This window comes from Ceratotherium simum, chromosome 12 (assembly GCF_057802395.1).
Source record: "Ceratotherium simum simum isolate JZ-2026a chromosome 12, ASM5780239v1, whole genome shotgun sequence".
Taxonomy (NCBI): domain Eukaryota; kingdom Metazoa; phylum Chordata; class Mammalia; order Perissodactyla; family Rhinocerotidae; genus Ceratotherium; species Ceratotherium simum.
Window position 1 is genome coordinate 56,609,267 of NC_141911.1, and position 72,089 is coordinate 56,681,355.

Consider the following 72,089-nt stretch of genomic DNA (forward strand, 5'->3'; position numbering starts at 1 on the left):
AAACTTCCATTTTAAAAAGCAGCCAATTATCAATTTTTAAAAGCTCTTTCTATGCTACTTGTAAGTCATAAAACTATAGCAAATATGTCATAAGCATTTCTATAAATTGATTTGCAAAATGTTCAGTGGAATAATTTTTAAGATGTTCAATTACATAGTTTTTAGATTGTAAGGGCAGAGACTTCATCTTCCTAGTGCATACCCAATATTTTGAACAATACTTGGTACACAAATAAAGGCATTTAATAAATGTTTCTTGAACTGACCTGAACTTACCATCAATTCAGAATGAGTTTAAATAAATGACAAATCTAAGAAAATCGAATGCTGTCTTCTAGATCAATATTTTAAGTCTAGGAGACAGAAGGAATAATAGAAACACCAATTGTATCCTGGGTACTGTGTATGTGATAGAAAAGATCATGTAAACACACAAAAAAGAAAATACTTTTATTTCCCATTTGCTATAGGAATCCTTCAAGGAAAGCCTTCCTCTTATCTGACTATGCCTTTACAACGTATTTATAATATCCCCAGGGTTTGGGGAATAGGGATTATTTTGGAGATAGTTTGGCTTGTTTTTTTGAAACACTTCTCCAAGTTCCAAGTTGTGCTTTTTAAGAGACCAAAGAAACAAACAAACAAAAATTACATAGACATTGTTTTGCGATAATCCAGTGAAAATCTGGACAGACCTGTGTAACTCTATTGATTTATTCAATAATTTGCATCAAGGGAATAAATTTCAAATTTTATATTGATACAATCTTGGATGGAGAATAAGGTGCAACAAAACACCCAAGATGAGAAAAGAGATTATCTCACTGGCCAGCAAATCATTAAACTTAGTAAGGGGCATGAAGTTTAAGGAGCACCCAAAAGATAACTAGTAATTAATGCAGTGAGAAAACCAACACACAATTGGCTATTATTTGGCCTCTCTTGTCAGAGGAGAAAGGACTACCTTTGACTGTGGGACACAGCTTGATTCATGTAAAGATTAGCCTCTCATGAAATCAACTTTGCTTTTGGGAATTTAATCATACAGTGACATGAGGCACATTCCGTCTCACTACTTCAAAATGAAGGGAGCACTTGTTATTTCTGTGCCGTATGGTGGAAAATGAGACTAAAGTACAAAAGACCAACAAGTCAAATAATATTTCTGCTTTTCAAAAGATAACACATTAAAGGCACCCTGATGTTATTTCTTATCCAGGGTTGTTCCACATTTCAGTTAGAATCACAACTTAAAATAGCTTGATCTAAAATTAGAAAGGGGTGGTGAACACTGAAACTAAACCCATGTTCAGCGTAGAGTATTGAATCCTTCAAGGTTCATTCTTCTTGAAAAGCACTCAAGAGTAGTGAATCCCTATTTTTTTCTACTGTAATACATATGACATAATATTCACAATGAGTACAATGTAATAAGCATTCCAAGATTTTAACAGAACATCCAAAATATTTTGGCTAGCACTGTAATAATTAGTTATCTCTATTGATAAGCAATTGCTAATATAATTGATATGTTAACAGCTGTAGCATAAATAGAACCAGCTGTGGATTACACTACATCCTATCTGCTTCTGTTGCTCATGCTCTCATACTCAACAAAGGACACTCGAATGAAAGTAAAAGTGACATTATTTTAGGGGAGAGCATTAAGTTGTTTTTTTTTTTTTGTCAAGTAGTTCTAAAGTTGTTCTTGAATAGTACCTGTAAGTATTTTAACTTCTATTAATAACATATTACTTATGACATACTTCACAGAAGACATTAACACGCAAGAGCAGTATGCCATAATGAGAAATTTGAAAGCCAATGCATTTTAGTCATAAATACTTTTCATTAGATAAGTTTTCATTACAAAACATTGCACATAGCCTGGAGAAAAGTGTCATTATGTGTGTCAAAATGAGCTAGTTCATGCTTAAAGATTTTGATCATTGCACTGTGGGATACTGGTCAAATTTTCTATCAGGAAGAAAATTCTACATAATATCATTCCCTATTATCCTAGATTAGCCCAAAATTGCATCTTAAATTATTTTACCCATAAAGAAGAAGCTGATTTAACACCTTTGGTCTTGTGCCATCAAATACGATTTCTAATAAGATTTCTAATTGCATTAACCAGGTTAATATCAGGTCTAGATCAGTTATCTCTGGATTGTAGGATTATGCATGACTTTTTATTTTATCAGCCATGCTTCTCTGGACTTTTCAAGTTTTCTACAAGGAATATAAATATTCTTACATATAACACATTAAAATAGATTTATACATATATTTGCATATATGTATATATGCGCTTAAATATGTATGTATATATGTAGGTATATATAAATTGTAATCAGATGAAACACTAAACAATATCATTTTTAAATATTGAAGGTCAATAATACATGTTGAATGCCGATAATTATTCTTACATTTGTTCAAATGGGAAAAGCATATTTTCTTCCCGCTTGGATTATTGAAGCTTACTGATATTAGAGAAACTATTGAACACAATGTACCGTCAAAAGCTAAAGACCGGGAAAAATTGAATACCAATTATGTCTTCTATATCTAACATGAATGAGTGTAATTTATTTGTTCTCTAGGTAGTTGTAATATTGGGGTTAGGAACAATTTATGAATCTTTTATAATAGAAATTTGGAAAATGTCAAATAAATAACTGATAAATATTTTGTTTCTCATAAGTCTACTTAAAAATTGGGAAGGCATGAGTTCTGAAAGCAAGAGAAGTACATAAAAAATTATCTTGACCAAATAACATACTTATTGTAGTCGGAAAGTATTCCTATAGTGTAACTTGTTAAGAACTATGCTCTTTTCTGCTTGATAGACTGCACACAGTAAAAACACACTTGCTTGAATAAATTTTTTATCTAAAAGCTTAAAGCATAATAATTAGACGAAGGCTCTCTACATTATCCACCATTATACTTCCTAGGTAATGCTGATTCCAGTTGGCATTCACTAAGCAGGCAGAAAATTGTGGCAATTATTGAAAATTACTGGGTTTTAAACACAGTGACTCAACTCTCTTCTCCCACCCTCCCCAACCACATGCAAATTCTTTTTATTAGAAAAATAATGAGTTATGCTGCTTCATCACCAAGGAAGTTAGATGTTGGATATAATGATTTAGATTTTTTTGCTGTTTATCCCAAAGAATATACATGCACTTGGGTTTTTTCCCCCAATCTGAATCATAGTTTTCACTTTTTGTCAATTTCCCTATGCATAAAACACTCTATATTTGACCATCCTTATAAAAATTTATAACTCAAATCCTACCTCCTTCAAGAAATCTTTTCTAATTTCCCTAAAATAACTTCATATTTTTCTCTATCACTTCACATTATTTGTTGTGGCTCCATCAAGCCTGAACAGTCTGCTGTTAATACCGTTATGCATATGTAAGCATCCTGTTAATACTGTTATGTGTATGTAAATATCCTGTTAATACAGTTGGGTGTATGTAAGTATCCCTGCTATAGTGTGAGCACTCAGTGGAACTGAAGCATATTCACTTCTGCCCCCAACACCACCTACCCCAGTAACCTGCACATTATTGAAATTCACTGAAAAGACAAAGATACCTTAAGCTTAATAACTCCTAAAACAAATAAAAATACCTTTCTTTCCTCATTAATTACACAAAAAGAATTTGTCTTTTTTGCTGTTTATTTACTTTGTTTTGTTTTGTTTGAGTCAGATACAAGGATGTATGGTTAGATGAGTAAAACTGTTAAACTGAAAGAATATTAAACTATCATGCAGTTGTAAATGAACTTTTACCTTTTTTCTCATTTTCTAGGGCAAATTATCCTTTGAAATAACTTGGCATGTCAATTCAAAAATATAGCAATTCTAAGTGAATTTCTGTCTACTAAATTTGATTAATCGTAATCATATGCTATTTGAAATACAATACAACCTATTTATAACAATAAAATACTCTCTTGGGTGAAATTAGATTTAGCATTCTTAAGTAAATTAAAAGCAGAAAAATAATCCTGTGTTGCACCAGATTTAAAGTTGGTTTTTCACTAGCTAATACCATATGTTTACAATAAAGATTACTAATCCCAGAGAATATATCTTCCAATTTATGTCATTGTCTGAAAAATGAGTAATTATATACATTAGGCCGTTGATAGTTCATCAAAGATTTTCATTGCCAATAGCAAGTTCTTATTCAGTATAATAATGTACTAAACTCAAGATTTAGAGACTCTCGCTGCTGCTATCTTAAAGTAGAAGTAAAGGAAATCTATTTTCTTTAAGTGAGCCTTTAAAGTTGAGCAACATAAGGAGCAGAAAACATTAAAATAACTTATTTGTGAAACAAAGACTGGAACTTATATCTTAAAATGTTTCTTTTTAAATTACTCACTAATGACTCCATAATTTCACATCACAATAGTAAGACAATTGCCAGCTTTGTCCTGAGCCTGTGTGAGTTTGGAAATATTATGAAATAGGCTAAACACACGTGACTCTAGTATTTTGAATATTCAAATTAGGTGCCTAACTTGTGTCAGGGCTTGTGATCGCGCTTACTTGAGTCACAAAGACAAATAAGACTTGAATCTTGTCCAAGGCGACATCACATTTAGCTAAAATATGTAAATTGATGTTTCATAACTAAAATTATGCCTACTAAATCAATCAGTTTTACCCTGGATGTTCTGAGAACTACAGACTCTCAGTCATTATAATCTCACAAATAATAGCTTCTCCAGGAACAGTAATAACAATGAGCAAAGAGAAATGTTAGCAACTTCTTCTTAGTTGTAATCACTAAAAAGAAGACAGTAGAGTTCAATCTATTTACTTACTATAAGTTGAAACCTGAATCTTTGCTGTAAAACTTTTCAGGCAAAATTATGGTTCATAACATATATTATAATTTTTTCAGAAAAGTCTATTTCTTGATTCAATTTAACATATTCTGAATCATATTGCTTTCACAAGAAAAGAATTTGTCAAGAATGAATATGCTACTTGGAAAACATACATATTTCTAGCTCACTATGAAATGCTAACTAAGTTAGATATTATAAGAAAGGACTCACGGATCCACATGTCAATTAACTTAATTTCCACTCGGTTGAAGTGAGTTATTCACTAGATAATCTGAATGTAGCTTAATGATTTTTTGTCATGCCAAATTAGTTATTTATTTCCATATCTGAAGAACACATGAATACTAAAGCCAAAATGGATATTTCCTGGGGAAGTTGGGATGAGGCAAATGTAGAAGACATTATCAGATAGAGTTTGCTAATTTACTACTTAGAGAAGCATAAATCCCTCTTTAACTGCCCAGCTAGAGAATGACAGATTAATGTTGTGTAGCATAAATAATTTGCAATAGACTTTGGTGAAAAATGGTAGTGGATGTGAAATCTTAGTTAAAAGTTGAATTCTAAAAAAATTCTTTTTTCTAAAACTTGAAAAATCTCAGCCAGGGTGGGTACATATGTATAAGTACTACATTCATCTCCATATGTATAAGTACTACATCCATAAATTGTGTTAAAATTTATTTTAACACAAACCAAATAGAATCTTTGTTATTTTGAATACTTCCTGATTATACAGAATCTACTATATAATGGCTGTTTCACATCATATGGTTTTAAAAACACTTAATGGGTCATTCTTTATTTGCATATCCCTTTAGATTTAACAGGCCAATTTGCATGATGTTCCAATATTGTTTTTTTCTGTGAGAAAGTGGGGAATTTGCAATGTGGAAGAAAGAAGAGGGAAATAGTGTTGCTTACAGTGCCACACTTCTGCTCGATAATGGATATTTTCCAATCCTGTAAATATAGCTAATGACCTTTTTGCTCAGATCCTGCCTCATCCTGATTATTTATTACCCGGTTGATGAGGGAATCAGCAGCATAGATATCACTTAGGGTATCCATCTTTAACTCAGCACGATTAGGGGCAGAAGGCCACTTAGCATCTCTCAAGCAACAGATTTCAAAACAGCTGTTCGACTGGCATACATTTTGGTTTGGCTACAACAACCCAGGTGGTGTTATTAGGCCTTGGCGTTAGTCTGAACCTGTGAAAGATTTGGGATGTGAATTCAGAATTCGGGTTTGAGTTCCAAACTATTGACTTGTAAACGCCCAGTCAGTCCACAGATTATTGCGGTTTTCATTGATATTTCTATAATTGTGCCTCAGTATGCATTTTAGACAAAAATAAAGATTTCTTACCATGTAAAAAACATGGATTTCTTTTGATTAAGTCTCAGAAAATCCTGGATCAGGCGATAAACATGGGCTTTTCTGTTTATGCATTGGGATGAGGTTTTGTTCATTGTATTTAAATTATTCGTTTAAATGCTACTACAGAACACAAGCAGGGGCCACTAGTGGCATAGAGGTTAAGTTCGAGCGCTCTGCTTTGGCAGCCCGGGGTACGCAGGTTCAGAGCCTGTGTGTGGACCTATTCACTGCTCGTCAAGCCATGCTGAGGTGGCGTCACATATAGAAGAGTCATGACTCTACAACTATGATACACAACTTTGTACTGGGGCTTTGGAGAGAAAAAACAAAAAGAGGACGATTGGCAACAGATCTTAGCACAGGGCCAATCTTCCCTAAAAAAAAAAAAGGCATCTCCTTTAAAAAAAAAACAACACAGAGCAGAAAACTTGTGTGTCAATCAGTTAATGAAGCCCACAATTCTATAGTGTTTTCCACATTTATGTCTTTGCCTTAGACTTTCTCTCAATCTAGAATTGTCGTTGCTCCCACAGTTATCTGTTGAAGCCCCACCATCTTCTCTTAAAGTGCAGTGAATGCTCAGATATCATTGATTCAACGCAACTTCCTAAATTGTCATAGCTAGATGCATTCCCTGTCTTCTGCATGCATAGCTTATACTACTCATAAGGTATGAACTGCCTTGTATCAGAGTCATTTTACTCCTTCTCTAGATTATAAATCCCATCAGTGCTTGAATTGTGTCTGATACAGCTTGGAATCTGCAATATGTAGCAGAGTTTCTGGTATAAAATATGTGCTCAATGAATAGATACAAATAAAATATTATGAAGTCTTGCTTAAAAAAAAATTACAACAATCTAAAAATGGATCTTACTCTAGTAGGGCTTTTGTTTTCTTTGATGCCAGGTCAATGGACATTCAAGTACTCTGCATATGGATTATAACAGTAGCAATCAATATTAAGCATATTTCCTACAAATTACAATTGAGAGTGTTTGAATCCTCTGGGGAAAAAATGGTAATGTTGAAAATAAGTCAATAAGCTATTTGATATCCATTACCAGGACATGATATTTTTAATTTAGCATGTGGTTTAAGTAGTCTGACTCACATGATTTATTTTCAAAGTAGAAAACTAGAGGTACTCACACTGATACCTTTGTTATTTAAAAATGTGATCCTCATAGTCTGGTCAAGACTATTGTATACATAAAATAAATCATGACATAGAAGGCCCTTCATGTTAAAGACAAGGTAAAATATTCATCTCTATATTTAACTATCGAAGCAAGAAAGAGGAAAGTGCAATATCCTACTGGCTAGGCTATCAGATGTTAAGTGTCAAAAAGAAGAATAATATTCAAAAATGTCATCAATAAAACAAAAACAGCCATAAAAACAAGACGTGTAATTTTTATTTATTTTGCAGTCTGAAACCCTTGACACTTTAGAAGATTAAAGTAATTCTTTTTATTTTTCAAATATTACAATGATAACATGTAGGAAAGGGAATACTTTGTAATGAGGTTTTTATTTCTGGTTTAACATGTCCTTCCCAGACCTGACTAACTTGTCATACCATCGCAGTTACTTACCTAACAGAGAATAGTTCATTCTGCACAAATAACAAAGAATGTGAATTTTTCCCCTTATATTTTATAGAAGAATATGTTGTTATTGTTTTATAATGTGGATTAACCATTTTATTAATTTAATAGCCCTTTAATTTCTAACCACTAGGGGAAAAATAATAAGCTTGACAGTATTTCTCTCTGCTCCTCATTATGCTAGTAATTTCTGTATTCTTTAATATTATTCCATCATCATAATATCATTGAGATATTATAACCAAAACCACAGTTTATTCAAAGTATTCTGAATATATTCTGATTAGATAGGCCATTTGCAATAAATTTTAGCAGTAATTCCAGGAAATGTCCAAGAAAAATTATTCAAAAGAATTGTTCTGGGTAAAGTAGAGGTCCTGATAAAAAAGAGATCTTCAGAGATGCAAATTACCCATTAAGATAAAAAGACACATTTATTCATCTTGATTTCTTATTGGAAAGATAGGAAAAAAGAATCAGTACATCTTTAAGGTCAAAATTTAAGGATGGATGTTTTATTTAGTCTTGTACCTGGGAATACACGCAAAAGTTAGAAGTCCAAAGGGGATTAGAAGGGGAATTTCTAGAAGTTTCAGTTATTATTTCAAAAGGGAATTAGTAAATTTTGATAATGGACCATGACTGTATGAACTATGTAAATTAGACTAAGTTTTGCAACTTCTCAACTTTTGTTTCTGTTGATAACTGCCTTTATAAAAGAAAAGGATGTATGGACATGCCTTTGAGAGAGAAATAGATACTATCGTAGTGGGGAGAACACCAAAGAACAGGGTGGATGTAGAAGCTTTCTAGCGAAGAATAAAAGATAGCTGAGGATGCAAGGAAAGAAGGAGAGAATGAGAAACTGGTCCGAGCCTTAGGGTCACCTTAGGACTGCATAATGTAAAGCTCCTGTGACTCCCTATCAAGACAGTGTCCTGTCGTTCTAATTATTGGCATGACGTGATATTTGTCAAATTTAGTCTCTATTTGGTAGTAAGCCATTCATTTATTCAGGAAACAGATAACTAATGATCCCTAACTCTGGGTCAGGCGCTGAGGACATACTTAGGAGCAAGATAGACATGATATTTTCTCTCACGGTTCATTGACTCTAGTGAGAAGAATAGACAATTAAACCACAATTATAATGATGTATGGAAGGCATTATGATAGAAACAAATAAGGAGAGGGTGCTCCCAACTTCCTGGGTCAGAGAAAGCTTTCCAGAAATTTCCAGAAATAGTCAAATCTAATCTATTTCCAGAAATATTCAAATCTAATCTAGAATTTAAATTTGAGTAGGAATTAGTTAACAAAAGAAGGGAGGATGTTAGGTAAAGAGAAGCAGCTGGAGGAGAATATTCTAAGTATAAGGAAGAATATGTGGAAAGATCTGGAGAGAAGGAGAATGCCTCATTCAATAAGCTAAGAGAAGTTCAGCATTCACAGAAATCTAGGTAAGGGTCCTGGGGTGAAAGGTCTCGTTAAGAGTTCTGGCTGAGTCCTGGAGGAAATGATGTCATTTATAGGCTTTTTTTGCTCAGGAGTAATCTGATCACATATTTTCTGTAGGGAATATTTATTGGCTTTCTATAGCTGTATAACAAATTACCACAAACTTAGCAGTTTACAACAATGTGCATTGTTCTTTAACAGTTCTGTGGCTCAGAAATCCAGGCATGGCTCAGATGGGCCCTCTGCTTAAGGTCTCACAGGCTTCAGTCAAGGTGTCTCCCAAGACTGGGTTTTCATCAGAGGCTGGGCTGGGGAAAGATCCTCTTCCAAGCTTTCCCAGGTTGTTGGCAGAATTCATTTCTTTGTGGCCGTAGGGTACATGGCAGCTTGCTTTTTCAAAGCCAGTAATGAAGAGACTGTGTGAGTTGTGAGTCTGAAAGACATTCTTATGTAGTGTAACATAATCACAGCAGTGACATCTCATCACATTTGCCATAGTCCATTGGTTACAAGCAAATCACTGATCCCACTCACATTCAAGGGGAGGAGATTATGTGAGGTGTGAAGACCAGGAGGTGGAAATTGTGAGACAACTTTAAAAGTTCTGCCTTACCAGAATCTCACTCAATTGGAGGGAGAAAATAATGGAGACATGGAGTTGAGATGTGTAGTTGATACTAACCTACACTAAGACAGGAGAGATGGAAAAAGGTTTTCAGTTTCCAGAAATTTCCACCATGAACAATGGATAAAACACAGTGATTGAATTTGGAGATTGACTAAAAGGGAAGAATCTAGGATGATGTCCAGGTTACAAGTCTGGACAGCTAGGTGGGTGCTGATCACTGAGATATGAGACACAGGGGGAGAAACAGGTTTTGAAGGTCTTTATGATGAGTTTGCTTTTTAACATTTTGAATTTTAGTTTTTAACATAGTGAATTTGAGAAAACTATAGGGCATCCAAGAGGTAAAATCTATAAGCAGTTGGAAATATTAAAATAATAGGTAAGGGGAAACAATTTAATATTTTTAAAAAATCTAGTCATAGTTGTATATGCTTTTTTAAAAAGTGGCAATAATTCATCTTCAAAAGAGATGATTCTTTTAACAGACAAATGTCTTACTCTTAGTAGTCAGTTACGAAAGACAAGGACTATTAGATATAGCCAAATAGGTGCCATTTAGATGAGCAATAATAACAGGAAATTTGTTGTTGTCTGCTGGTACCTAGAAAAAGAAGCAAAATCGTGGCACAGAAGATAAGAAAAAGGTCCAGAAATGGTAGAATTCCAGCAACATAGCTGGGGATGAGAGCTTGTGAAAAATTCCACAGGAAAAAGTACATTTAGGGGGCCAGCCCCATGGCATAGTGGTTAAGTGTGTGCGCTCTGCTGCTGGCAGCCCGGGTTCAGATCCCGGGTGCGCACCGAGGCACCGCTTGTCAAGCCATGCTGTGGCGGTGTCCCATATAAAGTGGAGGAAGATGGGCACAGATGTTAGCCCAGGGCCAGTCTTCCTCAGCAAAAAGAAGAGCATTGGCACGGACGTTAGCTCAGGGCTGATCTTCCTCACAAAAAAAAAAAAAAAAAAAGAGTACATTTGGGGGATCGACCTATAACGTGTCACTTCGTATTTTAATTGTTTTAGTTGATTCCCTTTACCTCAAAAACTTTATTAAAGCCTGTTTTATTCATTAGCCTTGTTTCAGCAGTGTAGGAAATTGTGGAAGGGGCTTTATCTTTCATACATAGAGAGAAGAAAATATTCTTGAAAACCACAAGCAAGTGACAAAAGAGAAGTTGTAACAGCATGAACTGAACAGAATAATGTGTGGTCTAAAGACAGTTTGTGCCCTTTCATCTGGGAGGAGAGGAAGAGATTTCTGCAGCTCTGGTGTAGTGTTTGGAATGGGATTTGGAATCATTTCCTTTTGCTCTTAAAGGTAAAGATAATTCAGAAAAGTAGAGGACTAGAGGAAAAGAAAGAAGCAGACATCAATACATATGTAATCAGTGCCAACTGCAACACAACTGCCCCTCTCAATAGCTCTTTCCAGCTTTGAGATACAACTGACAAATGACGTTGTATACATTGAAGGTATATAATATGTTGATTTGACACACATATATTGTAAACTATAAATTACCATTTCTTTTTTGTGGTGAGAACATTTAAGATCTACTTTCTTAGCAATTTTGAAGTATACAATACAGTATTGTTGACTATAATCACTACATTAGAGATCCAGAACTTATTCATCTTACAACTGGGAGTTTGTTCCATTTGACCAGCGTCTCCCCATTTCTCCCACCCCCAGCCCTTGGCAATCACCATTCTACTCTCTGTTTGTATTAGTTCAGCTTTTTTGGATTCCACATATAAGTGACGTCATACACTATTTGTCTCTGTGAGCTTATTTCACCAAGTATAAGACCCTCAAGTTCCATCTATGTTGTCGCAAATGGCAGGATTTCCTTCTTTCTCGTGGTTATATAACATTCCATTGTATATATATATATATACCGTATCTTTATCCATTCACCCATATATGGACACTTAGGTTGTTTCCATATCTCACTATCGTGAATAATGCTATAACGAACATGAGAGTGCGGATATCCCTTCAAGATCCTGATGTCACTTCCTTTGGATATATACTCAGAAATGGGATTATTGCTTCATATGGCTGTTCTACTTTTAATTTTTGGAGGAACTTCCATACTGTTTTCCATAATGGCCGTACCAATTTGCATTCCCACCAGGAGTGCAGAAACGAGTTCCCTTTTCCCTACATGCTCACCAACACCTGTAATCTCTCATCTTTTTGATGACAACAGGTGTGAGGTGATACCTCATTGTGGTTTTGATTTGTATTTCCCTGACGATTAGTGACGTTGATCACCTTTTCATTTGTATGGCCACACCTGTTGCTCATGTGTATGTCTTCTTTGGAAAAATGTCAGTTCAGTTTCTCTCCCTATTTTTTATTTCGATTATTTATTTTTTGGTAATAAGTTGTTTGAGTTCCTTATATATTTTGGATATTAACTGATTAGAAACATGATTTGCAAATATTTTCTACCATTCTCTAAGTTTCCTCTTCATTTTCTTCATTGTTTCTTTTGCTGTGCAGAAGCTTTTTAGTTTGATGTAGTACTACTTATTTGTTTTTGCTTTTGTTGCTTGTGCTTTTGGTGTCATATCGAAAAGACCACTGCCAAGACCAACGTCAAGGTTTTCTTCTAGGAGTTCTATGGTATCAGGTCTTATATTTGAGTCTTTAATCCATTTCCAGTTAATTTTTGAGTAGTATAAGATAGGGGTCCAATTTCATTCTTCTGCATGTCATTATCCAGTTTTCCCAACACCATTTAATGAAGAGATTAACCTTTCCCCAATGACTATTTTTAGCTCCCTCATTAAATAATAGTTACTGTATATGCAACAGTTTATTTCTAGGCTCTCAGTTCTGTTCCATTGGTGTATGTGTCTCTTTTCATGCCAGTACTACACTATTTTGATTACTACAGCTTTGTAGTCGAGTTTGAAATCAGGAAGTGTGATGCCTCCAGCTTTGTTCTTCTTTCTCAGGATTGCTTTGGCTATTTGGGGTCTTTTTTGGTTCCATACAAATTTTAGCATTGTTTTTTATATTTCTGTGAAAAGTGCCATGGAAATTTTGATAGGAATTGCATTGAATCTACAGATGGCTTTGAGTAGTATGGACATTTTAACAATATTAATTCTTCCGATCCGTGAACACGAGATATTTTTCCATTTATTTGTCTTTGATTTCCTACATCAAAGTCTTACAGTTTTCAGTGTATGAATCTTTTACCTCCTTGGTTATATTCCTTAGTATTTTATTGTTTTTGATGCTATTAAATGGGATTACTTTCTTTACTTCTTTTTCAGATAGTTTGTTGTTAGTGTAGAGAAACAACTGACTTCTTATGTTGATTTTGCTTCCTGCACTTTTACTGAATTTATTTATTAGTTCTAACAGTTTTAGCGGAGTTTTTAGGATTTTCTCTATATAACATCCTATCATCTGCAAACAAAGATGATTTTACTTCTTCGTTTCTGATTTGGATGTCTTTTCTTTCTTATTCTTGCCTAAATGCTCCGGCTAGGACTTCCAGATCTATGTTGAACAGGAGTGGTGAGAGTGGGCAGCCTTGTCCTGTTCCTTATCTTTAAGGGAAAAGTTTTCAACCTCTCATCACTGAGTATGATGTTAGCTGTGGTCTTGTCATATACGGCTTTTATTATGTTGAGGTACATTCCTCCTACACCCAATTTGTTGAGAGTTTTATTATGAAAGGATGTTCTATTTTGTCAAATACTTTTTCTGCATCTACTGAGATGATCGTATGATTTTTATTTTTCATTATATTAATGTGGTATATCACATTTATTGATTTGCGTATGTTGAACCATCCTTGCATCCCAGGGATACATCTCACTTGATCATGGTGTATGATCTTTTTAACGTGCTGCTGATTTGGTTTGCTAATATTATGCTGAGAATTTTTGCATCTACATTTATCAGGGATATTGGCCTGTAGTTTTCGTATAGTGTCCTTACCTGCCTTCGGTATTAGGATAATGCTGACCTCATAAAATGAGTTTGAGGGTATTCCTCCCCCTTTAATTTTCTGGAAGAGTTTGAGAAGGGTTGATATTAATTCTTTAAATCTTTGGTTGAATTCACCAGGGAAACCATCTTGTCTTGGCTTTTCTTTTTTGGACAATTTTTGATTACTGATTCAATCTCCTTACTCATCATTGGTCTGTTCAGATTTTCTATTTCTTCATGAATCAGTCTTGGTAAGTTATATGTTTCTAGGAATTTATCCATTTCTGGTCAATAATAATTGTAAGATGCCATTGCTATAAGACATCCTGATATCAGAAGTATGGAGAAAAAAATATATATGCTTTAGAATCAGTGAATTGGTAAATAGTGATCCGTCCACTACTGAAAAAAGTAAAAGAGAGAAGAGCTAGGTGGCACTCTTTTCTCTACTGCACCTTTTTGTACAGCCCCCATCATTCTCAGCTTTATCCAGCTCCTTTGGTTAGAGGCAACAGAGCTAGCAATGCACGAAACATCCTATAAAGAGATGCCAGAGGAGCACTGGGAGTGTACTGGGTGCCTCTTCTGCAAAACTAATGAAGAAATTTGAAAAGCCAGGGATTTATAAGAATTCAGAGGCCTTCTAATTAAATGTACTTCTTGCCCTCATTGTCATATTTAGAGGAAGTCTTGCATAAATAATTTCCTTTAATCATCCAGGAGTAGCTAAAGGTAGAGAGACAAGTTAGGAAAGCTACCTTTTAATTAATTTTGCAATCGACTTTTGTTAGGTAGTTTGATACTTTTATTAAATAAGGTGAGAATTTCAAAGCTCAAAGTTTTCTAAAAGGGGCAGCAAACTAGAACTGATGTGACCCTAAATAGTCTCTTACCTTTATCCAGCTTTACAGTAAATGAGGAGAGTGAGCTGGAGTCAATACATGGTATTTCCTGCTCTTAGTCAAATTCTAAACATTACAATATCCATAAAAAGAAACCACATGGCACAAATTTGAAATTATTAAATCTTATCCTGCATATGATTTCAATTTTCGCCATTCCAAATTATGTACTATTCCTAATAACACAACAGGCTTGTATAATTAAAAGAATGGAGCTATAGCCTAAGTAATCAGAAGCATAAATATAAACAGATGCACAAGATGTGCTTTAAAAAAAAAAAAAGATGGTTCTAAAGAAATGAATTTCTAGCTCACTCAAAAGTGTACACTGACATGGGGGCCAGCTCAGTGGTGTAGTGGTTAAGTTTGTGCTCTCTGCTTCAATGGCCCAGGGTTCACAGGTTCAGATCCCAGGTGTAGACCTACACAATGCTCATTATGCCATGCTGTGGTGGCGTCCCACATATAAAATAGAGGAAGAGTGCCACAGATGTTAGCTCAGGGCCAATCTTCCTTACCAAAAAAAAAAAAAAAAAAAAAGTATACGTTGACATGTAATAACTAAAAGAAATGCCCCTTTTCCCCTCCTCCCCAGAGGACACTCCAAGTATCTCACAATGCTAGATTAATAGTATTTCTTTTAAAAAAGACTAAGTTAAAAAGTCATAATCAAAACAAGATAAATATCTTTGCAGATCAGAAGAGAAACACAAATGCAAATTAATAAACAGGGCTGAAGTCACAGGCTGGCCAGGAGAAGTAGGCAGAAGCACCAGATGTTTGGTGGCCTTGGGGTAAATGGACGAAAGGAGCTACAGAAATGCAGGGACTAGAACCACACTCACTGCTTGAAACTAGAAACCAGGTACAATTTCCCACTTATGAAAAGATTCTAACAATTGCTATGAGGTTATTGTCTAGAACAAGTAGAATGTCTAGAAAGCTGGAAGATCAAAAACAAGGCCCTTCTACAAGGAAATGAGCTAAGACACCTGTTGACTTGGTAACTAAATCTGTGATAGTGCCAAAATCACCCAGAGCAGAAGTCTCAGTGCAGCCATACTAAGAATTTGTTCTTGAAAACGATTTTAAAGTATGTATCGTTAGGATCTTCACTGAGGTCAATGAAAGAAGAACATCTGAATAATAAGCAAGAAAACAGAGACAAAATCCAGTGGAAATTTAAAAAAAGAGGTGGATACTATGTTAAAACAATGAATTAGAAATATTTCAAACAAAAAATATATTCATTGAAGTAAAAGAAAACATTTAAAATTATAAACATTAGGTAGGAAACACTAGTTTCTATTAGTTTTCTATTGCTGTGTAACCCATTACCACAAATTTGGCAGCTGAAAATGACACACATTTATTATCTCACTGTTTCTGTGGTCAGGAGCCTGGGCGAGGCTTAGCTAGGTCTTCTGCTCAGAACTCGTACAACTGCAAACAAGGTGTTGGCTGGCCTTGGTCTTCTCTGGATTTTGGGGGTCGTTTTCCAAGCTCATATGGTTGTTGGCAGAATTCACTTCCTGTAGTTGTAGGACTGAGGCCCCCAAATCCTAAGGATTTCCCACAGTTCCTTACCACGTGGTCCTCTCCATTGGCAGTCAACAGCGTTGCTGAATACTTCAAGGCCACCAGGAGAGCTTCTCACTTTAATCTGATGAAACAGAATTTTATATAACATAACCTCATCAATAGAGTGATGTTCAATAACTTTTGCCATATTCAATTGGTTAAGAGCAAGTCACCGGTTCAGCCCACACTCAAGGGAAGTGGATCACACAAGGACATGACTCATTGGGGTCACCTTAGATTGTGTCCATCACACGTTGATATTAAGAAATAAATGAATTAGAACATATTACTCTGGAATTTTACCAGAAGACCAAAAAAGAGAAGAAAAAAAAAAAACACCTAAAATCTATTAAGAAACAAGGGAGGTAGGATAAAGCATCTCCAACATAATGCTGAGTTCAAGATGAAGATAGTGGAAATGACAGAGAAAGAATCTTTTTTAAAAAGTGCCAGAGAATTTTGAAGAATTAAAGTAAGGCAACATAATAAAAACTAGTCCCTGATTTGAAAGTGCAGAGAAGTGTAAACAAAATAAATAAATCCTACCTTAACACATCACAGAGACCTGGAGAATGTGAGGATAAAGATAAAATTTTCAGTGCTACCATTGAGAAAAGAGAAATTATCTTTAAACTGACAGCAGCTGACTGCTCATCAGTAACAATAGATTAGATAAGACATAGAGCTGAAATCATCAATGTACAGAGGGGCAAAAAACTACTAACCTAGAGTTCTGTAAACAGTTAAACTATCCTTCAAGAATATGAGAAAAGAGATATTTTCAGACAAACACCATAAAATCGCCACTAAAAAAAAAATTAAAGGATGTTCTTTAACAAAAATCAAAATAAACAAGTATATAAAATGGTTATACATGAAACAAAATTAAGCATAAACTGAGAAATATATGTTGGTGAATTTAATGATCAACAAAAGAAAAAAAACCATACATACAAAGAATGAATCAGAATATGCTTCTGCAACCATAATATTAAAATGCCTGTTCCCTTGCTAAATATTTCTTCACTTCCTGCCACCATCTCATGTTTTTCTCCCTCCCAATCGCCTTTCCTTCCTTTTCAACTCCTATAAAACTTACTGTTTCTGGTAGGAAAAAAACTTGGGTTTCTTTTGGCAATTAAGACATGAATATAAAAGCCAGGATATCTGGCTTCCTCCGTCCTGAAACTTAACATTCATATTTAGACCTTTGGCCTGAGTGAGCAAAACCAGTCCTGATCATAGGATAATGAGATATTATCAAAGACGTCAAGACCAAGAGCAAAGGCACTAGTAAACTGCTGGTGACAGTAAACAACAGGTGAGCCTCTCCTTGCATTATCAATGTAAACACAGAGTTTAATGCTTAGGCTTTATAAAAACTGGCCAACTATACATGCTTTCCAGACAAAAGATGTTTTTACCTTACATATTTCTCATAATTACATGATAATGCATAGTTTTGGGCTTTACTCTATTTTCATTCCTTTTGCAAAAATGAACTAAATTATTGTATCTTTAAAACCAGTATTTACCGATGTTCATTAGCTATTTCAGTTCATACTACACTAGACTTAATTTATTGATTCAGCATCTTTCTTAAGGGGATTCAGTTTTAGGGCAACTTACTCACCTGTTTGCATTCCAAATTAGGACATAAGATTATGAACCAAATTTTCAAACTCTTTGCTCAGAATTGGAATTCATTAATAACTGGAATTCATTAGCTCCAGATCTAGATCACTTGTCTATTGGACTAATGTTGGTTTTACCTTCTTTTTTCTAATATCAGTGATAAGAAAACTAATATATTCCAACCTCTGAGCTGCAATAAATAAATGTACAGTTAATATAAAGTATAATGCAATGACAGAGTCTCCAAAGTCGGTTATGGAACTGAACCTGGGAATGACCAGCAAACTAATAACCAGCCTGCTGTGTTGGTACCAAAATACTGATGGTGAGAGATCTTGCTAAGTGTCCACAAGAATAAACGTATATTTTAAAAAGCAGATTAAATTTGGGGCCAGCCTGGTGGCATAGTGGTTAAGTTCATGGGCTCCACTTTGGCTGCCCAGGGTTCGTGGGTTCGGATCCGAGGCACGGACCTACAAACCACTTATCCCTGCTGTGGCAGGCATCCCACATATAAAGTAGAGGAAGATGGGCATGGATGTTAGCCCAGGGCCAATCTTCCTCAGCAAAAAGAGGATTGGCAACGGATATTAGCTCAGGGCTAATCTCCCTCAACAACAACAACAACAAAAAGCAGATTAAATTTAAATTAATGTGAATAGGATTAACGTTAAATTATTTTCAAAATGACTGGTAAAAAGAAAAAGTTAAGAACGCATAATTGCAGCAAAGTTTGCCTGTTGTATGGGAATGTCTACCATGAGAGAAAGGTAGACATTCAACTAGAATGAGCAGTTTATGACTTTACTAGAGAACATGTATAAACACTCCGGAAATTAAAGTATAACTCCCAATAGCCTTTTAGAAGGTATGGTTCACAAGCTATCTAGATGATCCACTCATTCTTACAATGTTTATCTATTAAAGAAAATCATGGTCTCCTCTATTATCTCTTCTATTTCTCTTCTCTCTTTAACACTGTTCACAAGTTTTCTTACAGACATGGTATATAATCAAAAATATTCAATTAAATGACTAACCAGTTGCAGATCTACTCCAAAAATCTATCATCCATAATTGAAATAATACACCAAAAGCAAAATAAAAGAAAAATAAATGTAAATAAGGACAGTTCTAACATATAACTGAGAAATACAGTGGGAGCCAAATTACACTAAAAGACTAATAACTAACAGAAATGTAAATGTCAATAATTCATTCTAACTGTTCAAAAGCTCCCCACTCAAAACATCTGACATCCTTCATATGGCAGCAAAGTGACAGTGCCATATGGAAAATAGAATGACAAATTAACAATGCACTATGTGCTCCAAGAGTTAGATGGATGGCGCAATTAGTAGCAAAGCTGGTGAGCTCTGAAAAAGAATAAAAACATGAAGAGCTCTTCTGGTTTCTTCACATGCAAGTCCTTTTTAAGAGTACCGAAAGTCATAATACAATTCAACTCTCCCAAAAAGGGGGGAAATTCCAAAAGCCCTCAAGCATAGAATATCAGAATATCAGTAGTTCCTATGTCATGTATAATATGAAATATTTATCCTTTAGTGAAACTGGCTTGTTATAGTTAGCAAAATAGTAATGAAATAGGGCCAGCCATTGTGGATACCAAAAAAAAAGTAAAAAATGATATGCTTTTAAAAGAGGCCGTCAAATAGAATGTCCATCAGGGATGTGAGGTTTCTTGGCTCTCTTTACAAGAAGTCTCAATCTTAAAACCAGGATTTTGTGACTTAATTCAATACTCTGAGAAGTCTGACTAGATGTACATATAAGGAAAGTGAAATAAGCTTCATTGCAGGGTATTTCTCTTTCCCAAAGGCTCTGAGCAGTTTGTTGGTGTGCTTTATTTTCTCCATTTGTTATGTGGTTTTAAGAGTGTGGATGGACACACACCTGCATCCAATTTGAGTAACATGCACACATGGCTCGGCTGGCAGAGTAAGTAAGAGAAACTGGAATGCGTAGAAGGGTTTTTCTCTTCTCAGTGATGTCAGTGCCATTCTTACTTCTCCTCTATTTTGGAACTAAAGAATACTTAAGTTTAGAGAGCAAGGCAAGACAGACAAGAATTTTTTTTCTTTTTTTTTGCAAGCCCAACTAAAACCTGAAAATAGCAACAATAATAATAATTTATATTTACGTAAGTGCCATCCATCTTCCTAAATCTTTAAATGTTAAATTAAATGACTCAGATTTTAAAATAGCCTTACATGGCAGGTATATGCCAGCTCTGATTTTATAATAGGCAAGCTAATGCACAAATAGATTAAATGTCATGCCAGGGGATATATATAATCAAATTTTTCATTTTTCAATATTTAAGAAGTCAACTGTAATAGCTAAAAATTGAGGACTCTTAAAAATGTTCAATATATCTTTTTCAAACAAAAAAAACAAAAAAGCTTCTAGTTTACTAATGAGCATAAGTTGATATTTGGAAAATCTATGCCTATTAGTTGGAAGATGAAAACTATAGATTATAATATAATAATTTTGTAAAATATGGTAATACCTTATAATTATTCATTATTGATCAGAGTTCACATTTAATTTACTGTAATTGAATTCAACATGTTTCTGGAGTGTCAAGCTCTGAATCCCATATCGCACATAGCAAATGTGAGCCTGTTATATAGTGTTATATATGTGTGTATATATATATTTCTCCCTTCCATTCTCACATAGCAAATGTGAGCCTTCAAGAAATAACTGTGCAGAAAACTATAGAATTTCAAGCAAGTGAAAAGATATTATGACTTCTACATGGTTCTATTTTGGAAAATCTTTAACTTCTAGGACCTTAAGTCTTTCACGGTCTGGCTGTGTAAATGGCATATGTCTGTGATTATAACATTTTTCTTAAGTTAAAATATGAAATAAAGTTTCCTATAACTTTTTTTTCATATCTAACTTTCTCATCATTTTAGTATAAGGTAACCAAAATTGTCATCTACTTAAATTGTCAATATGACAATCATTATATCTTTTGGGGAAAGAGATGATACTGATTTAGTGTAATAATATATGGCATAATAATCTAATAATACGGAGACAGTAAAATCCATTGTTAGTCTCCCGATAAGACATCAGGGAGTCAAGCCGGCTTGGGTTCATTCCAGATTTCACTACATACAACATAGTAGTCAGATTCTCAAGCCTGTTTCCTCCACTATAAAAGAGATAAGTATTTCACAGGATAATTGTGAAGACCAATCAAAAGAACATATAAGAAGCATTTTAGGACTCTTTCTAGTATATATAGAAATATATATGTAGAAAGAATATATACATATTTAAATATATATAGACTATATATAATACAATATATACAAATGTATATATGTAAAGATTTATATATAAATTTGTGTGTGTATATATATATATAAATATTTTTCCTTTCCATTTTCAAATGCATTCTTCAAACTCCTCCAAAATCCACTTTACCTTTTCAAATACAGTAAGAATTTATGAAGTCCCTACTTATATCATTCTAGGTATTATAAGGATGGAAAAGAAATTTTAGTAAGGTTCTCAATTTTCCAATATTATTGAGGAAACAAAGCATACACACAGAAAATATTTAGAGAACACCATATAACACCATTAAAATTTTAAAACTCAATAGGTGTAGTGAGGAAACATGTGACTATCAGGAGAAAAAAATCAAAATAAACTGGAAGTTTCATGGGAAATTCTAAGACAGGGTTGGGTAGACGCTTGAGAAACAGCTTTATTTTTCAAGCTCATCTCACCGCAGGCTTGAATTCCTTCACTTCGAAGATTATTATGTTAGTACTACTTTTCCCTTGCCCTATAAAATCCATCATGATCTCCAGAAAGCTTGAGTTTCCTCCCACCATTTCTCTGCTTACAAGAGCCTGATCTCCCAGCTGTGTGCGTGTCTAAATTACTTTTTCCCACTAAAGCAAAAACTAACAACATCAAAACCACAATTTTTGGAGATGGCCTAAACTTATAAAAATGGTTCCATTTCTAACAATGATGTTGCAGTTATATTCTTGGCCTTATCAGTGGTGTATGGCATCCAGTAGTATCAAAATAAAGGAATATTAATAAGAAATGTGCCACTCCCGGAGGGCTGGCCATAGAAAGAAGGGACACTTAGCTTAGCATCAGTCTCTGGCTGGACACAGAACTAATGAAATTTGCTAGGCAGCTCTCCATCACAGCTTTATTGCCAGCCTCAAGGCTGATCCAGTAAAAGATTTCTCTTTAATGTGCTTCTCCTTTTTTACAGTGGAAACCTTTTCAATTACAGGAAGAAAAATGTTTCTCATGATCAAAAATTAGACACAAATTGATCTAAATTAAGAAGGAGGCAAAAATGTACTAATGTAGTGTGAACTAAATTTATTACTCTCTGTAAGATACCACGATAGACCCTAGAGGAAATACCAAGTTGAGTGAGACTAAAATCCCTGTCCCCATTGCACTGAGTCACAGTTGTAAAATAGTAACTATAATTTCAACCACAATATGATAAATAGTCAGTACTAGGGAATACAAAATGTTAAAGAAATCAATGGAAAAATATTCATTCTTGCTTTAAGGAAAGTGGAGTGTCTATGTGTTAACTGCCCCTCTTTACCCTGTTGGTAAGGGGGGATTTCTGCCCTAGGTTTATGGGGATGCCAAAGACTTGACACCCAACACGGGATAGATGAGATCAATAGCAATTTATTAGTCACACACAGTGACAGCCTGGGGGAGGAGGAGACTGCACAACATACAGGGCCATACAGGAGCCACACTCAGGGACAGAGTAAACAACTAGGGGCTGTGGGAGGCAGGCTTTATAGTATCAAGAGGGTGAGATGCCCCATGGTTCCTATGGGAGGACATGATTGGCTTGTTTGAATAATTCTATGAGCTGGCAGGTAACTGGAAGGAGCTACTCAGGGATAAGCAGGGACTCTGCCTGAAGGAGTTGTTGGATAAGAATAAGGAGGGTTGTTTGGCTAGGGGACCTTATCCATGGGAGCAAGGTGGGGAGGAAATTTCAGTTAGGCCATTTGAGTGCCTCTCAGTTTCACCAGGTATCAAGTGTTATGCACTGGGCCTTAATTTTAGGTCTCACACCACAATCTAGGGGGTAGAAGCAGAGAAGGCTTCATTCAGGGGGTTACATCTAGGTTCTTAAGTTGGATCTTGGTGGATGGATAGTGATTCAACAGGTAGAGATGGGAGAAGGTAAGAAGTTACCTTAAGCAAGTGCATGGAGAATGGAAAGAGTTGCAAGTGTTCAAGAAAGTTAATTTTTTACAAATGTACATTTAATTGCACGATGGACCTTGATAACATTCTGTGATTCTTCTAATTTTAGTAAATGTGCTGCTTATACAAAAATCTCCTTTTCATGAAATACAAAGTAAAGATAGTAGGAAAGAAATCCATGTGTGATCTAATGCCAATATTTGAGCTACAGTGCAAGCCCTTACAAAGGCAAAATAGTTTACCTGGAAATGTGAAAGGAAAGCTAACAGCTGACAACTATAACCTGATAAAAAATCTTTCAGCCATGACTGTCACTTCCAACTGAGCACCAAATCTTTATGATTATGGCAACTTTATGGATTAAACCTAAAAGCATAAAATCTTAGAGCCAGAGACGACATTTATCCTAATCATCCCTACCAAAGGATTTTGACTTACAAATCATTCCAGCAGCAGGAAATGCACAGCTTTGAGAGACAATTTACTTCATTCTTAGATGCCAAATTGTCTCCTGAATTGAACTGGTTTGTTCCTTTCGACAACTTTATTGATTGATCCAAATGTGCTTTCTGAATCAACACAGTCTATCCTACACATGACTGAGAAAATGAAAAATGGCTTTAGCAACTGACAGCTAAGCCATGACGTTCCCAACCAAACATAAACATGATCACGGGATATTAACATAAACAATGACCAAAAGAGGCACACTATGACTGTGACGAAACAAGACCGAGACATTGCCACTTAGTGACCATGTCTGAAATAAGGTAGAGACAAGGACTCTGCAATCACAGACTAAGCATACCCGTCTTCTTACTAACATAAGTGACTACTTTCCTTACCAAAGACTACTCCAACCCCACTTCAGTACTCCCTCCTTACAGATAAAAGTTACCAAGAGCCAGCCCTGATGGCCTAGTGGTTCAAGTTTGGCGCGCTCCGCTTCGGTGGTCCGGGTTCAGTTCCTGGGCGCAGAACCACACCGCTCATCTGTCAGTAGCCATGCTGTGGTGGTGGCTTATATGGAGGAATTAGAAGGACCTACAACTAGAATACACAACTATATACTGGGGTTTTGGGGAGGAAAAAGAGAAAAAAAGAGGAAGATTGGCAACAGATGTTAGCTCAGGGCAAATTTTTCCCTGCAAAAAGAAAAGATGTGTTTAAAAAACAACGATGAACTTTAAAAAATTAATTTAAAAAAATATTAAAAAAGAAAATTAACAAGCTATCCCATTACCTAGTGTCTCCACTCCCAGACAGCACCCAACACAAAATAAACTCAACTTTCTTTAACTCTCTTTAGAATCACACAGCATAACCCCCAACCCTGTAATACACCCCTCTACTGCCTCCTACCATGACATCACACAGTCCTTATGATATGCTGTCTCTTTTGCTGCAGAAACTTCCTTGACCACAGGTGTATTCCTGGTGGTCTTTGACTGGTGGGCTTTGACATTACCATTACACTATCTGACTCCATCATGAAAGAGACAATGTAGAGGGTTACCATAGAATTAGCACATTTCTAGGAGTCAAGAGACCTAGGTTCTAGCCCAGTTAGATGGAATACCTTCAGTAGGTTACTAAACCTCTGTCAGCCTCAGTTCTCACAAATACAAAATGAGAAGGTTAGATTGGACTGATGATTTCTGACCTTTGAGGTTTTGAACCACAGGAACTGTGAGTTATTACAAGGGATCCTTGAGTCCATATGGACATGGGGATTTCTTCAGTCGGTGCAGTGTATATTAAAAACACAACTACTCTTATATGAGGACTTTAAAATCTTTATACTCGGTATTGGGAAATATGGGACTTCTTTTGAAAGTTCATATAATTGTCACCTTCCCAGTGAACACTTTAGCATTGACATAGCCATCATAAATACTCTATCACCTCGGAAGGTAAAGAGAGTGTGTGGAAAAGCCTACAGAGTTTCCATCAGTGGACTGGAAGGTGAAGTGTCACCAGCAGTCTGAGTACGTATCATAAAGCATAAAGCAACTTGAGGAAAAAATGATGATGTGATGCCCATGGGAGTTTGAGACCCTGGCCTGGTGCACATTGTACAGAACTTCACTTGTTTCCCGGTTACGTCTGGAGATGAGAACTACTGAGACTGATGGGTAGATGAGTTCTGTGGTTAAATGAAAAATTCTACCCTGGATCGTTAACAAAGAGAAGTCTCTCTCAGAGGAGTTAATTCAGAACAGTAATGAGTTGTAAGGTTTTCTGATTATAGGCATTTTACAAATCATTAAGGTTTAGAATTTTAAAAATCCCCATTTTAGCCTTGAATTAGACTTTACATACAATACCCCATTTTTTTCTCCAGATTCTCAAGCTTTCAAGCATCATTTTTCATGTACTACATTATGAACCTAAAAATTGTCTCCTGAATGCAGTTTTTGTGCTATATTTAGCAGAAGGATGCTTCCTGCTCTTCCTCTATAGATACTGCTCAATGAGTGCAGTCTTTTCTCATCGACACTATGAATAGTCTTTCTTCAAACACAGCATCAGAAAAAGCTTTCTATTCTGTTAGGGGAAATGGAAATTTATTTGATTTATGTGAATATATTACAGAGAACTTGAATATAACTGTCTGTCCTTTAGACCATTATGAGTCTACCCTGATTATTGTCAATCATTTAAGTGCTTTTGCAATGGAATCTATGCTGGCCATAACCTTGATTTGATTAAAAACAATCTACAATTTTAACTGTTTCAATGGAAATATATTATGCTTGAGATTTTTAAAAGTATATTCATTTACTGGTTTCATAAACATTCAAGAGATAGGCCTGAGGTTAAGTCTATTTCTATATTGAATAAAATTATTATTAATGATAATAAATTATAATTTTTTCAAGAAATTACAGCAACAATTAATGAATTGATATTTGCAAGGTATTTTGAATCTTCAGGAAAAATATTAAATAGATAATTTAATTGAATATTTCAAATCAAAATTATTAAATTAGCTTACTAGGTCAATTATCATATGTAAATACATATATTAAATATGTATATCATATATATGTGTATGTACGCATGTGTGTTTATGTATGTATAATATTGAAGAGGATGCTCTGAATTGCATCCTGACAAGAAGCCTCCCAGAAATATCAACTTAATCATTAAGTATATAGGTAAATTGGTTTTATTCTTATCTGACACTTTATGATCAGCACTATTCTTGGCATTTATTGGCAGAAGAATGGATGAATGAATAAATGACCCCCCTTGGTTAACATCTTATGTCTCTCAGTCCCTTCAACTTCACATTTGTAGAAATTTTATATGCAGTAAATGCCTTCTAACTCTATGCAAATTTCGCTTCTCTCATTATTTTACTGAAACTGTTTTGAAGTTCACTATCCACATTCCATTTATCAAATTGGAATCATTACTCATCACACTGTACGCCCTGGAATAGCTGGAATGATCTACCATTATCTTCTTTAAAAAATCTCTTATTTCTCAACCATGATATGTGTTCTCACATTGTCTTATAAAATTTATAGTCTTTCTAGGGCCACCCCTGTGGCCTAGTGGTTAAGTTCAGTGCATTCTACTTCAGCAGCCTGGGTTCCCAGGCGTGGACCTATACCACATCCTGTGGCAGCGACCCACAAGCAAAAGAGAGGAAGATTGGCACAGATGTTAGCTCAAGGAGAATCTTCCTCAAGCAAAAAGAAGATTGGCAACAAATGTTAGCTCAGGGTGAATCTTCCTCAGCAAAAAAAAAAATTATAGCCTTTTCAATTTTTTCTCTTAGCTTCCTGTCTTCTTAATGTAACATTTTCTCATTCATGTGTTTTTATAGCCTCCACTTTTTATTTTCTTTCCCTTGAAGAGGGCACCTGCTAAAACCTTATATCATGATAACTTCAAATCTATTTCTGCAAAATCAATCAAATGGAATTTTTGTCCATTTCCCACTGCTTGTCTACCCCATCATTTGGTTGATTTCCCAGCATTTCAATTTTGATTTATTCAGACTAAATTCATCCTTTTCACCCTAAAACTTGTTACTTTGTGACTTACATACTTTTGTTAATGGTGCTACAACAGCCATAATCACACTCAGGCTTAAAAACTGCAATCTTAGACCACAAAACCACATGTCCACTCTATTACCTTAAGTAGCGCTCATGGCACAAAATTTTATATGGTGGATTCCAATGGCTTCACAGTCCACTCTCCATCTAAGCCCTACACTGAGAGATGCGCAATCTCTCTGCTGCACAACTCTAATCAGCCTCCTGGACCACTTAAAAATCTTCAGTGGCTGACACTGTCACTGAGTAATGTACAAACCCATTGTCAGTCCTTGACGTGACCTCTATTTTTTTTTAATTTCCAGTATTGGTCACAACTGCTTTCTTTCAAATACCTCACATAAAAACTTAATGAGACTACTTGGTGTACTCTAAATATGTTCTATGCATTTTTATTTCTGTGCATTTCCTCATATGGAATTACATCACTATAAGTAGAGCTAAAATTGGAAGAAATTACCTTTGTATATTTTAGGCACAAATTCTAAAAAGTGTAAAACAGCTGAATTTTATTATTTCTTCTCTTAATGTATCTAACAATTCAGTTCTATTTTAGATTAATTAAATGCATGTCATATTAGTTTGTATTAAAATGCATGCTGTATAATCACCACAAACTTAGCATAAAACAGCACAAATGTATTACCTCACAGTTTCTGTAGGTCAGAATCGAGTACAGCATGAATGGATTCTCTGTTCAGGGTCTCACCAGACTGAAATCCAGATGTTATTCAGGGCTATGGTTCTCATCTGAGGCTCTAAGTCCCCTTCCAAGCTCATGGTGTTTTGGCTGAATTCATTTCCTTGTGGTTGTAGGACTGAGGTCTCTATTTTCCTTTCAGCTCTTGACCATGGACCACCCTCTTCTCCTAGATGTCTCCTGCAGTTTCTTGCCATGTGGCTGTCATAGCCCATCACAACATGGATGTTTTCTTTCTTCTAAGCCACTAAAACGTCTCTCTGACTTTCCCTAATGCAACCGGCTCGAGAAAGCTCGCTGCTTTTAAAGACCGCATGTGATTAGATCAGACCCACGTGGATAATCTCCCTGTAATAACATCAGCTGAATTGGGACCTTATTTACAACTATGAAATCAATTCACAGTAGTACCTACTTAGCATTTAATTGAAAAACTAGAGGCTGAGAATCGTAGGCGCCATTTAGAAATTGTCTACCATACATGCCTACTTCTTTTTTCAATTGTTGTTGACATATTTTACTATTATAAGCCAATAGTCCTTCAGAAGCAGTCAAATTTGTTGCTTATTTGCTGAAAAAAAGGACAGCAACAAAAATTGGTGACTTTGACTGTATATTCTTCAAATTTCAAGTACCAATGCTGATACTGCATTCAGTAATTCAGGTCGAATATGGAGATACATGCTATTACTAACTTATTTTGGTAAGATCATTACCATATGATATTATTCAAAAGCAATTGCTTTGGGAGCCATACTGAGGATCTTTAATGATCGAAATGGCCAATTGACAACACCTGCTCTTAAATTATCCAGGCCAGATTTTCTCTTTTATTCTCAATGGAAGAGTTCTTGGGATCAAAACCAAGAATTCAAGTCATTTCTTCTTTTTGTGGACTATCTTGGACCCACTAGCATTGGTAGACTTCCACGCAGAATTTGGATGGCCCTTTTAGTCTGGGTAAAATACATGCAAGGTTTGGTTAACAAAATAACAGACACAAACTACATCCCCTTATCTTTAGTCAAACTTCTCCAGAATGTCAATATTTCAGAGCTTGTCAGAGAAGCCAATCCCAAATTAGTTGCCTTGTGAATTCCTGGAATGCAGGAACCAGATCTAAAACATTTAAATCTTCAATACCTTAGCCAATCCTAGTAGTAAATAAATTGACACGTTATATTTGAGTAAGAATTTCTAAAACTATGCTTAGCTCCTTAAAGAAATGGCTTTATTCAGTTTAATTCTATACATTATGCATGGGAAACTACTATATGAAGAACGTTTCTGCATCTTCTCAAACCTACATTGGAATATCTTGCCCATTATATTTATCAGACTCCTTTATGTTAAAATTAATAAACAGAAACGTCATTTAAAATGTAGTCAGGAGTCCAGAAGAGGAAGCTCTCACAACCTAGAGGACTGCAGAGCCCAACAGGAAAAAAGACTTTCTTTTCCTGCCCAGCAACAACTCAGCCAATGAGAGACTGTCACAACTGAGCCAATGAAAAGCCACTACACTTCAAACTTCCATTCTCCTCCAACGGACTCTTTGTTTACAATAGCCATCCCAACTTCCTCTTCTCCTCTATAAGTTTCTCCTCTCCTTGTTGAGGGGTCTTGCACGTGGCTGGCCATTGTTGCACATCCGGAATTGCAATTCCTTGCTGATCCCAAATAAATTCATTTTTGCTGAAGAAATAACTGGCTGTCTATTTGTTTAAGGTCAACATTTATGTCAGTAGCCATACAATATCTTTCTTTATTAATTGTCATGTGAAAGATAGTTTTGGTGACAATTCAGTTCATTTCAGCAAGCATGTATGAAGGGCCTAAGATCCAAGGCACTAGGCCAGGCCAAAGGAACACTAATGTGGAAAAATAATTGGCTTCCTGCCCTAAAAGAGTTTAAAGATGCATACGTATTTCTTCTTACGACAATATTAATGATCTGATACGTTGCTCCTTCCTTTTTGCTTTAACTGCTAAGAAATACAGAGCTAAATTTTATATTCTTTTCCAGTATCAAATTTCTGGGGGCATTTATGTCTTTATTTCTCTAAATAAATTGTCTCTGATTTTCTATTTTTAAATTTTTTTAAAAAAAGTTTTTACTTTTATTCTTATTGTAAGCTGCTTCAAATTTTTTTTTACCAGTAGGTGATATTTTAAATATAACTAAAAATTTTCAATAGTTAACATTTATAACAATATTTTCTTTCCAAGTTTTTTATCAGGTTTTCTTTAGGCATTGAAAACATTCAGAAATATTGCCATATAGGGTGAAGAGCCTTTTATAAAAATTCAGACAATTTTGTAGCTTTTAAAAGAAATCTTACTGTTAAAAAATTCTTTTCAATTTAAAATTGAAACAGATTAGTGTCAGAAGATCAAACAGATTAGTGTTTCTATTTTTTCTTTATGATACAATTAGGAATATAAAAACTCATAAAAATTAAATAACTGGCTCAGAAATTTACTGTCTTATGTAGCAATTCTGTGGGTGATTAGACAGGAGAGGAACATTTACATTCCGCATGCCAACTATTGAGCTAGGCATGTGTGATGTGATTTATAATCAGAAATAAATATTTGGTCTTCTTCCACTATTCCTGGCACCTAGATCCTAAAATCCTTTTAATTTCCTAAATAAGAGGCAAAGGGGCAGCTTTTGTTATAACATTTGGTTTTGTTTCTATTTCCTGAAATAGCTCCAGAACATAAAGGTGAAATGAGTGTCTTTTCGTTATTCATTGCAAGCCCCTTTCACCCACACCAGAGTTTAAGTTAATAAGGTGGCTTTTGGAAAGCCCCTAAGGATGGGGGCAAGTGCCAAGGGAATCACCCATGTGATTAGAGGGTTGGAAGTTTCACCCCCCACCATTCCCCACTCCCCCGAACATATTTGAATCCTTGTAGCACTTAATACTTAAGCAATCCCGAGGGAAGAGGAGTCAAGATGGTGGTGTAGGCAGACTCTGAACTCACCTCCTCCCGTGGACACAGCCAATTTACAACTACTCGTGGAAAAATTACCCCTGAGACAGAACTGAAAACTGGATAAGAGGAACTCCTGCAACAACGGACAATCCTAACTGGGGTGGAAGAGGCAGAGACTCCCTTCTGGAGAGGAAAAACGCCGCCTTCACAAGCCGCCAGCGTCATGGCCGCCGGGAGCAGCTCACAGGTACGCAGCCTCCCTGGAGGCGCGGGGCCCTGAGCCGGGAGCGCCCCCGCTGGGGGCATTTTGTGGACCCAGCAAAATCGACACCAGTGGCATAATATCTGACTTTGCCTGCTACTAAAGCATTGGGGAGCACCCCCAGAAAACCCGGTTCACAAAGAAACTAAAACTGGCTCTTAAAGGGCCCGTGCACAAACTCACCCATTCCAGAAAGCATCCTAAAATCACCAGAAAGAAAGGTACACAGTGCTTCGGTGACAAGAGACTCACCTAATAGGCCCTGAGTGCATCTCGGTGAGGGGTGAGACCTCTCCAGGGACTGGGACATTGGCGGCAGCCATTGCTGTGGCCTGGTGTGAGCATGCTGACACAGACGCCATTGGAGTTTTCCCTGAGACCTGCTAGCCCAGGGTCTGCTCCACCCACAAGAGCACCGATTTAATCCAGCTCAGCCAGGGCAGGCAGCCCACCCTAGAGACTGGCCCCACCCAACAACAAGCACTCAGGCAACGTGTGGGCCTGCATAGATTGGTGACTGGATTCTCTGCAGCCTGGCAACTGAGCTGACTTGAGCGGGGCAGGGTGTGCACAAGGAGCGGGTGGAGAGTGTGGGGTGGTGGCGGAGTGTGTGGGGCTCCCGCCGTGGAGAGACTGGGTCCGCTTGGGGAGGTCGGGGCGCTCACACGGGGCAGGACTGTGTTGACTGTGTGTGTGGACCTGTGGGCAACAGGGCTTGTCAGCTGCAGAAGACTTGTGCTTCTCAAAGACCCACATAGGAGGTTTGCCCCACCTTCCAAAGCCTGAAACAATTGGGTGCTCCTGTGCCTGAGGGCAGCCCCACCCAGCTGCAATCCCCAGAGAGCTGACAAGAGACCTAATAGGCTAGAGGTTTACAGCAATTGTAAGGCCCTGAGCCTAAAAACTTGCCACACTGGGGGCCTACTCACTTAAAAGAAATACTGCAACACAAATGTGGTATTAGAACTTACAGCCAACTGTGCTGGGGCTCCCCACACCTGATAAAGAGACTGAAGGGCCCACAACAACTACAAGCAGCTGAGCATTACAACAGCTGGCCAGGAGCATAACTCAGCCTCCCTGGGCGCCTATAGGGAGAGCTAATAGGCCACAATAGAAGGACACACGTAGCCCACATAGGGGTCACCCCTGGAACATTGAGAACTGAGGGAAGCACACTGGAAGCCTCCTAAGGCATCACTTACATAAGGTCACCTATCCAAGAGCAGGAGACGTAGCTGACCTACCTAATACGTAGACACAAGCACAGGGAAAGAGGCAAAATGAGGAGGCAAAAGAATACATTCCAAGTAAGAGAACAGGACAAAACCCCAGAAAAGGAACTAAGTGAAACAGAAATGAGCAACCTACCCGACAGAGAGTTCAAACTAAGAGTGTTAAGGATGCTCACTGATCTGGGGAGAAGAATAGATGAACTCAGTGAGAATGTCAACAAAGAAATGGAAGATATAAAAAAGAACCAATCAGAAATGAAGAATACAATACTGGAAATGAAAAATTCATTAGAGGGACTCAAAAGCAGAGTAGAGGATCCAGAAGAACGGATCTGTGAGCTGGAAGAAAGACTAGAAGAAATTACCCAAGGTGAACAGGTAAAAGAGAAAAGAATTAAAAAGAGTGAGGACAGTCTAAGGGACCTCTGGGACAACATCAAGCGCACTAACATCCGTGTTATAGGTGTCCCGGAAGGAGAAGAGCGAGACAAGGGGGCAGAGAATCTATTTCAAGAAATAATAGATGAAAACTTCCCTAACCTAAGGAAGGAAACAGACATCCAGGTACAGGAGGCACAGAGAGCCCCAAACAAGATAAACCCAAAGAGGCCCACACCAAGACACATCATAATCAAAATGTCCAGAATTAAAGATAAAGAGAGAATCCTAAAAGCCGCAAGAGAATGTCAAGTTACATACAAAGGAAACCCCATAAGGCTATCAGCTGACTTCTCAGCAGAAACCTTACAGGCTAGAAGAGAATGGCACGATATATTTAAAGTGCTAAAAGGAAAAAACTTACAGCCAAGAATACTCTACCCAGCAAGGTTATCGTTCAAAATGGAAGGAGAGATCAAAATTTTCCCAGATAAGCAAAAATTAAAGGAGTTTGTCACCAAGAAACCAGTGTTACAAGAAATGTTAAAGGGACTGATTTAAGGGGAAAAGAGAAGACCACAAAGAGGAAAAATTATCTATTTCCACGATTAGAACGTAATGGATACAAATGCACAAAAAAGAGGTTAGATATGATATAAAAAACACAAAAGGAGGGAGGAGGGTAGTTAAAGAGTACAGCTTTCAGACAGAGGTCAAACTAAAGTGACCATCAATTCTGTATAGAAGAAGTAAGGAACAGAGAAGGACTACTAAAACACTGAGGAAAAAAAAAAAAGTTAAAAAATGGCAGTAATTACATACTTATCAATAGCTACTTTAAATGTCAATGGACTAAATGCTCCAATTAAAAGGCATAGGGTGGCTGACTGGATAAAAAAACAAGACCCATATATATGCTGCATACAAGAGACACACTTCAGACCTAAAGACACTCACAAACTGAAAGTGAAGGGATGGAAAAAGATACTCCACGCAAATGGCAATGAAAAGAAAGCTGGGGTAGCAGTACTCATATCAGACAAAATAGACTTTAAAACAAAAACTGTAAAAAGAGACAAAGAAGGGCATTACATAATGATCAAGGGAACAATCCAACCAGAGGATATAACACTTGTAAATATCTACGCACCCAATGTAGTTGCACCTAAATATATAAAGCAATTATTAACAGACATAAAAACAGAAATAGACAGTAACACAATAATAGTAGGGGACTTTAACACTCCACTTACACCAACGGATAGATCATCCAAACAGAAGATCAATAAGGAAACATTGGCCTTAAACGACACACTAGAACAGATGGACCTAGTAGATATATACAGAGCATTCCATCCAAAAACCGAAGAATACACGTTCTTTTCAAATGCACATGGAACATTCTCCAGGATTGATCACATATTAGGCCACAAAACAAGTCTCCATAAATTTAAGAAGATTGAAATAATACCAAGCATCTTTTCTGACCACAACGGTATGAAACTAGAAATCAACTATAGAAAGAAAATCAGAAAAGCCACAAATACATGGAGATTAAACAAAATGCTACTGAACAACGACTGGGTTAACGAAGAAATCAAAGAAGAAATCAAAAAATACCTGGAGACAAATGAAAATGAAAATACAACATGCCAGAATTTATGGGATACAGCAAAAGCGGTTCTAAGAGGGAAGTTTATAGCAATACAGGCCTATCTCAACAAACAAGAAAAATCTCAAATAAACAATCTAACAATGCACCTAAAGGAACTGGAAAAAGAAGAACAAACCAAGCCCAAAATCAGTAGAAGAAGGGAAATAATAAAAATCAGAGCAGAAATAAATAAAAAGGGGACCAAAAACAATAGAAAAAATTAATAAAACCAAGAGCTGGTTCTTTGAAAAGATCAACAAAATAGACAAACCTTTAGCTAGACTCACCAAGAAAAAAAGAGAGAAGGCACAAATAAGTAAAATCAGAAATGAAAGAGGAGAGGTTACAACAGACACCTCAGAAATACAAAAGATTATAAGAGAATACTATGAAAAACTATATGCCAACCAATTCGACAATCTGGAAGAAATGGATAAATTCTTAGAATCATACAACCTTCCAAAACTGGATCAAGAAGAAGTAGAGAATTTGAATAGACCAATCACCAGTAAGGAGATCGAAACAGTAATCACAAACCTCCCCAAAAATAAAAGTCCAGGACCAGACAGCTTCCCTGGTGAATTCTACCAAACATTCAAAGAAGACTTAATACCTATCCTTCTCAAACTCTTCCAAACAATTGAGGAGGGGGGGAAGCTCCCTAACTCATTCTACGAAGCTGACATTACCCTGATACCAAAACCAGACAAGGACAACACAAGAAAAGAAAATTACAGGCCAATATCACTGATGAACATCGATGCGAAAATCCTCAACAAAATACTAGCAAATCGCATACAACAATACGTTAAAAAGATTATACACCATGATCAAGTGGGATTTATTCCAGGTATGCAGGGATGGTTTAACATTCGCAAATCAATCAACGTAATACACCACATTAATAAAATGAAGAACAAAAATCACATGATCATCTCAATAGATGCAGAGAAAGCATTTGACAAGATCCAGCATCCATTTATGATAAAAACTCTGAATAAAATGGGTATAGAAGGAAAGTACCTCAACATAATAAAGACCATATATGAGAAACCCACAGCTAATATCATCCTCAATGGTGAAAAACTGAAAGCTATCCCTCTAAGAACAGGAACCAGACAAGGATGCCCACTGTCACCACTCCTATTTAACATAGTACTGCAAGTCCTAGCCAGAGCAATCAGGCAAGAGAAAGAAATAAAAGGGATCCAAATTGGAAAGGAAGAAGTGAAACTGCCACTATTTGCAGATGACATGATTTTATATATAGAAAACCCTAAAGAATCCACCAGAAAACTTTTAGAAGTAATAAACGAATATGGTAAAGTTGCAGGATACAAAATCAACATACAAAAATCAGTTGCATTTCTGTACACTAACAACGAAGTAGCAGAAAGAGAAATTAAGAATACCATCCCATTTACAATTGCAACAAAAAGAATTAAATACCTAGGAATAAACTTAACCAAAGAGGTGAAAGATCTGTACACCGAAAACTATAAAACATTTCTGAAAAATTGAAGAAGACACAAAGAAATGGAAAGATATTCCGTGCTCTTGGATTGGAAGAATTAACATAGTTAAGATGTCCATACTTCCTAAAGCCATCTATAGATTCAATGCAATCCCTATCAAAGTTCCAACAACATTTTTCACAGAAATAGAACAAAGAATTCTAAAATTTATATGGAACAACAAAAGACCCCGAATAGCTAAAGGAATCCTGAGAAAAAAGAACAAAGCTGGAGGTGTCACACTCCCTGATTTCAAAATATACTACAAAGCTATAGTAACCAAAACAGCATGGTACTGGCACAAAAACAGACACATTGATCAATGGAATAGAATCGAAAGCCCAGAAATAAACCCACACATCTATGGACAGCTAATCTTTGACAAAGGAGCCAAGAACATACAATGGGGAAAAGAAAGTCTCTTCAACAAATGGTGTTGGGAAAACTGGATAGCCATACGCAAAAAAATGAAAGTAGATCCTTACCTTACACCATACACAAAAATTAACTCCAAATGGATTAAAGACTTGAATGTAAGACCTGAAACTGTGAAAGTTCTAGAAGAAAACATAGGCAGTACGCTCTTCGACATCGGTCTTAGCAACATCTTTTCAAACACCACATCTGACCGGGCAAGAGAAACAATAGAAAAAATAAACAAATGGGACTACATCAAACTAAAAAGCTTCTGCACAGCAAAGGAAACCATCAACAAAACGAAAAGACAACCTAACAATTGGGAGAAGATATTGGCAAACCATACATCTGATAAGGGCTTAATCTCCAAAATATATAAAGAACTCATGCATCTCAACAACAAAAAAACTACCAACCCAATTAAAAAATGGGCAAAAGACCTGGACAGACATTTCTCCAAAGAAGATATACAGATGGCCAACAGACACATGAAAAGATGTTCAAAATCACTAATTATCAGGGAAATGCAAATCAAAACTACAATGAGATATCACCTCACACCCGTCAGAATGGCTATAATTAACAAGACAGGAAACAACATGTGTTGGAGAGGATGTGGAGAGAAGGGAACTCTCATACACTGCTGGTGGGAGTGCAAACTGGTGCAGCCACTATGGAAAACAGTATGGAGATTCCTCAAAAAATCAACGATAGAACTACCATATGATCCAGCTATTCCACTGTTGGGTATTTATCCAAAGAACTTGAAAACACCAATTTGTAAAGGTACATGCACCCCTGTGTTCATTGCAGCCTTATTCACAATAGCCAAGACTTGGAAGCAACCTAAGTGCCCATCAAGGGACGAATGGATAAAGAAGCTGTGGTATATATACACAATGGAATACTACTCAGCCATAAGAAACGATGAAATCCAGCCATTTGTGACAACATGGATGGACATTGAGGGTATAATGCAAAGTGAAATAAGTCAGAGGGAGAAGGTCAAATACCGTATGATTTCCTTCATTAAGTAGTAGATAATAACAACAATAAACAAATACATAGGGACAGAGATTGGATTGGTGATTACCAGAGGGGAAGGGGGGAGGGAGGAGGATGAAAGGGATAATTCGGCACATGTGTGTGGTGATGGGTTGTAATTAGTATTTTGGTGGTGAACATGATGTAGTCCATGCAGAAATAGAAGTACAATGATGTACACCTGAAATTTTTACAATGTTATAAACCAATGTTACAGCAATAAACAAAAAATTAAAAAAAAAAAAATACTTAAGCAATCCCATAGTTAATTGGCCCCATTTTATATGCAGTCGTCCCTCAGTATCCACTGGGGATTGGTTCCAGGACCCTATGGTACCAAATTTGGGATGCTCAAGTCCCGTAGTCTGCCCTCCGTGTCCACAGGTTCATCATGTATGGAATCAAGCAATCATGCAGAACCGTGGACAGGGAGGGCCGACTGTATGGAGAAGATGAACCTCAGAGAAGTAACCAGGTAAAGCTTATACAGATGAAAGTAACAGAATTGAAGTGTGAAGCCAGGTACAGTAAGGGGAATTCTGAGATGATCCCCACTGATCCACACCTTATACAATTCCTTCCCCTTAAGTGTGAGAGGAATCTATAACTGGCTTTTAAACAATAGCATGTGGCAAAGGTAATGGGACATCTCTCCTGTGATTATATTATGTTATACGTCCAAGGTGAAGTCATTGGCAGATATAACAAGGATCCCTAGTCAGTTGACTTTAGGTTAATTACAAGATGGGCCTGACCTAATCAGGAGAGGCCTTTAAAAGAGGATCTAGAATAAATAGACAGGAAGAAGCAGCAGCAGGTGCTCTCTTGTTAGTTTTAAAAAAGCAAATGTCACGTGTGGAGAGGGCCGTGTGACGGGGAACTTCAATCTTACAACCACGAGCAACAGAATTCTGCTGCAATCCTGTGCGCTTGGAAGAGGACCTCGAGCTGAGGCTGAGCTTGCAGTCCTGGTCCACACCCTGACTTCAGCCTTGGGAAAGCCTGAGTAGGTGACCTGGCTAAGCTGTGCTCATGCTTCCAACTCACAGAAAGCGTGAGATAATAAATGTATGTTGTTTAAGCCACTAAATTTGTGGCGATTTGTTATGCAGCAATAAAACATTTATATGCCAAGTCTGACTCATTTAGAATCCTACACTTTTTCCGTTATATTGCAAGGTATCTTCTCATGGTGCATGGTCAATGTCGTAGTTGCTTAACAGGAGGTATTCTCCCACTGTTTTTTCTTGCTACCATAGTATTTTCCCAGCTTCCCTTGCAGGTAAGGTATGGAAAAGTGAATAAATTCAAGTCAGTAAGACATAAAGAGAAGTAATTTGGGAAACTTATGAGAAAGATTTTTCTTCTTGATAAAAGAGAGAAATATGTGAGGAGAAGCACCATGTGCTTCTTGCTACTTTGATGTGGTTGAGTGAGGACCCAATCGTTTGGAAGTGCAGCTGCCGTACTCAGACTATGAAGGGAAAACCAACACTGGCAGAGAAACTGGCCTGCAGCCTTGCCATCCCTGAGCTGCTACGCAAACACATCATGTTATGAGAAAACAAAATCTCTAATGCTTTTAGCCTCTAATGATAGTAGACATAGTAGAGACCAGATGGTAAATCATTCTTGCAGCTGAAAACATCTATATTAGTCCGAGTTCTCCAAAGAAATAGAGCCAATAGGACCTGTGTATATATATAGAAAGAGATTTATTTTAAGAAACTGGCAGATGCAATTGTGGAGTCTCGGTGAATTCAAAATATGATGGGGTAGGGCAGCAGGCTGGAGACTCAAGAAGGAGTTGCAGTTTGAGCCCAGAGGCAGTCTGCTGGAGAACCAGGAAGAGCCAATGTTGCAGCTGAAGTCCAAAGATGGTCTCTAGAGAATTCTCTTTCTCTTAGGTGAGGTTAGCCTTTTTATTTCAGGCCCTCAGCTAATTATATGAGGTCCACCCACATTAAGGATGGCAATCTGCTTTACTCAAAGTCTATTGATTTAAATGATATCGATATATCTCATCCAAAAACACACTCACAAAAACATCCAGAATAGTGGTTGACTGAATATCTGAGTGCCATTTCCCAGACAAGTTGATACATAAAATTAATCATCACAGCATCCTAACTAATACAGGAAAAAAAATGTCTTGTATGTTTATCCTGATGATAACAACACGCTGCCTGGGAAAATAAAATTTAGCTTTGCCAATAAAGATAGCTGTCATTTATTAAATGCTAATTTTGTGCCGAGCATTATCATGGACACTTTTGATCAATTATTTTACTTGATCCACATATCAACATTATAAGGGATTAAAAAATCTTTTATTATTTGTTCAACAACTATTTAGCACTTACAACATGTCAGGCATGGTTTGAGGGACACACACATAGCACACAGCAGTAAATAAGACAAAGTTCCTGCCCTCATGAAACTTCAATTCTAATGAGGTAGGACAGACAATAGATCAACAAACAAACAAATATGTGATGTAATGCTAGTTAGTGATAAGTTCTCAGAAGAAATTAAAGCAGGTAATGGGATAAACAGTAAAAGAAGAGGTGGTATACTTTAATGAAGTGGCATTTTACCAGATATAGAAATGATGTGAGGGAGTAAGCTATACAAATATCTGAGAGAAAATGGTACAGGTAGAGAGAAAAGTGCCCTGAAGTGAGAATGAGCTCCGAGTGTTTACAGAACATGACAAAACAACATGAAGAAGGCTGGTAATTATTAGAATGGAATAATCGAGGGCGAGAAAGTTAAGAGATGATGGCGGACATAACCAAAACTAAATCGTACATGAATATATCCACTGAAAAGTTTCGAACAGGAAACTGATGTGATCTGATTAATGTTTTAAAAAGATCACTCTGAGCCCTGAGTGGAGCTCGACTGGAGGGGGCAAGGGTGGAAGTAGGGATGCCATCAGGAGGCTGGTGCAGTAACACAAGGAAAGACGCCAGAGGCAGGGGCTTGGGTGATAGACGGGGATGTGGGACAATGATTGTTATGACCCCCTTTCCTGGATGAGGACACTGGGCTTGGGAAGCCTGAGAAAATTACACAAAGTAACACAGCTAATAAGTGGACTAGATATATACAGAAATAAATCACCCTGGACTCGAACACACATGTTATATCCATGTATTTTTTTTTCTTGCTTTAAAGTAAGTAATTAGTAAAATTTCTGTTGTACAGGATTAATAATGTTTGCGGGAAGTTGTGCTGTATGCTATCACACTTTGGGAAAAAAAATGACAGGAAAAACTTGAAAAAACAAAAATTAAAAGAGAAAAAACCCGGAACAGTAAAGAATCTCTCTTTGAGGAAAAATGGATTAGAAGGAGAGTGACATTTTTATATCGTCCTATAAATCCACTTGGTAGGAGAATAATAATGTTTTGTTTCATCTTGGCCAAGCTCATTGAAATGACTTCATTTGAGGAAGAATTTAAATCTAGGTGGAGAAGGCACAATTGTTTCACGTTTAAACTCGCATGACATGTAAATAGAACATCGCTGATCGCCTTGTAAAATAAACATACTGAGCTTAATCTTCACACTCTTCCCCTTTCTATCTTTATGATAGAGAGATAGTTTCCAAACTTTTCTGATTATCCACAATCAGAAATACCTTTTATATTATGACCCAGTAAGTGCGTGCGCTGCGCGCGCACACACACACACCTCTGAAACAAGCATTTCAAGAAACAGTATTGATCTTTACTATTTATGATGAACTGTGGAATTTTTAATTCTATCCTATTTTTTAACACTGGTGGCAAACCACTAAATTGATTTCCAAACCTACTAGTAGGTCAATGTACCAGAGTTTCAAAAGCATTGGGGGTAGAAAACAGACCAGAGGAAAACTGTAAATATTTAGCTTTGCTTCCCATCCGTGTCTTTCCCAACTCTGGTGCAGATTATTACACAGTTGTTATGAGGCCAGCCTAGGGCCCAAGAGCAACCAGGCCCATAGTCTTGAAAGCAGAAACTGCCTCTGAGGCATCGTCCTTGACCTTCTTGACCTCTTAAAACATCCCCCTTTGCCAACACACAGCCATGTGTTCGAGTGTGGCAGAGTTAGGGATCTCCAACTGAAATCTAAGACAGACGTAGGGCAGGGGCTGTTGCCCCACCTGCTCCCCAGGCTGGTGAGGGGCCCACCAGTTAACCATTAAGAGAATGGTCTCTGGAACCAGATGTCAAGCGCCAGCCCTGCTCTAACATGGTTGTGTAAGCTTCAGAGGACTGTTTAACTGTGTGCTTCAATTTACTTAGGTTTGAAATAGCACTAATAGGCTCTCACTCAGAGGGCTGCTGGGATAGTAAATGAGGTGATGTAAACAAAGGGCTCAGCTCAGGGCGCCCGGCACAAACTTAGCACTCAGTGGATAATTGCTATTATTATTATTATTATGGCAGAGCAAGGCATGAGGTCAGAGGGAAATGGAACAGAATAGAGTGGCAGAAATACATTTCCTGATTCTCTAACTACTTCCAACTCTAGGCACCTGTCAGAACCAAGTAAATGTGAAGAAGAGTAGAGTTGAAAAGGCCTTAGCGTTGATCAATCCAACACCTTTACAGATGAGGAAAACGACCCTGAGAGATTCAGTGGCTCTCCGTCTCACACAGCTGATTTGAGACAGAGCCAGGACTACGTTTCAGTTTTTATGAATCTAAAGTCATTACTCTTTCCATTTCATGGCAGTATCATTTCTTGCAAGGATTCATAAACATATTATCTCATAAAATTTTTAATTTCACAAACCATATACCAGTTAATATTTTATTGCAAAAAAGTAAATGTGAACTGCTGGTAAATATTTTAAAAGATTAAGGGACTCCAGTTTTTCGGGTATATTAATGGTTTAGTATATGTGTGAGAGTTTTATATATATTGATGATTCATAAATAATATTTATAAATACAAACTGTCATGTCCTCTTTGATTCATGTATGTGACAGGACCTACAAATATTGGTGCTTATAATTAAAATTGCTGTTTAAAATTTGATATCTTGTAATGGGTAAATATCAAAGATGACTTTCCAATATTATAAAGATAATCATATTTAGTAAAAATGTCCAGAAAGGACACATACACAGAGGTAATGTAATAGTTTCTGGGATTAAATTGTTTCTTATTTTTCATATAAGAAAAAGTTGGAGAACTGGTTCTGTGTCTCCCACTAAATATTCATGTTTATCATCATATCAGCAGCTGGCAAGGTAATGTAGTGGTGATGGTCATTTCTAGAGTAATCACTAATGTTAACGCTCAAATAATGTATCAAGTCTTCCATCAAGTCATTAGTGGAGCTCATATTTTTCTAAAGTGCATATTTGTAGATAACTATATAAATACACACACACAAATTCACACATATTGAGAGTGAGAGAGAGAGCAGAGACAAGTAAGTACAGGGATATTTAAACATTTTGGATCCAGAGTATACATTGAGTTAATAGTAACATGCATCATTTAAATATTCAGTAGAATAATAGATATTTTTGCTTACAATGCCAGCTATTAACAAGAGAATAGTTTTCTAAAATTATAGTGATTACCATTTAAGTTTAATCCCAAATATACTGATTTATTTATTATTTCTAACTAAATTCAACAATCAAAAAAAATAATTTCCAAGATATATAGGCTTATATATTGATGGGATAATGTATGTGTTTGAATATAAACATGAACAAAGAAAACATCAAGTCTTTTAAGAATGTAGAAGCTGTTTGTAGCCAATTCACTAAAACATTACCATTTTCTAGAAAACATTCTCTGAGCCTGAGTCAGAAGTGCTTGACTGATACTAAACAGAGAAACTCACATTTCATGACTTAAATTCAGAGTAAGATGTTTTATCAATTCATTAGAATCTAGTGAAAGAAGAAGTATGATGTATACAAACTAATTTTAAAACAACCTAACATAAAAGCTACAAGAAAAAATTTCACCAATATTCTAATAGAAGTTAGAGCAATAGGATTTGAACCTATTTAATTTATACACTCATAAATGGGAGTTATACATTTAAATCTAGACATCTTTCTTTTCACACCATTTGTTTAGTTTAAGACTCTTTGATCTTTTAATATTGTGTTGTTAGAGGGCTGCTGCATTTGGTGAACATAAAAAAACTTACTCCTTGGGATGGGACTGAGGTGCCTACAGAAGGGACACCTTTTTGTAATTCATCCATTGGCAGGAGCACTTTCTGTTATTCATTGAAAATCTCTGTATGTGCTAGCAGTGCCCATAATCATGTCATGTGACTATTTATCTAAGTAATCCAGCTAAATCTATGGATGTGTGATGGGGAATGGAAGCCTAGAATTACAGAGAAACTTTAGTTTGTGTTTTGCTAGCTGTCTGCAAATTGTACACCTCAGTCCTCTTCAAATCCTCGAAGCTCTATCTCCTTATTCCAGCCTCTTCTGCAGCATCCAGGTCCATGTGTTACCAGGTGGGCTGGCTGGTTTTTCCAGGTTCTTGTTCGGTATTACAAAAGAATTTGTGAGTGAACACACAAAGTAAAGTTCAAAGCGAGAAAGGATTTATTTGCAAAGTGAAAGTACACTCCAAGAAAGGGAGCGGGCAGGCTTGAGGTGAGCGACTGTGCCAGGGCTTCAGTAATTTTTAAGTTATATAGGTGGTGGAGGGGTAGAGGAGGGGATTGAAGGGGGTCTGTCCAATTGGCTTGTTGCCCCCTCCCTCACGTTGGGAGGGGGAGTTTTTTCCCTTAGATGGCCCTTGGCAGAGTGCAAGGGGGTTCAAAACTGCAATGGAAATTTATTATGATTCAAGCATAGTGAGGGTGAGGTTAGGGCGCAGCAGGTGGAAGCTAGCTAAGTGCGTGTTGGGCTGCAAAACAGGATGTTGTGGGTGTCAGAGGGGGGCCCTCTGAGGAGGCTCCTTCTACGGTGGTTTGTCAGCTTTCATCCCTCTCCCTGCTCATGTCTGACTCACTACCTGCCTACAGCACATGCAAACTTCAACAAGCTTCAAAGAGCTTCTTGCAGAGCATCCTCAAGACTGTACCACACACCTCTTGCTTTCTGCCCGGAGCTTCTTGGACACCTTGGCATGGAATGGATGCTCACTCATGGACACACAAGCCCAGAGGGTGTGAGAAAATTCATACACATACACACCTAGCATGATCTTCTTCTGTGTCTTTCTTTAAACACCTGATTTCAGGCAGCAGAATTTAATTGAAATGATATAGTCTTTGTTACCTTATTACAAAGGTGACAAATTTTTATTAGAGACAATTTAAAAATTATAGATAAGCAAAAGTTGAAAAAAATAACACAAAATTTAACAAGAAGCACAAGCCTACAGTGTAACCATTGCTATCTTTTTGGTAATTAAAATTCCAAATTTTTATGAATGTATCTTTTTTACTAAGGCAGAAAAATAATGTAAATACTGTTTTATAATTGTTTTTCAACAACTGAAAACGTCTTTAACTTTTCAAGATAATAGATATCTTTCTATAATATTTTCTGGCAGTTAGGTTCCTCTTTATCCTTCAACACATATTTTTTAGAGTTGCCTATTTTCCAAATCCTACTCTAAGTATTGTGGACATAATAATCCAGTCTCTGTCATGCAGGGTTTATAATATAATGAGAAAAACAAATACAAACAAAGGAATATTATGTGTTGAAGACTAAGAATGGCACAGTGCTAAGAAGGTACAGAATATAAGCTATTCCAGGGTCAGGAAAGAGAAGGCTAGGGCTGACATATATTTCCTTTAATCACGTGCTTGTTTCCAATGTTTCATTTATCACTATTTAAAAAAAACACTCCAGTGTACTTCCTTGTAGCTGAATTTTTGCATAGTTTCATGATGACAGATTCAGAATAAATTCTTAGAAAAGTAATTGAGGAGTCAAAATATATATACCATGTTAAGGCTTTTAATTTATATTTATATATCTTCCAGAAAGGTTATGCCAAGTAACAGCAGATTGCAGATCACCAACTGTGTTTTTGCTGAAGAGTGTTTTCCTTCACCCTCATAATAGTGGGTACAGTCTCAATCTCACTTTCTCACTTCTCCCACTCTCTCTTTCCCCATAAGCAGATGTCAATTACCTACCAAGGAGTTACATTTAAAACACAAGAGAGAGAGTTTTAAATCCGTTTATTCAAGGTTTATTAAAGTCGATTAAAATAAGAATCATCTAAGGGGCTTGCAAAAAATCCAAATTTCTGGGCCTCTAAAAAAACGTTTAAGGTGGAGCACAGGAAATTTTTATTTTTAAGAAGTGCCAAGTTTTTTTATAAGGCAGAAAATGTGAAAGCCAAACTTATCCGTGGAAATATCTGTTAAAATGCTTAAAGAACAGCAAGGCATGGATTGTGTACTTCATTGCTATCAAAGAAACCAAGAATAATATTTATATGCTGTCTTAAGCATATCAGTGAAGCAAGTTTACCGTTCTACAGAAAACATAAGGTTTCCTGGGCCTCATGCTTAAGGACTTCGCAAAACTATTGCTTCAAGGACCTGCTTTGTGTGAACTTGGAGAGTGAAATTTACCAGAAATTTCAAGAAAAAGCAGATCAAACTGGTATCAGTATTTCCTTATTTATTTCACTTTCTTTGACACAAATTAATGGATGAGAGAGCATCAAATTCAAATCAGTGAAGCAATTAATGGGTGTTTTTCTATCTGCATGCATACTTGAGCAGGAAATAGCTGTGCTCTGCAGGGTAATGTGTATTCAACGTTTATGAAATATGTATCAGATTTCTATAATATACCAGATCCTATGCTAAATTGAACATAAAGAGATGAGTTTACCATTTCCTACAACAGAGAGCTCAACTCTCTAACCTGGGAGCAGGTTTATGTAAGAAAATAATATAAGATGATAATACACTGCTGTGGAAACGTATGCAAAGGACTACAGGATTATTGAAAGAGTCTAGATCAAAGAAGACCAAACGATTGCACTTAGAAGATTGTTCAAGATAAAGAGAAGTTGAGTTTAATTTAAAAATCTAAATGCACAATTAAAAAATAATGTTGCCAACTCATTAAATCTATTAGCATATTTGAATCGTATTTCTAAAGAAAAATATAAAATCATAAACCAAGGTTGTTATTTTCCTTATGCAGACAAATGGCTCTCTGTTAGAGAGACTGTATCTCTTAGTGACCCTTTGTTCTGACCAAGCAGCAATCATTAAGCTACTTGTTTAGCAAACCTGATTGGCAAATAGCATGAAAATGAACTATAATATGGACAATATATAATTTAATGCTTGTAGATCTATGTTGGTATGCTCACTGCTGTTTTAAAATATGTGTGTAATTAAGTATCTTTAATGTAGTTAGACATGATCTTCTGTCCTCAAGGTAGAACTTTCCTTAGTCTGTAAATCTCTCATGTATTAACATTACCTAAATCAGCTCATCAACCTAAACAGACATTTGGAGTTCATCTATGTGAATTATACTTTCAGTTGACATAAAACATACTTACAACTTGTCTATATATTGACCCAGAATATGAAAGAAAATGTTATATAAAACACATTGTTCTTTCTTCCACACAATAAATCCTTGTCTACAGAAGGCCTTTGAACATTGGCTCTGCAGTATCAGGGAGATAATTACATTTGAAGCAATAGACCCTTAACTAAAATATGATTCTTTTCATTTGTGCAGGCTTTCAAATATTTTAACATTTCAGGCATAGGTTTCTAAACAGCTAATTTTTGCCTTTCTTTTAAAATTCTTCAACACAGTTCCAAGTAGCCCTTATCGGTCACAACTTCAGGAAACTTCCAGAATAACATTCCAAGAACTAATTTAAAAAAACAGTGCATTTCAGTGTATTTCAAAGATAAATTTGTGAAGAAACAAGAACACTTTAGAATGGGTAAGATTTCTTCTGTTTGTACAACTCCCAATGTGTTGGCTAATCTTGTTTTAACAGTGACCAATAATGGTGCTTTCACTGCTTCCCCTCGGAAACTAGGCCAGGTCTACACCACCATCCAAACTAAAGGGTTTTGTAAATACACAGTGAGTTGGAAATAATACGAAAGATTCAAGCCAGAGGATTTGGGGGCTCCATGTAAATATTTGACTACTAGAATATTCCAAATGAAGCAAACACTTGGGCAGCCCTCCACTTTGCTGGAACTAAATCTGGCAAAGGCTGCCTTTGTACTGGCAAATGAAGTATAGTAAAAAGGGGTTAGATTCCTCCAAACACTTGTACAGAGAATATCACTGCTAGGAATATAGGACCAAACACAGATTTTTGAAAATGCTTACATCATTATAACTACACAGAAGTTTTTATAAATATTTTCAATAGAAAGCCACTGAAAACCCAGGAGAATTCCTAGCTGATAGGAAGGTTTAGAGGAGAAAGAGGTGGGGCAGGAAGAGATGGTGGGAACTGTGGGACATGGGGAGATAACTAATAAACATTTTCATGGGCCTGTTGCCAAATAATTCGGGAGTTACTACTGCACTGACAAAATCTTTTGGAAAATTTTGACATGAAATTCACATTTATTTCTGAATTCTGTGGTTGAGCTGGCAGGGAAAGATTCAACTAAGAAACTGATCTGCCAAACATTCATTTTATTTATAAAAGACTTCAGCAGGAATGTTTAAAGTTGTGGATTCAGAAATTTTCCTAATATGTAATCCAATCAGTTAAATTCAAGCAAATAATGAAACCTTTCCTTTATTATGTTTCTCTCATCACAAGTACTAACCTTTTATTTTAAACAACTAAAGGATTCAGTATATAGCTGGAATGTGCATTTCATACTTTTGAAGGTTGTACTATCTATCCAATGCTAAATCCAGACATTGTCTTAACATTGTACTTGACAACTAATTCAGTATTGCTACATTTTTTGATCCAGATTATCAGAACTATTAAGATAAAATGAAAACCCAAGGCCTGTGCTCACGAGGCCTAAGATAACTCTCAAAAGACCGGAAGTTTCTCTCTGAGATCAAAAGTCACTCCTTGAAAACAAAATTCTCCTTCTGTTTCACTCTCTGCCCGTCTAACTCTCACCATAGTTGCCATCTTCTTTGATAACACATCCTAAGGAAATCTTGCTATATTTCCCTACATCGTTTGTTGCCTAAATCTGAGCCACCATCCTCAAGTAGAATTTCCCCTCCCACCTTTAAACCATTTCCCATGTGATTCAACTTATTCTGATCCACACTAAACATTGGATGATTTGGCATTTTCTGCCATCTATAAATGTATTGTTTCCTTAACTAGATATCAAAAGGAAAGATAAGGAAAGGACACATAATTATATGAATGAATAAGCTAAGTGCATAAGAAAGTACTAAATGCTAAAGTATTAAACAGAAGTTCACAAGAAGAGATTACATCCAATTCATTTAGGAATTGGACTGAGAAAAGACTTGTGGATGAAACCAAATTTGAACTGGCCTTAGCTATAGATAGATTCTCCCAAATTAGAGAAAGAATGGCTTAAAATGCAGAAAAGGAATATATCGATCTCTAGTTAAAAATCCTCCTTATAACCTTCAGAATCCCATGCAAACATGGACACACAGAACGTAAGGTCTTGCGTCATCTAGGCCCTGTCTGCCTCTCTGCCCTCGCATCTCACCACAACCTCACATTAAAGTATCTGCTCTTGTACGGAACTCTGTGCAGCCCCAAGTAGAAGGCAAGCACTCTCGACTCCAGACCATTGAATTTGCGGTTCCAACTGCTCAGAATATTGAGTCCTCCTCTTTCTAGTAAGTTCCCTCTCTACCACTTGGCCTGGTCAACTCCTACTCATCTTCACAAAACCCATGTCAAACTCGACGTCCTCTGGGATGCCCCTCATAACAGTTATTTTACTTATTTATGTATTCTACCTTACAGATGTGCTTATTCCATGCCACACTATCATCATGGGTCCAAACAAAGTTCCTCTCTTGTTGCAGGTATTTAGTTATTACCTTTTAGCTCCTCACCCACTCCTGTCCCTACCTCTACCATGTGCAACTATTGCAATTATTTGATCTGTTTAATGACAATTGTTTTATTTGTATATTTTTACGAAGTGTATATAGCTTGAACACGTGTATTTTTAAATGTATGTAAATGTTTTGTTTTAAAGTTCTCATTGTTTCTCACTTTTCACTAAATGCTATATATTTAAGATCCACCTGTGTTGCTCTGACTCCACATGTATCTAATTGCTATATATAGTCCGTGATGTGTCCACTCTCCCAATGCTGACCATTTGGGTTGCCTAGATGAACCTGCCATCATATGTGAACACACACACACACACTCATACTCACTCATATTCACATCTATACACTTTATACGCTCACATAAATACACACATACACAAATATTTTCACACATACTGTCATACATACACGCTCACCTCACACATGCACAAATGCTGCAATGGCAATGCTCCTAAATGCCCCAGTATAAACATGTAAGAACTTCTTTGGTGTGTGGATCCTGGAGTGGAACTGCTGAATCATAAGCCATGTTTATACTTAGTTTTTCCAAATAGTGCCAAACTTCTTTCCAGAATGGCTGAGGGTTCCCACATCTGCACATCTCTGTCACCACTTGGCATTATTCAGCTTTCTAACATTTCTAGTCTAATAATGTGTGAGCTGCCTTTACTGAACAACTCCTCAACACTTAAACTGGATTTTTATCTCTTTTTTGTCCATCTAGTTTGTAACAATTCGTAAGTTTGCAAAATTATAGAGGCCATTAAAACTCAAAGACACCAAAACATATTTGGAGAATAAAGATTTCAAAAAAGCAAGGCTAAGAGAGAAAAAGAGAGACTGTTAGCCAAATTCATTAACTAGGAATTGGCTAAGGTGACATAGATGTGACCCAATTCCAATTCTAATTCCACTTTCGTTTTCATACATCAGAAGGCAACATACCTTGCGTCAAGAATCATTATACATTTTTTTTTTTACATATTTTGCTCTTTTGGTGACAGTAATAGTCAATACCTCAAGGTCCTTTAGGTATCTCATGAATTCTAATACATGCCTAAAATGTAGCGTTCTACTTTTCACAATATCATAAAGGAGAAATTAGAGGTCAAGGTAAGCAGTTAGGAAGCTGTTCTTTTCATCAGTCAGACGAGCCTCTCAGCATGAGGTTTCAGCCTCAGCAACTCCGTCTGACCCAGCAGGTTCTAAATGCCTGCCCTGGTTCCCCAAGCTTCACGATACGGGGCCAAATATCAGCACAGCCTACAATTCACATATGTCGAGATTACCCAAGGAACTCTTTGTTTGCTTTGTTCTGACCTTTTCAAAGTCTTCATTAATTTATATATTCAAAAAGTATCCTTTGAAGTATTTTGTAATAAATAATTTAATCCTTTTGTCATTGATTTATATCTTGCTCATTCCAAAGGGAATTTTAAGTGGCAAATAGCTTATCACTTTTTATTTGAATGACATATCTGATTTTATGTCCTTTTCCTATGATCTGGACATTTTTTTCCCTAATGCTTTTTATTCCTTCTTAGAGAAAAGGTCACATGCATTTCTGTGTGGCTCACAATGGCTCACAGTGAGGCAGCCCATCACATTCTTGGGAGTGTCTCTTATGTTACACTACAGATCAGCTTTTCTCAAAGATCTTTGATTTTATCCTTTATAGAGCTGTGTATAATTCTTCTTACACTCCAGCCCTGTGTAGCAGAGAATTTCTAAATCTGTGTGGCTTAATTAGAAAGAAGCAGGCACACATATGCCAGACAGGCTTGGAAATCAGAAGCTTTGGATTTTAGCTCTTCTCCCGTGCACTCCAGTCAATGATTTGGAGCACTTGATGAAGATTCTTCAATTCCTTTGTTTATAACTTATACTAACACACTTGTATTTTAATATAAATATTTATTATTATTTATTAAACAAACACTTTTTATAGAGCTATGTACAAGGTACTATTCTCAGTATTTTGCATATGTAAAGTGATTGGATCCTCACTAAACTCTATTAAGCAGGCGCTAGTATTATCTCCACTTTACAAATGAAGAAAAGAGGTCCAGTGAGGGTAACTAACTTGTCTAAAGCTACACAGCTTGTCAATACCAAAGCCAGGTTTCTAACTCTGGCTACACAGTCAATGTTCCTGACATGTTTCTAACTAAAAGTCCCAAAACACGATATGATTTTAATAGATTTCAGTCAAATTACGTAGGACCATTATTATTGTGTACGTTAACAGGAAAAGCTTACTCTATGAAAAGGAAGAGATACTATTCCACGAAATCCAGATCATATGACGTGACTTTCTTCACTTTCCTAGTTAAGAAGTTTTATTCCAACGATCTCCCAAATGTGTTCCATGGACTATAGTGTTACAGGACAAATTGGACAAACTCCCATACCCCTCAGTCTCCTGCCTGTCTTCTTAATTGCCACCGTCACCCAACTCTTTGAACAAAAATGCCACAGCATAAAAAAATATTGTATTATAAATTAAAATCACCTCTTCAAATTTCATCCAAGGGAAATTTGACCCAAATCTAAGAATCATGACACCAAAGTTTATTTTTCATTCAATTATTTGGTATATAAACCCAAAAGTCACCTTTCCACCATCAATATGTTATATTTTACTTAAAAAGACAATCACATACCATTTACCTTTTTCAGTTAACAAGGACATGTCAATAAACCTTTATGAAACACTCACCATGTGATGTGTCAATTACTATACTAGGGATTGGGAATGCTGAGATGAATAAGGCAATACCTAGCCTCTGAAACAATATATATAGAAAACAGAAAAATTAAAATCCTGATGTAGATGCTATCAACAAGGGAAACCATGGCTTATCTTCTGTTGTTAGGAGCTTATTTGTATTAAAAGCATCAGATGCAGAGCTGAATTTAAGATATTTTTTAAATAATAAAATGACCATAAGAATTTATTTTAATTAAGGATGTATACACATAGAGACTTTCTTTTAGGTCTTATATAAATGAAAATGAAAGGACTTGCAGATTTAGATTGCTTTCCAAGTTCAGGTTAAAGCCATTTTGCAAAACAACTTCACTAACCAAGTTCACACATTCGAACGTTAATTCAAATGAAAATTCTATGGGAAATCATCCAACTTTAGGCCTAGAAAATATGCTGGAAACAATACATTTTTGGGGTGTTTCTGATAGATTTATGTTTTGATATTGGGCCTATTTAAACTCCCATATTATTCCTCAGTATAACAACATCTCTAAAACAGGAATAATGTAGTGATGTCATGGTAAGAACTAGAAAGGCTTTTAAAACATTCAAAACAGAGATAACAAACATGTTATTCTGTCTAACCATATATTCACAGATATAGAGTCAAACCTGATGGAGGAAAATCTTTATTAACCTGGTGACCTTAGTCTGCAAAGCTCACAGCTGGTTATTACTCATTCTTCAGATCCAGCCTTAAAACCTCTTCCCTGATTACCCAGTCTAAAGCAGGCCTTTTATATTCTCTCAAACAAATCTATACTTTTCTTGTATAGTACTGTATTAGGCAGATCAGGCTGCCATAACAAAATACCATAACCTGGGTGGCTTAAACAACAGAAATTTATTTTCTCACAGTCCTGGAGGCTGAAAGCCTAAAAGTGGGGTCCCAGCGTGGTCTAGTTCTGGTGAGGGCTCTCTTCCTGGCTCACAGATGGCAGTCTTCTCACTGTGTCCTTACATGGTGAAGAAAGACCTCTGGTGTCTCTTTCTTCTTCTTAGGGCACCAGTTCTATTGGATCAGGGCTCCATGCTTATGACCTCATTTAACCTTAATAACCTCCTGAAAGTCCCTATCTCCAATACAGTCATGGTGGGGCGGGGATGGGCGGGGGGTGGGGGTGGTGGTGGTGGTGGTTAGGGCTTCAACATATGAATTTGGGGAGGGCTTGGTGGGCGTGATTCGGTCTACAGCAAGTACCGACCACAGTTTTTCATCACTTAATAACTTGTTTACTTATTTGACGGCTTCCTCCCCTAGTCATTTATAAGCTGTAGGGAACGGGGACACCTTTGCCTTGAGCACCACTGAGTGTCCAGCACTCAGCATAGTACCTGGCACAATACACTCTGGCTGAATCTTGAATGAACAAATTAATGTGGTCCTGATCTGCATCCTCACATAGAAATTTCTGAAATGCATCTGTGGATGGAAAGTATTCTCTTCAGTAGCTGCAGGACTTATATTCTACACACACTTCTACGCATACATGAATCTTCCCCATTTAAACCATTTAAAATAACATAATGCAAAATAATGTCAATTGATAATTCACAGCAGTACCTTTGAGGGATTATTTTATAATGCCATCCTTATTAATGTCCCACTTAAATCTTTTTCATGTGGGAGATGTTCTGAAAGTAAGAAGTACAAGCAAGGAAACAGTAGCTGATAAAATTCATCTTCAGCCGAAGGACAAAATCTCTTGTTTTAAAAATCTCAAAATAATTCTTATGAAGAGGAACATGGAAAATTAACTGCACTGATTAAATTAATATCTCAAGAAAAATAAGCTCTAATTTTCTTGGACTGTTTAGCCTCAGAACATAGAAGTACTGTAAGCAGCAACTGAAGACATGGATTGTGGCATTGATCATTTCCAGTCCTGGCTTACCAAAACACTACAGTGGCCATTTTCTTTCCATTCTATTCTAAAATTTCAATCTAATGTATTTTGAAGTTCTGTAGTCAATTTTTATTCAGTTCCACAGGTAAAGTCAAGGCTACTTTTTTCCAATATATCTCAGACAGCCTGTATTACCTGTTCTGAGAGGAACATCTGTTACAAAGATTCTGAGAAACCCAGATACAATGACAAAAGCGCTGAGCTTAATTGACATGAATTTTATCCTTAGTATTACCACATCTTATAAACTAAATCTGTTACTTTAATTTTACCCTTTTTATTTATCTGAAGAATGAAGATAACAATATATTGTTAGAATTAAATGAGAAAAATCAACATCAAGAGCTTTTTAACTTCAAAGAACTTTACAAAGTTAGGCAATTATTGAGATCACCTTCACCAAAACTCTATGAATTAAGGCACTAGCTTAAAGGATTTATGCTCATAAATTTGTATAATGCATTGGTGGTGGAACAATTATTTCCCACTTGTAATGTTTTCTTCCATTACGACACTCCTGGCCTCTTGCCGCTCGCCCACTCTCTGCTCCAGGTGAATTGAGACCGCTAATCAGATTGTTGAACTTGGAGAAAAAACCTTGGCCCGCATAGTTTAGGCCCTCCTTCCTCTCTTTTTTGATAGTGAGCTCTGTAGAAAGTCATGCATTTCCTCTACTGTGCTCTCCTAGGGGCAGGTTCAGCAACTGATGGAAGAGGCCTGCCCCAGTTCAAGACTGCTAGTGACAGGAGGCTTGGTAGCCAGCATCCTACAAGGCCACCAAGGATTCATGCCTCTTAGTATTCTCACCATTGTGTAGTCCCCTCCCACATCGAATCTGGCCGGCTTGTAAAACCAATTAGATAATGCAGAAATGACAGTGTGTAACTTCTGAGGCAAAGCCACAAAAGAAATTTGTGACTTCTATCTTGTTTTTTCATGAGTTACTCCCTCTGGGAGAAGCCAGCTACCAATGTCACGAAGACATTCAAATAGTCCACAGAAAGAAACTGAGGCCTACTGACAACAGCCAGCATCGACTTGTCATGAGCTCTCTTGGAAGCAGACCCTTTAGCCTCAATCAAGCTTCCAACTGTAACCCAAGCCAACATCTTGACTGCAACTCCAGTCCCCAGTGTTACCTCATTGACAATAACCCTACTTGAAGAACAAAGTATAGTGGTTGAGAGCATAGACCCTAGAGCCAGACTGTCTCAGTTTCTGTCTTGGCTCTGCCTCTTGGGACCTGTATGATCTTGGGCTACTTACTTAAACTCTCTATACCTGTTTCCCCAACTGTCAAATGGGGTTATTTGAGGATTAAATGAGTTAATATATGTTAGTATTTAGAATAGTGTCTAGCACTATATTATTGTTTGATATTATTATCAGGATTTACAAAATCATTTAACTGTGTTAACAACGGTTAGTCTCAGCTTCCCCAAACTCTGATTCATGCACAAAGAGTCAAGTCATTCATTAAAGTTATTTTCATCAATTTGTTTGCCAAAAGATATGTTAGAGATGTTATCTAACATTCCAAGAGTGTCAAGGGAAGTTTGCTCTTTCCACAGCAGATTAACTCAGATGTTGGAATTTCTTGTGTGTAATCTTTGACAAACCAACCAGAATTACCTTCTTAAAGTCATCCTATGAGGAAGAATTCATGATTTTTCACCTGTTTAAACTGTTTACAAAATTGGAAAAAAATGTGAAAGAAATAAATTGATTATTTTTTTCAAGTAAAGAATAAGTCAAGCAATGCTGTACTTATATTCTAATTCAAGTTGTTCAGTAATCCCTTCTTTTTATAATTGTTCTAAATTATTACATATTTTTACTGAATGTAAAACACTAGATAATTTTTATTGAATCAAACATTTTAATTATTGAGCTACATATCTGATGGGCAAGAGAGATTAGCTTTCCCACTCTGTATTAGCTACAATGTGGCATCTTTTGCTTGTTATAGTTCAAAATAATAGACGCTTTTTTACTGATTCATGAGAGTTTAGAATTTTTCACTCAGGCTTTGTCTATTCTTTTGACTGTGTGCAATCTGAAAGCTAGTTCATCCATCTCTGATGAGTGTTCAGGAATTGTGCAGTGACATCAGCAAGATGATGGAATAAGTCTTTTCTGCTCTCTTCCCCAAAGGAACACTGATTTTGACAATCACCCGTGACCAAGAACCTTTGAGGAGGAACTTTTAGGAGCCCGGGAGTCTAGCTAATAAGTTCCAGCATACCACTGCAGCAAAAAAAAAAATCTGAGATTGGATGATTGAAGAGGGTAGGAGAAAGAGTTTCACTTTACCCGTGTCACCCCTCCCCCAAGGCAGCATAACTCAGTGCCAAGAGAGAGCACGTCACCCAAAATTACTCCCATGGGGGAAAGTGAGAGTGTATGAGCATCTGACTTCCCCAGCTGTGCAAGGATGCTGGCAAAGAAGCCCACTTTTTTCTGGTCTCATCCAGAATGCTGAGGTGATCTGCATGACTGAGGGGCAGGAAGAGGCTGGGAGCATAGACTCAACACCACTAATCATCAAGAAAACACAAATTAAAACCACAATAAGACATCACCTCATATCTGTTATGATGGCTGTTATCAAAAGATAAGAGATAAGTGTTGATGAGGATGTGGAGAAAAGGAAACCCTCATACACTGTTGGTGGGAATGTAAATTGGTACAGCCACTATGGAAAACAGTGTGGAAGTTCCTTAAAAAATTAAAAATAGAACTACCATACGATCCAGCAATTCCACTTCTGGGTATTTATCCAAAGGAAATGAGATCACTATCTTTAAGAGACATCTGCATCTGCATGTTCATTGCAGCATTACCCGTAATAGCTAAAATACAGAAACAACCTAAGTGTCCATTGACAGATCAATGGATAAAGAAAATGTGGTGTCATATATAAATATAAAATAGAATATTATTCAGCCTTAAAAAGGAAGGAAATTCTGCAATTTGTGACAACATGGATGAACCTGGAGGACATTATGCTAGGTGAATAAGCCAGGGAAAGACAAATACTGTATGATCTCATTTATATGTGGAATCTAAAAAACAAGTCAAATTCATACAGAGTAAAAGGGTGGTTACCGTCGGCTCAGGAGTGGAGTAATTGAGGAGATGCAGATCAAAGGATATAAGCCTTCAGTTATAAGATGAATAAGTTCTGGGGATCTAATGTGCAGTATGGTGACTATAGCTAATAATACTGTATTGTGTACTTGAAAATTGTTGAGAGTAAATCTTAAGTGCTCTCACCACAGAATACAAACACACTCACACACAACAGGTAATTATGTGAGGTGATGAATGTGTTAATTAACTTGATTGTGGTAATCACTTCACAATGTATGTGTATATCAAATCATCACATTGTACATTCTAAATATGTATAATTTTATTTATCAATTATACCTCAATAAAGTTGGAAAAGAATAGAGTGATAGTAACTGCAAAAAAAAAAAAAGTACTGTGACATAGGCATGAATAGGCACGAATAAAGTCTTCAAGAAATACAGGAGAGAGTACGGAGGGTCACAGAGAATGCGGTGTCTTGCCTAGAACGTAACTATTAGATAGCCAGTTGTCAGAAAGGACAGAAAGGGAGAAGGCAAAGGGTATTTTGGAAAGATAAAGAACAGCTCGAACAAAAAGAGAAATGAGTTAATGAGCATGTCCAGGGAGGATTAGGCTACAGCCAGATTTGGAAGAGTCATCAATAGCCTGTTAGTTCATTAAGTAGTAGATAATAACAACAATAAACAAAGACGTAGGGACAGAGATTGGATTGGTGGTTACCAGAGGGGAAGGGGGGAGGGAGGAGGGTGAAAGGGATAATTCGGTACATGTGTGTGGTGATGGGTTGTAATTAGTATTTGGGTGGTGAACATGATGTATCTATGCAGAAATAGAAGTACAATGATGTACACCTGAAATTTTTACAATGTTATAAACCAATGTTACTGCAATAAACAAAAAATTAAAAAAAAAAATAGCCCTGAAGTAAGGAAAAAAAAAAAAAAAAGATTAGTCTTTATCTTATAGACTAGGGTTGGTAAACTTGCCCATGGACCAAATCTGACTTGCCTCCTGCTTTGGTAACGTTTTACTGGAACACAGTTACACTCATTTGTTTAAGTATTGACCATGACAGCTTTCACCGTATGCAAGCAGGGTGAGTAGTTGCAACAGAGCTCTTATAGGCTGCAAAACCTAAAATATTAACTATCTAGCTCTTCACAGAAAAAGTTTGCTAACTCTTGCTATAGATTACAGCACCAAAATGAAATTTTTGAGCAAAGAATTAATAAGATAAAGTGTTTAATGAACTTTTTTTTTTAAACGTTAGTTTTTACAAAGAGAATTCTTATAAATAGAAAAATGTATGTAGTGGTTTTATATGTATTATCTCATTTAAAAACTATTCAAAGTAAATATTAATTTACAAACACATTTCGGTTTCTACTACACTGCAAGTGCCTCAATATGTGTGTTGTCTAGGTGGAGTAGGTAGTCCCTTATCCATCAACGATATATATATGTATATTTTTGTGTGTGTGTATGAGGAAGATCAGCCCTGTGCTAACATCTGCCAATCCTCCTCTTTTTTTTTCTGAGGAAGACTGGCCCTGAGCTAACATCTGTGCCCATTTTCCTCCACTTTATATGGGATGCCGCCACAGCATGGCTTGCCAAGCAGTACGTCGGTGTGTGCGGCCAGGAACCGAACCGGCAAACCCCAGGCTGCTGCAGCAGAACACGAGCACTTAATTCCTTGCGCCACCGGGCAGACCCCTATTTTTTTAATGTAGCAAAGATTAAGACTGAAGAAATGAAAGAGATAAATCATTTTTAGTGGAAAATAAATTGGAAAGATGACTGTATAGAAGAGCTAGAAAATAGGGATTACTCTTGAGAAGGCCAGTTTCCAGCAGAATCCAGAAAGAAGCCAACAGTCTCTCGACAGGCAGAAGAATAAACAGAGACAGAATTCACTAATAAAAATTGGTTGAGGGGCCAGCTCGGTGGCGCAAGCTGTTGGGTGCGCGCACTCCGCTGGGGCGGCCTGGGGTTCGCTGGTTCGGATCCTGTGCACGCACCGACGCACAGCTTGGCAAGCCATGCTGTGGCGGAGTCCCGTATAAAGAGGAGGAAGATGGGCATGGGTGTTGGCCCATGGCCGGTCTTCCTCAGCAAAAAGAGGAGGATTGGCAGATGTTGGCTCAGGGCTGATCTTCTTCACCAAAAAAAAAAAAAAAAAAAATTGGTTGAGAGTCATGAGAAAGGGGTAGGATGTTGAAGAAGACAAACCATCCACATCACAATTTATCCTAGAGTTTACTCTGGATTTACTGGATACTTTGATGCTTGAAAGAACAGCATGTAATAGCTGCAAAACGTTAAAATTAATTAAAATTTCAATTGCTGATGGCTATTTTTAGGTACTACAGGGAAAGCTCTAGTTAGCTCTACTGTCATGAGGAGGAGGAAGCTGATAAATCTTATGAAATCTTTGGCAGGAAACTTGAAAAGCATGTTAGTACAGCTCAACAAACCATGATCATGAGCAACTTCTGCAGAAACATCACCGTGAACACTGAGGTGAATAAGATCTTGATTTTTAAAATGAATTTTTAAAATTATACTGTATAGAAATAAAAAAAATCATTGATAGTAACACTAAGATAATATTTGAAACGTATAATAGTGTGTGATTCTAAATGCAAAAATTTGCCAATAATTCTTCTATAAAGGCTTTTATGAGCAAAATAAATTTAATATGTATTTTAATTTTAGAAATCTTGAATCAGTATTGCTAATGTAAGACAGCTACTTTTAGAAAAGATGTATAATTTTCATTATTTCATACTGTTATCTGAATTTAAACCTGCTTACATTACATTTTCATATTTAAAGTGGCAGTAACTATAATATTTACTGTGGTTTTATATATACAATTTTGCAAATTTAGCATTTATTTTCCTTTTTACTGTTTGCCTACAGTTATGAAAAAACATGCCGTTACACAAAGTCTTTGTTACAGATTTGTGGTTATAGGCATGAAAATATGAGAAACAGCAGCATTTTCTACTACAAAATAACAAAACTGTATACTAAAACAGCAAAATATTTACATTAAAAATCTGTATATGATCCTGAATATAGAGCAAGAGATATATTAAAAAACCATCTTTTACCTAATAGAACCTAGCAAAGTAATTTCAAAAAGTAGATACATGTTAAATAATTCTTAAAACAATTTTTTTAAAAACCTTAGTACAATCTGAAAACTTACCTCATCATTTTTTAACTTTTATAACCTAACTATAATATTTTTTTATATTGTGATTGTAGCTTTAAGGAAATAAGAGTATTTTCTAATACTCATCTATTTTACTAATTAAATGTTTTTGATGATGGACACAGTTCTGGGTTCTTCTAGTTCCCATTGTGTCCATCACGGTTGAATCTAGAAAAAATAGAAAATCTGGATAGCCCTATATCCAATTTTTAAAAGTGAATTTGTAAATAAAAATTCTCCTATGATGAAAACTCCAAAACCAGATGGACTCGATAGTCAATTTTATCACATGCTTAAGGCAGAAAGAATGTCAATCTTAATACAAATTGCTTCAGGAAATAGAGAAGGGAATACTTCTTAAATAACTTTATAAAACCAGGATTATCCTGATGCCAAAAACGGAAAAATGCATTAGAAGACTAAAAAATTACAAATGCATATTCTTCAAGAACAAAATCTTCTTAACAAAATATTAGTTGATGGAAATAAAATATATTTAAAAAAAAAAAAATATATATATATATATATATCACATCATGGATAAATGGGGTTTATCCCAGGAATGCAAGGTTGGTTTAACTTCTAAAAGTCAATCAACATATTTCACCACATTAGTAGAATAAAGATTAAAAATTATTTGATTCTTCCAATAGATTCAGAAAAAGACACATGGGAAAATATTGAACACTTATAACAAAAAATTTCAGCAAAATTGGAGCAGAATGACACATCTACAACCTAACAAGGAGCATCTATGAAAAAATCTACTGTGAACATTACACTTAGTGGTGAAAGACTATGTTTTTCTTCTAAGATTAGGAATAAGGCACAGATGTCTGATCTCATCGGTTATATTCAACGTTGTGCTACAGGTCCTATAGACACGATGTGATCACAGTAAAAATCCCAGCAAGTTATTTTATGGATATCAACAAAATTATTTGAAGTTTATGTGGAAAGGCAAAAGACAGAGAATAGCCAACACAATATGGAAAGAGAAGAACAAAACTGGAGGAAGATACTATCCAACTTCAAGACTTATAAAGCTACAGTAATCAAGACTACGTGGTATTAGCAAAAGAATAGACAAATAGATCAGCGAAACAGAATAGAGAGCCCAGCAATAGACCCATGTAAGTATAGTCAACTGATCTTTGACAAAGGAGTAAGGGCAATACAATGGAGCAAAGATAGTCTTCACAAATGGTTCTGGAACAACTGGACAACCACATCAAAAAAATGAATCTAGACAGGCCATACACCCTTCACAAAAATTAACTTGAAATGGGTCACAGACCTAAATGTAAAATGCAAAACTATAAAACTCCTAGAGGATAACATAGGAGAAAACTGTGATGACTTTGGGTATGGCAATGACTTCTTAGATACAACACCAAAAGCATGATCCATGAAATAAATGATAGATAAACTTTACTTCATTAGAATTAAAAACTTCTGCTCTGCCAGAGAATGAGAAGACAAATCACAGACTAGGAGAAAATATTTGCAAAAGACACATCTGATAAAGGACTGTTATACAAAGTATAAAAGAACTCTTAAAACTCAACAATAAGAAAACTAACAACCTGATTTAAAAACGGTACAAAGACCTTGGCAGACACCTCATCAAAGAAGATATACAAATGGCAAATAAATATAAAATGGATCATAAAATTAAGTGAAAAACACAAAACTATAAAACTCCTAGAAGATAACATAGGAGAAATCCTATATGACCTTGGGTATGGCAATGACTTTTTAGACAAAACACCAAACTCAAGATCTATGAAAGAAATAATTGATAAGTTGGACTTAATTAAAATTAAAAACTTCTGTGAAATAGAATGGTGTGGCAATGAATAGATCAGCCATATTGGGAGAAAATATTTGCAAAATATACATCTGATAAAGGACTATTATCCAAAATATACAAAAAACTCTTAAAACTCAACAATAAGAAAACAAACAACCTGATTTATGAATGGACCAAAGATCTTAGCAGACACCTCACCAAAGAAGATATACAGATGGCAAATAAACACATGGAAGGATAGATCTGCATCACATGCCATCAGGGAAATGTAAATTAAAACAACAATAAGATACCACTACATACCTATTAGAATAGCCAAACTCTGAAACACTGACAACACCAAATGCTGAAGAGGATGTGGAGGAACAGGAATGTTCATTCATTGCTGGTGGGAACACAAAATGGAAGGCAGTTTGGAGGTTTCTTACAAAATTAAGCATACTCTTACTACATGATCCAGCAATCACACTCCTTGGTATTTACTCATAGTTGAAAAATTATGACCACATAAAAACTTGCACACAGATGTTTATAGCAGCTTTATTCATAATTGCCAAAACTTGGAAGCAATTGAGACGTCCTTCAGTAGGTTAAAGAATAAATAAACTGTGGTACATACAGACAATGTAATATTATTCAGTGTTAAAAGGAAATGAGCTATCAAGCCATGAAAGACCTGGAGGAAACTTAAATGCGTATTGCTATGTGAAAGAAGCCTATCCAAAAAGGCTGTACAATTCTTTAAAAGGAAAAACTATGGAGGCAGTAAAACGATTAGTGGTTGCAGGATGTGGGGTGGCGAGGATGAATAGGCAGAGCACACAGGATTTTTATGGTAGTGAAACTACTCTGTGTGTTACTATAATGATAGATACATGTCATTATACCCATAGAATGTACCACACTAACCAAGAGTGAACTCTAAAGTAAACTATGAACTTTGGGTGATTATGATGTGTTAAGGTAGATTCTATCAATTGTAACAAATGTACCACTCTGGTGGGGGATGTTGATAATGGGGGAGAATATACCTGTGAGCAGGGGAGAGGGTATATGTGAAATCTCTCTACCTTCCTCTCAAATTTGCTGTGAACCTAAAACTACTCTATAAAAGGTAGTCTTTTAAAATATAAATTAAAATAATAAAATACTAAATCAAATTGTTTGCCTGAGGCAAGGGTGTTATTGCATGCCCAGGGGCATGATAGAACTTTCCAAGTGATGAAAATCTTCTACATTTTAATTGTGGTGGTGGTTACATGGTTATATACATTTGTCAGTGTGGCACTATTAAGATTTGTGCATTTTATAATATGCAAATTATATTTCATTAAAGTTGATTTTTGTGTGTGTGTGTGTGAGGAAGATTGGCCCTGGGCTAACATCTGTGCCCATCTTCCTCTACTTTATATGGGATGCTGCCAAACCATGGCTTAATAAGCAGTGTGTAGGTCTGCGCCCGGGGTTCGAACCTGCGAACCCTGGGTGGCCAAAGTGTAATGACCGAACTTAACCACTACGCCACCAGGTCGGCCCCTTCATTGAAGTTGATTTTTTAAAGTAAAAAATGTAATCGCCAAATCAAGAAAAATTTTAAGGGCCTCTGTGAGGTAAAAGAAGTAGATGCTCTTTGAATGAATGGTGTAAAAGAGACAGAAAATTAAAAAGTATCAGGACTGGTGAAAAAGCAAGACATTTTTCCCCTGGTACAAACCATGTTTTCAGTAGCATAGCTCTCCTCATAGGAATAGGCAATGTTACTCAAAAATAAAGAGGGACGGTGCCTTAGAAGGGGACTGGGCGAGTGAGGAGCCCTGGAGCTTACGATTCATCAGCTTCGTGTTAAATCCACCTGCTATTTACGTTTCTTGTGAGTTGAAACAAAAATTCCATAAAGTTATATTCTGTGAAATCTAATTTAATAGAATCTACTTGGTTCAGGTTTTTATTTAAAATGTGTTTATGGCCCCATTTGTACAATGAGAATGATTTCAAATAACGATTTTATTTAAGTTTAATTTTATTTGCAAACAAACATAGAGTTAAAGGGAGGAAGAAAGGAAAAGTTTGTTCAATCAGATTTGAAGTGTTGTAGACTAGGAATCAAAAGGAGAAATCAGTGGGAACTGGTTTGTGATTTTTTTTTTCCTTTTCCAAACACATTGCATCACTCATTTAACCCCATTACTAATCCTATTACAAGCTTTTTCTTGATGTGATGTACAAAGGACTTTGGGTTTCTCTTTTCTAATCTAGAGAATGAAAGGTCCTTAATAGCGATGTAATTGAAATATTTTCAGTGAAGTTCTAAAATATGGTAAGATAAACGTAAGCGCTATTTTACACGACAAGATCATCCTCATGTTAAGACAGTTTTCTAACAACATGGAAATTGCAGTGAAGCGGAGCTAGAGAAAAATAAGACAACACAAACTGTTTTAGCTTTTCTGGCTTTTTCTCCACTATGTGATCAAGTCCACCAAAAAAGGGAGTAAAAAGAGATCTCCATGGCATATCTCTTATAGAAACAAGTAAAATAAGCTATTAGAAACCAGGAATTGAGCATTGATAAATTTAAGATGTGAATTTATGTTTTATAACACAGACCTTGAAAATAAAATGCCCAACTATATTGAATAATCTGTATACAACTTGCAACAAAGAATCATTGATTGTACATCTGCATTTAGAGCTGTTGCTACTAAATCTTAAAAATAAAGTAATCATTCTCTTGGCAAAGTAGATGGTAATCCACATGGTAGTATTTGAGTGTTCCCACCTACCTCAAAGCATTTTCCACATTATCTTCCCTGGTTCCCACAAACAAACTAGACGACTGGAAAGTCTTTGCATTGGATTGCCAACGTTAATGTATTTGAACAGAGGTTGGTACAGAATCTCAAAATAAATGTTTGCTTCATTTTCCCCTTTTGTTTCCAAAAAACCACTATACAGATGGGCACATTTCACTGGGGTAGGGAGAGGTATAGTGTGATGACCCTAAAAATGCTGTATGGTCCTTGATTTTTAGCACATTGGCAGCAACATATTTAGCAGTCTAAATGTTATTCCTACTTTGACACACAGACCTTAAAGAAATTAATTATAAAGCAAATAGTTTACAACACTAGCTGAAAAGGACATCTGGCCTAGAGTAGGAAGATAAGATTGTAGACATCAGAGTACTCTAGGAAGTTGCTTGGGCCAAGAGGAAAGAGAGTCATGAAGACCAAATGGGACCACGTCACATCTTTATCTCTGAGAGGCTGTGCTGAGTGTTTATAGATGACATCACTTTAAATATGTTTTTGAATTTTAGTTGTGTTTATAGTGTGTAGACCATATTTAACTTGTTTTTTTTCTTTAGGAAACAAAAGAATGCGTATTGACTACATAGAAAAGAGAGCTCGAATGCAAGCAAAAAAATCCTGAATTTTTATTTTCCTATTAAGAAAACAAAAGTCAAAAACCTTCCAAAAGAATTAAGAAAAGGTAATACGGATTTAGCCATAATGTTTTTGAAATGTGGTTGTAACTGAAAGCAAATTGGGCCTTGAATATATTTTCTTATCCGGAGCCTTTCCCGTAAAGAGCAGCTTTCATTGTTTTATTTTCTAATTCACTGATTTAATTAAATGCATCTGCCAAGCTAAAGGGAACTTTAAAATTATAAATACACATGATGCTGAAAACTCCAGTTGATCATCAAGCATATTTTGCCATTTCTCCCACATAATGGGCTTAAGAAAAAGAAACATCTGGGTGATTCATCTTCTACAATCATATTGAGAAATTATTGTTTCTTCTTTTTACACAATACAAACACAGATTTCTTAAGAAAATATGTAACAGCATATTCTTTTGGCATGCACTCTGTGCAAAGCTGTCACAACAAAGCTTACCACTGTATGAATCAGGTCACTGGAACAGTTCTTACAAGCTGTCCTTGCTCCCTTCAGTCCATTAAAATTACCATTTTAATTTTTCCTAAGTCAACACAGTTCACTGACCCCAGCGTCTTTTATTAGCTAAAAGGGATTTTTTGAAAAGATTGATAGCCCTTCTTTCGAAAATCTTTACTCATAGCAATTAGCGTGGCTATGTCCCCAAGAGGTCCCTGCCCTAAACAGGCCAGTCTTGACCCGTGTGCCACCACCTCCTGCAGGGTTCAGTCTAGCAGGATGGAAACTTTATGCAGCGGAAATTACAAACTAGTAGTAATCAGAGATCCAACACTAAGCATCACCAAAGAAAACAAAAAACATCACCTCATTGTTCATGCAGAACTATTATTCCTCAAAAAATATTAATTACGAAAAATAAAGGACCAAATTCTATAAGCCATGTCCTTGTGAAATGAATGAATGTATTCCTTTTTGCAATATGCAAGAACACTGATAGATTCTTTAAAGTGGCTGCTTTAACATGATTTCTTTCAAAACTATTTTCTTCGAATATGTTTTTAAAAGCACTGTAAGGACCTTATTAGTCAGACTTACCTTATAAAATTATAGTTATAAATGATTTTCATTGCAGGCATTTCTTCCTTCAGTAAAGATTTTTAAGGTACTTTGGATTATTATTTAAGACTTCTTCCTCCTTAGCAGAGAAAAGCTGGCACACATACAAGTAAAGTAACAATTAACAGGCTTTTACATATAAGTAGGAGAGGGTTGTTGCTATAACTCTGCCTTGTAAGTTTAGAATTCTACACTAAGATACTTCACCAGAAGGACTTGACCATCATACTTTTTCTAGGACAGCAAATCCCAAATTGATTGATTGGTTTCTGTAGTTAATCTCAAGTAGAACCCAAGAACAGTGCCTTCTGCATAGAAGATGCTTGACATACATGTGTTCAATACATTGGTAAACCAAAGATCTCCCTGTCCTATGCCTTCTCATGTCTTGTATCTAAGAGGATTCCTAAGAGACTTTGGGTGGGTCTTAGACAACTCTTACTCTGATACATTTCAGTAAATTTAAACGTGCTAGTGAGAGAAATGTTGAAGTTACATGGGTAAAAGTTGGGAGATGATGTAGTAAAGTTTCTGAAAAGATGGTGGAAGAACTGGCTTTAGACAAAACGACAAACAGCCATTTCCACTGTGTAGTGGGTTGGAGGTAAACCTGGACACATTGGCAGGTGGATTTGTGGGGAAAAGGTTGGAGCAGGAAAGGAAAAGAAGAGAGTTGAGGTGGCATCCTTCTGATGGATTATTTTATTTATGAAGTACAAAGCCAGCTCATTCTTTTTTTAACATTTTTTCCAGCTTTATTGAGGTATAATTAACAAATAAAATTGTATATATTTAAAGTGTACAACATATTTTAATATATGTATACATTGTGAAACGATTGCCACAATCAAGCTAATTAACATAACCCATCACCTCACATAGTTACCGTTTTTTGTGTATGGTGAGAATACTTAAGATCTACTCCCTTACCAAATTTCAAGTACACAATACATTATTATTAACTATAGTCATCATACTGTACATTAGGTGTCCAGAACTTTATTCATCTTATAACTGAAAGTTGGTACCTTTTGACCAACATCTCTCCCTAACTCCCCTAATCCATCCCCTGGTAACCACCCTTCTACTCTCTGGTTCTATGAGTTTGACTTTTTTCAATTCCACATATGAAACTATATAGTATTTGCCTTTCTCTGACTTATTTCACTTAGCATAATGTCCCCCAGGTTCATCCATGTTGTCACAAATGGTAGGATTTCCTTCTTTTTTAAGGTTAAATAAGATTCCATTACACATATATATATACCACATTTTCTTTACCAATTCATCCATCAACAGACACTTAAGTTGTTTCCATATCTTGGCTATTATGAATAATGCTGCAATGAACGTGGGGATGAAGATATCTCTTTGGGATAGTGACTTCATTTCCTTTGGATATATACCCAGAAGTGGGATTGCTGGATCATATGGTAGCTCTATTTTTAATTTTTTGACGAACTTCCATACTGTTTTCCATATGGCTATACCAATTTACATTCCCACCAATAGTATACAAGGGTTCCCTTTTCTTCACATCCTTGCCAAGTGATAATGAAGGAGGATGAAATAACAAAATGACTTAAGAAGAGTGGGAAAGATTTTAAACAGACTAAAAATAGATTGGGGCATGATTTTGAAGTATCATGAATAACAGTATAAGACTACATTTCTAAAACTGAGAGTGAGTCATTTCATCTGAGATCTGAATATTAGCTGTGGGATTTGCAATTAAAAAGTCATTGATGATCTTGACAACCGTTTGAGTAAGGGTGAAAGTCAAACTGTAATAGATTGTAATAGATTGAGGAGTCACAGAGTAGAAAAAATGGGATTACAGAGGTGGATTCAGGAAGTGAGGCTCAAAACTGTGCAAAATGTTTGACCCACAATTTCTACTCCTGGGAATATATCCTGTAATCTTTAAGAATTTGATGCATCCGTCATTCAGTCTCTCCTTGAAGTTCAGACCCACGGAGTATACTCACAAGGATCATTAGCCAAATGGAAAAAGGAAACTAATTTTATTAATCTGTGCAAGCATAATATAACTGACAATGTGAGACTGGTTGATAAAAGCTTAACAGAAGAATATGACTTAGGGCCGGCCGGGTGGCTTAGCGGTTAAGTGCCCGCACTCCGCTACTGGCAGCCCGGGTTCGGATCCCGGGGGCGCACTGATGCACCGCTTCTCCGGCCATGCTGAGGCCACATCCCACATACAGCAACTAGAAGGATGTGCAACTATGACATACAACTATCTACTGGGGCTTTGGGGAAAAAAAAAGGGGGAGGATTGGCAATAGATATTAGCTCAGAGCCGGTCTTCCTCAGCAAAAAGAGGAGGATTAACATGGTTGTTAGCTCAGGGCTGATCATCCTCACAAAAAAAAAAAAAAAAGAAGAAGAACATGACTTGACCTCAGGCCAGTGAGGCCTCCTATCCTTATGCTGAATGTGTGTTTTACGACTTGCATGTTTAGCAGTGCATTGGGAGCTTGGGGGCGGGGAGAGTTAGTAAGAGTGAACAAGCATGACAGGAGGAGAACCAGCAAGACACGAAGAGACAGACTTAGAGCACCTGGATCTCCAAAACAGACTCTTTACCGGACAGGCTGACAGACAGGACTTAAAGAATGGTCAGCCTGGCCTCTAGAAGACAGGGAGTCATGGAAGTTATGCCAGAGGACTGTAAGCTTCAGAGAAAAGACAAGAATTACACACGGTTTTGTTTACCATTGTAACCCTAGCACAATGCCTGACACAATGAGTATTTGCTGAATGAATGAATTAATTAAAGAATACAACAATGTCAAAAGAACTACTTCAAGATGTCCTTTTTGACCAAGAAGATATGAAATATAGGCAGAGCCAACAATCAACCAAGATGCACAGGTACACTTGAAACAATCATTTTCAGTTGGCCTTGGGGTGTGACAGCATCTGTTCTGATTGGCCGATGGTTATATTTTAGAGGTTGGTAAATATTTTAAATTTTTCCCCTGGGTAAGGGGTTAAGTGAGAAGTTAAACTTAGGAAAAAATCTTACCTTTTCATCAGCACTATTTCAATATTTTATGATCATGTATTATCAAATTTGTTTTACGTTGATTTCTATAGTAATGTTTCATGTTTTTGAACATTAATATCACCTACTCTTTCTCAGTCTTCTGAAAACATTACTTTTTATAACTTTGAAATGTAAATTTTAAATAAAGGTGAGTATTAGATATAAATAATTCTGTGAGACATTTATACAAATCCATTTACATTTGGAAATATACAAGATACATATTATTCAAGATGCATGTTTTTCGAGCCAATCTATCCCTTTTACTATATTTTGTGCTAGATTCTTCTTCAACAAATGCTTTAATATGTTCTCCATAATTCATAGATGAGGGGACCTAAATTCACATAATATTGTCATTTATTCAACATATTTATTGAGCACTTACTATGTCTTGCACTGCTAGGTATAGAGGATAAAATGGTGGCAAATGCCAGCATGTTCTCATGAGTCCAACATGGAAGAATGATGTTAATCAGATAATTACATTACCAACTCTCTAATTACATGCTGGAAGAAAGGAACCTACTTTGAACTTCTGCCTCAAAGATGGTTGACCTTGGAAAATGACAAGTGAACTGGAATATGATGGGTGAGCAAGAGTGGAGGGGATAACTATCTATGCAGAAGAAACAATTTTTGCAAAGGCCTTTTGACAGAAGGAATTATGGCGCTCATCTTTAGTTGGTGGTCACAACTCTTTCAGAGATTATATGAAGGGTGCCCCTGGAGTTACTCATTGGCTACCTTTCATGGCTGATAGCAATAGCACTGCAAGTATGGCTGGAGAGAAGGACAATAGTGCAAGGTGGGGTTGGAATGATAGACAGGAGTTAACCTAGTATAGGTTTATAAATCATTTTAAGTATTATTGTCCATTTCAGAACATTTCATTGTGAAGTCACACAGATTTAGAAAGATCATCATGTAGTGTAGAGAACAGAGTGGAGGTGGTACAGAGTGAAGTCAGGGAGAACAGATAAGCAGTTACAGGTTGTCCAGTTGAGAGAATATGGTGACAATGAAGGAAGAGATAGCCTCATGGAATCACAAGGATAGAATCACCCTTAAACATTGTTTAATTCCACTTCCAACCTAATGTTTAATCTCCTCTATACAACCACTACCAGGTTGCTATGTACTTTGCTCTTGAACACTTTCCAATGTTGATCTAAAATAAAATTATATCTAGGCTAGTAAGACTGAGCAATAAAGTTCCCAGACTGGATTCAGACTATTTGGTTTCAAATCCACCATCACCTTGCATGACCATGGGAAAGTATCTTACCCCATCTATGCCTCAGTTTCCTCATTGGTAAAATAGTGATAATAATACCTACTTCAGAGAATTATTGTGAGGATTAACTAAAATAATTTACTTGTAGGATCTAGCACAATTCTTGCAGTAAAAACTCAAGAATTAGATTTTAATGTTAATAGACGATGTTTGATTTATAAAGCTATAAAACAAACATTCGAATCATTGAGTATCATATTATTTCACAACCATTTTAGAATAAAGTGAATCTTTTACAGTGTACTATATTGGAGCCTTTCTTTTCAAACATTAAAATCAAGGTGCTTTCTTTCATTAAAACCTCCTCTTGTTCATTTTTTTATTCTAGTCTTTGGCATAAACTGTTGACATTAGGATATATACTTGGATGTCAAAGAACCTGTCTTAACTCTGAATAATTAATACATTGACATATCTTTAAAAGTTAATTGTATTAATTACATTTAAAATTCTTACTTTCACTTCCCAAGTAGAATGTGAAATGAATATAAATTTAGCTATAATGGAGAAATAAAGGTTATAACTTGATGATAGTAAGATTTATGGAGCTTATTAATTCTCCAAAATATCTGAGTGTTTCTGGGGTCGGCCCGGTGGCTCAAGCAGTTAAGTGCGCGTGCTCTGCTGTGGCGGCCCAGAGTTCGCCAGTTCGGATCCTGGGCACACACTGATGCACAGCTTGTCAAGCCATGCTGTGGCGGTGTCCCATATAAAGTGGAGGAAGATGGCCACGGATGTTAGCCCAGGGCCAGTCTTCCTTAGCAAAAAAAGAGGAGGATTGGCAGATGTTAGCACAGGGCTGATCTTCCTCACAAAAAAAAAAAAAAATCTGGGTGTTTCTGATCTACAG